The sequence below is a fragment of the Molossus molossus genome, unplaced genomic scaffold, assembly GCF_014108415.1.
Source record: "Molossus molossus isolate mMolMol1 unplaced genomic scaffold, mMolMol1.p scaffold_m16_p_3, whole genome shotgun sequence".
NCBI classification, from domain to species: domain Eukaryota; kingdom Metazoa; phylum Chordata; class Mammalia; order Chiroptera; family Molossidae; genus Molossus; species Molossus molossus.
In genome coordinates this window covers 44,122,564-44,181,540 of record NW_023425366.1, presented here as the reverse complement: position 1 = coordinate 44,181,540, position 58,977 = coordinate 44,122,564, and the positions used below count along the sequence as shown (strand labels likewise).

The window sequence follows — 58,977 nt, the reverse complement described above, 5'->3', positions numbered from 1 at the left end:
TAGGACTGGAGAAGCCTGGGAAGGATCCAAGGAGGCAAATGAAGAAGCAGGCATAGGAAAGAGGAAACAGAAGAATGCCTCTCCTGCCTCTATTTGTAAGGTGAAGTCTCTCCACTCTTCACACTTCCTTCAACTTGCTTCCTGCCAACTATTATAAAAACAAGTAACAGAGAAAAAATATGGGATCAAGTAGAAGAAGAAAAAGAGAAAAAAGTAGGCTTAAAATAATTTCTTTAAAAAGACCAACACTAGACTTAAAACTAGGAAATGAAGTAAAAAAAATTTGGTTCAATGATCTGAACTTTTTATTGGCCTCCTGTTCACAAAGGGGTGTCTGCTTCTGCGGCCTTAATGCCTCAGAACTTTGGTGTCATGGACCTCAGACACCACTTTGCTGTCCACGATCCTGTGGGTGGTGGTCTTTTGGATGGATTGCATGGAGTGGCTGTTGCCTGGGGTGTCACCAAGATCGAAGTCCTCCCCTTCTTCTGGCAGGTAGTGGTAGGTGGCGATCTTAGCCTCTAGCTTGACCTTGATGTTCAGCAGGCCTCATACTTTTGGGCCTGGCACTGCCCTTCTGCCTGGGTCTGGGCCAGCTCTGACTCCAGGTGCAGCAGGATCCTGTTGAGCTGTTCCATCTGCATGGCATAGAGCATCTCCACCTCCTTCAGGCTGTTCTCCAGACTGGGCTTCAGATTGTTCATTCAGTCCAGGTCAGTCTCCAAGGACTGGACCATAAGTCTCAGCTTTATGAGTATCATCTCAGCTGCTCCTATCTCAGCAATCTGCAAGGTGACCACTGTGGTGCTCTCCTCAGTCTGCTGGGACCAGTTCTTATCTAGCTTCTCTTGATTCTTTTCAGCCAGCTCATCATACTGGGCCTGGATGTCTGCCATGATCTTGCTGAGGTCCTGAGGTTTGGGGGCATCCAACTTCACGGTCAACTCAGAGCTTGCAATCTGGTTTTGTAGACCATTTACTTCCTCCTCCTGGTTCTTCTTCATGAAGAGCCTCCATTTCTGTCTCCTGCTGCAGACAAGTGATACTGGTGTCATCAATGACCTTTCTGAGCCCATTGTCGCTCTCCACAGGCTGGCGAAAGGCCAGCTCTGTCTCATACTTGATTCTGAAGTCATCAGCAGCAAGACAGGCATTGTCAATCTGTAGAACAATGCAGGCGTTGTCCACAGAACTTGCAAAGATCTAAGCCCTCGGGTTCTGGGTGGTTTTGAAGTAATAACTCCAGGACCCTCTACTTCAGGTGATCCTGGATTTTGCTCTCCAGTCTCTGATTATCAGCCTCTAGGCTCCTCACCCTTTCCAGGTAGGAGGCAAGATGGTCATTCAGACATTGCGTATACTCCTTCTCAGTCTGGATGCCCCCTATGCCTGCCACACCCAGGGCCAACCCTGCAGCCAGGCCACCAAACCCTCAGCCACTCAGATGCTGTGGAGTGGGGCACAAAGATCAGAGTGGGGCCCCTGTCACCTGCATAGATGTTGTGCTGGCCAGTGGGCCCAGTGGCGCGAGTGGCTGGGCAACTGCATGGAGATAGGGTCCGGTAGTTGGCAGAGAAGCTGGAGTGCTGAGGCTCATGTTGTTGGGGAGGAAGGCAAGAGGCCAAGATGCAGGTAGGACTGCCCAGTAAAATAGTTTATTTTACTGTCCTAAATTGTTTATTAGGTGAGAATTTTATAAACATTGCTTATATTAGCAGTAACAGTGGAGCTGGAGAGTATTATGCCTTCTCCATGGTGACAACAACCAATAGTGTGGTGGGACTCGGCTCTTTCCAAGGCCACGACTCTTGCAGCCTACAGGTGTCAGCTCTCGCATCTCCCTATGTTTGTGGACTGGTTTGGTGATCCACTGGGTATCAGAAGGAATTCTGATAGCCTTATGGAATGGGTCAATGAGGATAACCTCAAAGAATTTGTATGTGCAATCTTCAGCAATAAGAACTCAGGACTCAGAGTCCCACCGTGGTGTCCTGCTGGCACCTCCACAAGAGAATGAAGACTTTCAGCAACCTTTAGCTGGTTTAGCCATGATAGACAGGCTTCCCCTTAGGAACTGGGCATTTGTGGCCACCACAGCACACATGAATCTGATATATGACATAAACTTGTATCCCAGCCTGCGTACTTTATTGGGCTGGGTGGGGTGGGCGGGGGGTGGGTGTGGAGCACAGGCAGCTGGCCGTACTGCCAGCAGCGCCGCTGAGCACAAAGTGCATTACATCGGACTGCTTCTCCCTCCATAGCTTCTGCATATTCTCGTAAACTGCATCTTGGCTTACTTTTGAGCTGGTGGCTGTGGCCAGTAAAATATTTTTAAAAGATTAAAATAGGTTTGTAGAAAACACAGTAGATGAAGGGAGAGAGGAAATGAGAGTTTTGTTTTTTTTTTTCTTTAATCACCAAAAAGAGCAAGTAGAGAAAAAAAAATTAAAATTAAGGCTAAATTCTCCTAAAAGTCAAGAATGAGATTGATTTCAATATACTATATGTAAGGGGAAAAGTTAAAAAATAAAAAGTGAATAGCATTGAGTATAGATCAACTAAAAAAAATCTAGAATATTTTTTAAAAAGTTGTGAATTAATTACAAAGAAAGAAAACTGCTAAATGCAATTCAATTTCTGTGTGAGTCTGATATCCCAGGACACAGGGTCCTGCCTTTAAGGTGGAAAATTAGTGGAACAGAGGGCAACTCTGACTGGAGACGTTCTGAGGCTCATGGCTCGCCACTGTTCTCAGCTACCTTTGGAAGCCAGTATCTGACGTATACAGCTGATCCAAGCAGTACAGCCTGGCTTTGGTAAACTTCCCCCAGGCCTTTGACTCACTCCTCTTCTTGCATACAGCCTTATCAGGATAACAAGTTATGATGCCAGTTAATAGACAACCTGCCTGCACAAGATCACCTTGCTAGGAAGTTGTAGAACTGGAATATGAACCCAGCAGCCTGAGACACAGTGTAAGTGCCATTACATTCTATGCTACCCTGCAACTATTTTTAATTCCTGTACCAGTAGATTTCCCACATCATATATATGCCAACCCTTTCACTTTTAATCACTGGGGATTTTGTTTTTCATAATTCACAATCTTCTATCGAATAAAAACAAAAGTAGTTTTTATTTCATCTTGAAATACTTCCTGTTTCTTTATCTTCCTCTTCCTCTGCTCCTTTAATACAAAAGCTGGTCCCCTCTTTTTTTCTCTCTCTTTCTATTATAAAGGCAATGTGTTTGCATTGTAGAAAATAAAGGACTGACAAAGTATGCAAAATAAGAGGAAAATAGTCCACCAACTACAAACAACTAAAAATAGGATCCTGATAACGATGCTTTTCAGTGCCTGAGCATAACTGTGGACACTAGGTGATTTCAAGGCCTTTTCTCCAGAACATAATGCTCATTTGTGTGGAGCAGCAATCAATGATGGTGCTAGATCCATAACTAGAGTCACATCTTTATTCATAGGACTGAATATAAAAAAATAAACCACTCCAATTTGGTACTGCAAAAGTTTACCTTGAAATGATGATACTGTGTTTTCACTTCATTCCATTTATAACCACTTCATCTCATTTTACCAAAAACTATCTGTGCTGGAATCTTGCTGATAATCATTCTTTACACGTGTCTGATGGAGTATAACAAAAATAGAGTGAGCATGGCTTCCATACTGATATGCTACACAGTGTATAATATTTCAGTGTTCTTCTTTTCCTTTAATGTGTATGACTCATTGATGCTTCTGAGTACTTGTAGAGAAGGTAGTTAAAAAACCATTACCAACATAAATTTCCATCCACAGATGCTACCTTTTACTTTCTCACACCACCTCATTTAAAGTCTTTTGTGTTGAAAACTATGTAATAGCCCTAAAAGAAGGTATTATGTTTCATCTGTTGCTCCAAAAGAAGCGAAAAACTAGACTATTAACCCGCTGTGTAATCCCTGCACAGACTACAATGCCTTTCAGTGGGAAGCCAGGCTCTGCCAAGAGCAGGGAGGACTGCAGTTTAAACATTATAGGGTAAAGTTCAACATTTGTTCCATTCACAGAACTCCCACTGACATCAACGAGAGTTGTGCGCGGAGCAGAATTTCTTTCTCAGTTAAATGATTCCTGTAATGCCTTCTATTTTGCCAGAACATATCATACAAAGAATGTAATAAAGAAAATATATGTAGTACTCCTCTTTTTTTTTTTTTTTTTAAAGGTCTACTCTTGATTTCAATAAAATGTCATCTACAAAAAAGCATTTTTCTTACAGGACATGATTTAGAAGGTAAATAAGCCATTTTGCTGAGAATGTAAAGACTCATTCTAGACTCATCTGTTTGCAATTTTTGAGATACTTTTTTGGCCTGTGATATAAAAATCACAATTGAATTCATTCAATAGCCTTTGAACCTCTGAAATGTTATGCCCTATGATATATCATAATCAACTGATCAGGAACATAGAGTTCTTAAAGTTATTAAGCCAAGGGATGTGGAGCTAACTATCAATTCCACAAATATTCCTGGAAAAATAAAGGCTGCTAATGAGAAAAAACTGAAGGCATTGAATTTTATATAATTGTAGGAAGGATAGGCAATCAGTATTAGTGAAGAGTTTGAACACTACAATGTAATTTATTGTTAAGTAATACAGTAACATTAATGAAAAATAATAAAGTATTTTAATAAATGAATATTCATAATTTATAATTAGCTTATTGTTTATGTGACTTCTAATTTGAAGGGACTTTTTTTCTTTTTTTGTCCTTACCTGAGGGCATTTTTTTACATTTGTCTTCAGATACAGCAGGAGGGAGAGAAGGAGGAAGAGAGAAAGAAAGAAACATTGATGTGAGAGACACATCAACTGGCCGCCACCCACACGGCCCCATCCGGAGCTGGGGACAAACTGCAACCGAGGTACGCGCTTTTAGCGGGAACTGAACCCAGGACTCTCTGGTCCGCAGGCTGCTGCTCTAACTGCTGAGCCAAACCGGCCAGGGCTTGAAGGGACTTTTAAGGGAAAAGAAAATATTGGAATATTAAATTTCAAATTTCTTTTAAGGTAAAGAAAATACTAGGCTTTCTTTCTCTGAATAGCTATAATAATTATCTGATTAACTTTTTTTTTTTTATCAGTTTAGGAAATTACACATTAATTTAAATTGCAAATTAATTTCAGTATGTAACATCATGCTTGAAGTTCATCTTTGACTTTTAAGATTAAAAAAGAAAATCTGAGGTTTCTTATAGATTCAAATCTGGTATATGTTTTGCTTCATCTTAAAAAGTATTTTAAAACAGATTGGATTCTAGACAACAATAGTATTCTATAAAAAGCTCTGGCATGATGTATTCATACTTCACATAAGGGAGATGCTCTTATTTTCTGTGGCTCAGGAAAGTTTTTTAAAAAGCAATCTGGGAAAGAAGAAAGCTGATAGAAATAAAAACAAAATAGGGACTCCGGCCTACATAATAGATGACTCCCTGTGATCTCCAACCATTACCCAACTGCAACCTTTTGGAATGAATTTCAGTCTCCACAGAGGTTCCATTACTCCTTCAAACTGTATCTGTGTCGGGCCTTTCAGAAAGTGATGAGGTCATACCAACTACAGTTTATTAATGGTGCACTCAAACAGTAAAAAATTCTGAGGATTCAAAAAACTATCAGATATTACCAACATCTGCAGAGTTGGACCCAGTACTGGGCCAGGCATCTCACAAGTGATATCTCTTAAGATAAGTTAAGAGAACCCAAGTTATGAAGTTTTAGATAAATCTACAGGGTATATGGGGATTTCAGAAAGAATCAGTTGTTCTGTGGTCTGAGGAATCAGAAAAGTCCCCACTCATGAGTAATCATGATAAATAAGCTGTGAATTCTTTTATGGTCTGTTGAGTTGGGGACTCTTCACCAGATGTGTGGGAAGATGTAGCAATTTTAAAATATGTCCAAAAATGTTCTGACAATCCTTTCACCAAAAATGACATCTATGAACTTTCTCCTTGAAAATGGGCTGGCTTTTGCTTCTGCTTCAGCCAGTACACTACGAGGAGATGGCACTATGTGACTTCCAGGTGAGGGCATAAAAGCAATATGCTTCCACTTTATTCACTGGACACCAGCTTTTGAAGACATTGGCTACCAAGCAAGCATTCTGTCTGCCCTGAGGCCATCATGTGAGAAAGGTCAAATTAACCTTCATGGAGAGATCAGAGGGAGAGGCCCTGGGACTACATGTGGGAATTGAGAAGGGAGAGCTGCCTGGCCATTCTCAAGCTGTTCAAGCCTTCCTTCCCCACTCTGCCTGCACCCCCATCCCCACCATCTGTTATAGCTGCAGCCATCATCACATGGGGAATCTCAAGAACCAAAACTGCCCAAGCAAGTCCTTCCCATATTTCTGACCCAGAGAAAATATGAGACACAATGATTATCGCATTGAATTCAGAAAATTCTGAGGCGACGTATTACACACCAATAGTAACCAGAACAGATATTATTCATATTCAACACATTAAAATTTTTCCCACATTTGCTTCATCAGCTGAAATATTTTAAAGTGAACCCCAGACATTGTATCATGTCAAGGATCATAAGATACTTCCGTATGAATAGCAAAAAATAATGGAAATTTTCTTATGTAACCAAAATGTCATTATCACACTTAACAAAACTAACAATAATTCTCCAGCATCCTCTAATATCCAGACCATAACCAGATTTCCTGATTGTCTAAAAAAAATGTTTTTATAGTTCTTAGAATAAGGATCCAAACGTCTACACAAAACTGTTGGTTATTGTGCCTCTCAGCTTCTTCTTATCTGAAACAGTCACTCTCTCTCCTTTCCTTTCCTCCCTGCCATTAACTAGAGGCAGAAACCCTGTAAGTTGTCTAAAAATGTTTGCTTTTTTTTGTGGTGTCATGTAACTTGCTCCTTTATGTCCTATAGTTCCTGTAAATGAAAGTTGGATTGAAATAATTGATTAGGTCCAGGGTCAACTCTCCCCCAACCCCCACCCCATGTGCTTCATAAGCATCATCACATCAGGAGACACACAATATCTGGTTTTTCCACTTTTAGAGGAGCTAAGATTGATCAGTCATGTGCTGCTAACCTTATTATCTCTCATGGTAATGTTCCATCTGCTTTTCAACTAAAGGTTTCATTCAGTGATTGTTGCCTACATCAAGTATTTCATCATTGCTACTGGATTATCATTGCTTCTAGGCCTTTTTTGTAGATTATACTAGGAAATATATATATTCAAAAAGGAAAACAATGCTGATTGAAATTATATTTCTAATTCAAATATAACATTGTAACAATGTAATCCTGTAGGATTTTTTTACTTAAGTTCTTTGATTTTCTACTTATTTTTCTTACACTGAAAATCTTTGTTCCCAACATCAACAAGATTACTGTTTGCAATAATCTACAGTTTATTTAAAGTAGTTTCAATATAGCCCTGGCCGGTTTGGCTCAGTGTTAGAGCATCAGCCTACAGACCAAAGAGTCACAGGCTTGATTCCAGTCAAGGGCATGTACCTCGGTTGCAATTGGGTCCCCGGCCCTGATTGGGGTCATGTGGGAGGCAACTGATCAATATGTCTCTCTCACATCGATGTTTCTCTCTCCTTCTCTCTCTCTCTCTCGCCCCCTCCCACTGTATCTGAAGATATAAGTGGAAAAAAGTATCCTCAGTTGAGGATTTAAAAATAAATAAATAAAATAGTTTCAATATAATAATAGCAATGTTGCCTCTAACAATTGGATACAGAATATAGTTTATGATTTCTTTATACTTCTATTCATTCTTAGAATATGTTCTGTTAAGGTGTACCCTTGAAATAAATATTTTCTTTTTATCTTTTCAGTTGTGTCTTTTTGTGTTACTGACTTGATATTAAGTTCATTACTTTTAATTCATTGATTCATTTCAGTTTAAGTTAGGTTCATTTATTACAGTTTTTAATTTTTTCAGTTTTTATAGATTGCTTAAAATTTTACTTTAATTTATTTTCTGAATATGTGAAACATTTATATACTTTACAGAGACAAATTACTCATTCCTTTTCCTACCACCCTATCACCCTCCTCTTTTATTTTTTTTATTTTTTATTTTTTTTATCCTCACCTGAGGACATTTTTTGCATTTATCTTCAGATAGAGCGGGAGGAAGAGAGGGAGGAAGAGAGAGAGAGAGAAACATCAATTTGAGAAAGACACATTGAGTGGTTGCCACCCACACAACCCCAACCGGGGCCGGGGACAAACTGCAAACGAGGTACGAGGTACGTGCCCTTAGCAGGAACCGAACCCGGGACTATCTGGTCCACCGGCTGAGGCTCCAACCGCTGAGCCAAACCAGCCAGAGCTCACCCTCCATTTTTTTATTGTCATTTTTGTTTTGGTTTGAATCTTATGCTTTTAAAAGATTTTTATTTATTTTATTTTGAGGGACTATGAGGGATGACAATTAGGCTTTAGGCTGAGTTGCTATAGTAATTCTTAGGATCATGACAGCTGTACATTAAGGAAAATTAGTCTTCAGATGAAGTGGTTTCCATAAAAACAAGTCATTTTGGCCTTTCTCCCTTTACTGATTCCCCATCAAACCTTTTTAAAGAGGATAAATAATTCTCTGCCTCTTTTTTCATGGTTATTTACCACCTCTACTAAAATGTGTTTACCTAGTTAAAAGATTTTGCAAGTGGTCAAAAAATAGAATTCAAAATAGGATTCCACTTTACATATATATGTTTGCAAGAGGAAAATGAATGACATAATATACCAAAATATTAATGTTACTGATTTGTGAAGAGTGAAATTTCAGATGATTTAATTTAACTTTCACTTTTATCTACGTTTCTTAATTTTCTACAATGATGGTATAATTGCATAATATTAAAAAGACATGTGCTTTTCATTATGTAAAAAGATAATAAAATAATTATTTAGAAATGACTACATGAATGGTGAATTATTGTTTTGGGTACAGAATTTTTGTTTGAGATGAAAAAGTTCTAGAAATGGATAATAGTAATGGTTGCACAACACTACAAATGTACTTAATGCTAGTGAATTGTACTTTTTAAATGATTAAAATGGTAAGTTTTATGTTTTGTATATTTTGCCACAATAAAAAATAAAAATAAAGGTGGTAAATAAAATCACTACTGATTATCCCTAGTATTAAATGAAACTTATTAAATACCAGATCTTGCTATACTTTAGTTATGTTCTTTAGAGGTGTCCAAAACATTATTACTTGCCTGGTTTATAGTAATAATAAATATAAATAAATATTTATTGGAGAACTGAGTAAGCATTTTATACATAATACGTCATTTAATATTCCAAAAAGTTCATAAGTACATTATCTTCATTTGAATGTAAAAAAACCCGAGGCTACCCTGGCCAGTTTGGCTCAGCGGTTAGAGCATCGGCCTGCGGTCCGGAGAGACCCGGGTTCGGTTCCCGCTAAGGGCATATACTTCGGTTGCAGTTTGTCCCTGGCCCTGGTTGGTCGTGCGGGTGGCAGCCACTCGATGTGTCCCTTCACGTCGATGTTTCTCTCTCTCTCTCCCTTCCTCTCTCTCCCTCCCATTCTATCTGTACAAAAAATGGAAAAATATCCTCGGGTGAGGATTAAAAAAAAAACCCCGAGGCTAAGAAAGTTTAAGTCACTTGTCAAAGTCCACTCTTAAGTGGCAAAACTTGGTTCTGTTTAACACCAAATCACTCCTCTTAACATTATTCTAGCAGTTTGACTACACTAGTTCTATATTGTCATATAGGGACATATTATACAGTATCCTTGTGGTTATAAAATGTTTTTTTCATAACCTTCCAGCTATGAGTTTACTTAAAAAGTCTGCCATTTTCTTTAAAACTTGAAAAAGTTTTAAACTTTTGTGTTTCTGCTGTTTAAAAATTGGTTAATTGAACTTTCATAAAAATCATTCCTATGATTATTATTCTTATTATTTTTATGGTCATGTCAAATAGTAATAAGCATGACACATTAACTCTATTTCAGCTAGAGGCAGAGTCAATAAGAATATGCACTTTAGGATACATTTTAAACACATTTTTCCAAGGCGAGGTCAGCAGCATTCTAGAAACATTGGGGGGAGAAAAATCATGCAATTATTTTTCTAGACCCAGCAACTTCAGAGTCTCCAGATCTGGGAGAGGACCAGGGATTGCATTAGGCCAGTGTTTAAGAAACACAGTCACCTCCCACATTCCTCCTTCAGTTTGGAACATACATGGCAACACATGGGTCCTCAGACCCAGTCCTTACTTCTTTCTCATCCGCCCAAGTTCTTGGGAGTGAGTTCTGAGTAAGGGTTGGTAGAACTGGGGCCCACTAGGATCCTCTAGCATGGCTTAGAGCTCCTGCAAGGGTCCTGGAACCAACTCATTCTCTTAGATGCCGTTATGAATTTCAATTCTGAACCAGACATGTGGCCACACTCAAGGTGGACTATTAATAAGAGCACATTTCTTTGGGCCCTTTCAACTGACCCTTCAGACGCTAAAAATCACATTTGGGATGCAGTCAATAGTTACCTACGGGTGGAAGTGCAGATGAGCAGCCACAGAATGAAAGTGTCTCTACAGGAAGCCTGCTTACAACTTTGCATTGTGTGGACTTAATTTTCCTCAATACAATTTAGTTTATTCATTTAAAAGAAGGACTGCTGTTTCCAGAGCTGTCAAAGCAAATGTAAATTAAAAGGCATTACAAGCTCACTCCTGAAAAAATGTGAAAAGCAATGGAAAACGATCAATATTAACAATACTTTGTTGTTAGTGTGAGGATGAGAAAGTAAGGTACATGCCAAGAATTTGTCCAGTTATGCAGAACTGAAGTCTGAACACGCAAGTAGCTCAGTTCATTGGGGTCAAAGGAGGATAATGAAATAGGCCTTTGAGGTATAAAAAGAATATACAAAAATTGGATAAATATGCAGAAAGCAAAAATTCCAGAGGCTTGACCCTCTTGAAGTCCAAAAGATTTGACACCGAAAATATTTTTAACATTCTTAGTTAAGACTCCAAGAAAAGTTCTTCACTTGACTTTCTACTGCCCATATATATGCCTCAGCCATTGTATAAGTAACAAGCACTAGACATTCCTATTTGAAATGAGGGAGTGTCTACCACTGCCAAATGTGCACAAGGAGCAGGATATGCATATTCAGTGTTCACGCATCCTTGTTCATGGAGGGAATCTGATGAATAGAGAATCCGAAACAGTGGGTAACCCCCAAATCACTCATACTTCAATTTGAAATATATTTGTTAATTGTGATTTGCATCTGTATTTTATCCTCCTTTAGGCCAGAATTTCTCAACTTCAAGACTATTCACATTTTGGACCTGATAATTCTTTGTTGTGGGTACTCTGCGCATTGTAGGATGTTACCAGCATCCCTGGATTCTATCATTAGATGCCAGTTGTGACAACCAAAAATGTCCTCTGGGGAGGTAAAATCAGTCCCTAATAAAAACCACTAATTTACACCAAAATCAAAATTAGTTTGTTATTTCTGCCAGCACACACCAGCTGGACGGTAGGGAAAGTGGCCTAAGAGAGTACAAGAAGAAGCTGGAGTAGGACAAAAAAAAAATGTAATGCAGATAATCAACAAGTAATTTATGGAAATTAAATATAGGGCTGTGAGCATCTTAATAGAACCAAGGTTTTCAATTGGTAGATAGTGAGTGATTGAGGTTGATATAAAAACCGGACATGTCATAATCACTTGTCAGCTGCCAGATCCCAGCCACTAAAGATCAAATCAAGCATTCTTTTTATAGAACTGCATGAATTGATACATATTGTGCAAGTGAGAGCTTGCTTATATTTCATTTATTGACAGCTGGTCCAGCAGAAAGGCTGCCAGACACTTGGGTCATGCAAACAAATCTTAAAAAACATACTGGGCCCAAGAAGCTACAGAAGTGATGCCTAAGGATTTTAAGAAAGAAGATATCACTTCTAACCTAAACGTACATTTAATGGTGCTTCTGACGCATTTAGGCAAAGTATATTTTAGCCTTCTTTATGTGTTTTGTATATATTTTATGGATAAAAATCTTATTTCAATCAGAAAGTCTTAGGTGGGATGATATATAATTAATTAGTACTCTGAAGACAAGTACTACAAACTACAGGCTAAACCTCGTTGTGCCCCCTTCCGGTCACTACCTCCCCCAAGGATAACCACTAGACTGACTCTAACAACATAGAAAACCTTTTCTGTTTTTGTTCTTTACCTAAGTGGAATAATATAATGTGTGTTATTTTGTGTCTGGTTTCTCCCACTGGACATTATTTTGTGAGATTTATCCAGATTGTTACGTGTAACTGTAATTTGTTCTTTTCATTGCTCCATATTATTCCAATGAGTTAATGTATCATAATTAATTTCTCCATGATTTGGTTGTTTTCAGTTTGGAATGACTAAAAATAGTGCATCTCTGAACAAAATACAGGCTGAAAGAGGTATATTCTTTAGAATATAGATATATTGACTGTATATCTTCTAGTTCTTCCATTAGTTCTACTGACTGGATACTACACTCTGTTGTCTGCCCAGTGTGGAGCATTTACAAAGAAGTTGTACAGATGTACCTGTGGACCAAGAAGTAGTGTACTCAGTTATGGCAATGTTGGATTCAACAATCATGTTCTTTCATGTTCATTACTAGATTTCCATCAACGTATCCACTTAGAGAAAAAGAGTTAAGAGATGTGTCTAAGAATTGATTCTCAAATCTAGTGTACACAACAATTTTATTAAAGAATTTAATGAAGGCCCACAGAAAAGGCCTTTACTGGGTCTCTAACACAGTGCCTGGCACAAAGAAGACACATATTTGAATAAATGAATGAATGAATGTCCAAATGGATGTTATGTAACTAAATCAGAAATAAAATCAATATAGATAGCATAAAAAGAGAATGCTAATTAAGAAAGTAATAATGTTAACAAGGTAGTTTTCCAAGGTTAGATAGCCAGAAAATGTGTGAGCTGAGTTCCAAGCCCAGTCTGTCTAACTCCAAAGCACTTAACCTCTAAACCAGGTAGAATGCTCAGAAAAGAAATGCTCATAGACACGAATGTACATTTCTGAATTTAAGAGGAGAATCAAATTGTACACATGCAGAATTGTGTACTGCCAATGGCCACAGTTCATATAAGAGACCTGATAGCACTGGTTGACCACAATCTCAACTGAGCCCACAGTAGGATGCACTTCTGAGGCGACACAAATCAACCCAGAGTGATCCACTCAAAGCAGTGAAGGTCCTATTCAAACCAGCTCAGAACCTTTCGCTCTTCTCTCTGACCAATGTCTTGGATATGATGTTATAAAAGGACTCAGCTCCTTGTCCCTGTGTTCCTGTGTTTTAATGTCACTGAAAATTTGTAGGCTTCACCTCACACAGATCAGTAACCAAGAACAGATTAAGACACTAATTTTGACCATTCTGGATTACTAGCCATTTGCTTCAGGTCTAATTCTTGCCCTTTGCCTGTTCCCCTTATTTGACATTTTGGACCGTCCCTTACTTTTGGTCCACATGTACATGGAAAGAGGCCCCAAACTTTCTTTGCTTATACTTCACAGACCCAGCAAGGTCTACTTCTGCAACCAGCTGAAAAGTCTGGCTGGGTCAAGCCCTGAGACCTACTAAATTGGGAAAGGGGGTTGAGTAAGTCCCAGTTTACTCTATAGTGGAACATTGCATTTGTTTATGGGAATCTCGTTAAGACAAATATTGATAAGCTAGAGCAACTAAAATGATGAAATATCTAGAAACCATATCACATGTACACATTTGATCTTGGCCATAAGACCAAAAAGCATATGTGATACAAGGAAAAGATGCAGAAACTGGAGCAGTTTAACCTTGCCTAGAAAAGGCCATGGTGAGCAGTAGGCATGATTGTGTTCTGCATGTGAAAAGCTGTTATGCAGGGAAGGAAGGAGGCTTAATCTCATTTTATAAGTAGGAAATACAAATGGATGGAAGCTTTAAGGGGGCACCTTGGGTCTGATAAGAGGACAAATTTAACTATAAAGAGGCATCTATATTAGTCATATTTACACATTGAAGAGAATGCAGTGTCTTTTGAAACTGAAAATTCAGAGGGAAGGCTGGCTTCAGACGGGAGGGGAAATGGGGCAAAAATACAACAGAGGTAAAGCCTTTCAGGATGTGGCCACTGCCTCGTCATCACCATCTCTTGCCACGCTCCTCCCCTTCTGGGATCCAGCCTTTCCTTCCCAGGAGTTCACCGTGGCCTCTCTCACTCCCGGAACAGTCTGCAATGCCATCTTTACCTGGCTAGCTCCTGTTCGTGTGTTCACTTAACTATCACATACCCAAGAAGGCCTCAGCCCTAAAATCTGGGTTGAGAAGCCCCACCATGTGCTTCCAGAGTGCCCTGTACTTCCGTCCATTGTCTATTATTCCACAGCACTGTACTTACTTGACTCCCCTGCTTTCCACACAGAACTCCCAGGTCCGTGAAGACAGGGACCATGTGCTCACAGTGATATCCCGTGACCTTAGCACAGGTCCGGGAATGAATAAGCACTTAAGTCAATTAGAGGTGTTTGCAGAAGAAAGGAACTATTCTTTCTTATGTGTTGAAGAAGATTGTCCTATTAGGTAACAGAAACTCGTCTGACAGGAACTACAGAAAAGAGAGACCTTATCAGTTTAATTTATTAAATTGTGTTCATCTAGTTTTGTCTATGAATATTGTTTTTACTGAATTCCTGGAAGGAAGGCATTAGAATGTTTCCTTTGGGTTGAGGGAATATTTATATTCAGGACACATATTAATAAGGCTGGTTCTCCTGGTAGAGAATTCAGTAGTATAAGAATGCTTGAACATCTAACTTTATTTGATTAGGACTTCATTAAATTTTCCTGAAAGTCACATTTTGCTTGCCACCACTCTTTCTCTTAAAGTTCCTACCTCTGCAAAAAACACACCAAAATAACCTCTTTCCAGCTTATAGTATTTTGTCCAAACATGATGACATTGCCTTTACCTCTGAATAAAGTGGTATGAACTTCAATGTTTATAAAATTATACATTGTAGTTCTTTTGTTTTAAGACAACAAAGGTTTTATTCTCTTTTTTTTTTTTTTTGGTTAAAAAATGAAATTAAATGTAGGCAACAAATTAAGACTCATCACAATTTCAGATACATTATACTATGAAAGAATCAGTGTCTTAAGTAAACACATACACGTGTAAGCACACATTTGGGGAAAATGGAAGAAAATACAGCAAAATATTAAGGTTGGTGAGATGTGAGATTATAATGAATTTTTTTTTTTTTTTTTTTTATCCTCACCTGAGGACATGTTTGTTTGTTTTTTTTTTAAATCTTCAGATAGAGTGGAAGGGAGAGAGGGAGGAAGAGAGAGAGAGAGAGAAACACCGATATGAGAGAGACACATCGAGTGGTCACCACCCACATGACCCCAACCGGGTCCAGGGATAAACTGCAACCAAGGTATGTGCCCTTAACAAAGACCGAACCCAGGACTCTCTGGTCCATGGGCCAATGCTCTAACCGCTGAGCAAAACCAGCCAGGGCTAATTTTTGTTTTCTTTTATATCTTCCATTGTTTCTATAAGGAGTAGGGGCTGTATATTTTTTTTCATAAACAGCAAAAAGTAATACTCTTTTACAGACTGGTGTAGCCACTGTGGAAAACAGCATAAAGTTTCCTCAAAAAATTAAAAATGCAACTGCCTTTTGACCCAGTGATCCCACTTCTAGGAATATATCCTAAGAAGCCTGAAACACCAATCAGAAAGAATATGTGCACCCCCATGTTTACTGCAGCACTATTTACAACAGCCAAGAAATAGAAACAGCCCAAGTGCCCATCAGAAGATGAGTGGATAAAAAGCTGTGTTATATTTATACCATGGAATACTACTTAGCCATAAAAAGATAAGGAACTCTTCCATTTTGCAACAGCATAGATGGACCTGGAGATTATTATGCCAAGTAAAATAAGCCAGTCAGAGAAAAACAAGTACCATAAGATCTCACTTATATGTAGAATATAATGAACAAAATAAACTGATGAACAAAATAGAAACAGAGGCATGGAGACATAGAACAGACTGACAACTGTTGGAGGGAAGGGGTGTTGGGGAGCTGGGTGAAAAAAGGTGAAGAGATTAAACCAAAAAAAAATCTATAAATATATATAAAATATATAGACACAGACAACAGTGTGGTGATAACTAGAGGGAAGGAGGGGTAGGGGTAGATGGAGGTGGGCAAAGCTGAGGATAAATGGGGAAAGAAAGAAACTTTTTGGGGGGGTGATGGGCACATGATACAGTGTGAAGATGCTTTGAGTTGTACACTTGAACCTGTATGGTTCTGTGAACCAGTGTCACCGCAATAAATTCAATTAAAAATATATATTTAAAAAATAGGTACAATATATTTAATATGTATTTTGCTTCACTTTTAGATGCTTAGGTCTTGGAGTTCTCAATTTATGAAATGAATCAATACACTCTTGTCTTCATGTTGGATTACATACTCTATCCATTTGAGCCCGATATTATGGCTATAATTTCTATTCTTTGTATAGGAATGCCATTCTTCCTTCTGAATGTAATTCCATAGATATCTTTTACATAGTCCTCAGCTCATTATTCCTAGTGTGGCTGCCAATTTTTCTCTTCATCTTAAGTTGTATGTTTTAGGGCATTCAGAAAATGAACCAGGGCCTCTGGCGTGGGCACGTTCTAATACAGAAGGGGCCCTACCGAAGTCAGGTTCTGAGGGCTGCAGGTGGCAGCAGGCTTTGGGGCTATTCGACTGACTGAGTCAATAATGGAGAAAGTAGGTGTTCTGTAAATGCCCCTCTTTCCTTCTCATGATGCCCGAGAGCAAAGCCGCTCAAGCACCCTTTTTCCTTTACTTCTTTTGCCTGTAGTGTATTTTACCTAAACAAAAAGTCCCCAGATTTTACACATCCCTTTCCTTATAAAAATTTAAACAAACATCTTGGGGAAATGGCACTTGCAGTGAAGAAAAGTTAACCAGTTTTTGACAGTTTGCCGGACAACAGGGGCACTGAATTCCTGGGAGGAGCCGGACAAAGGTATTACCTTGGGCAAAACAGCCAGTACCATCAACATTTGTACTTCTGAAAATACTTTCCAGAAAGCTCATTAGGTAGAAGAAACATGGGAAGAAGCATGGGCTCCTTCAACAACTAGTGAACAGCTCTCCAAAAAGAACATTTTCTAACCTGTTTACTACTTGGTCATTTAAACTTTTGAGCCATGTTGGGCACTTAGCCTTGAACTCAAAAGCCTCCACAGTCTGATAGCAGTAATGATCCATTGCTTCAGCATGTCTTTTTGTTTTAACTTTTTAAATTGAATTTATTGGGGTGACATTGGTTAACAAAATTACATAGGTTTCAGGTGTACGGTTCTATAATACATCATCTGTATACTGTGTTCATCACCCCAAGTTCCTCTATCTTTTAAAATAGCATATTTCTATTCTGTTTCAGCCATTCTCATTGAAGAAGTCAATTGCTTCTTTAGAAATTAACTGCTCCTCCCCTCCCCCCGCAACATGTGCCATGAAGAACAGTAAACCTTATCCACTCCCATGGCCCCAGTTACTGTCACAATGCCAGTGGCTCCCAGTTCTAGATCTCCTGCCCAGGTCCTCTCCTGAGCTCTAGATGAGTTACCAGTTAGATAACTCAAGCTGGAGGTACAAGAAGCACCACATGTGTTATTTATTCAAAACTTATTCATCTTCTCCCATACCCTTCTCTCATCTTTAATTTCCTACCTAGGTGAATGACCTCACCATCAACCTGATTTCCCAAGCCAGCAAACTTGTCATTTTTGACCCATTCCAGTCCATAATCCCCCACATTCAAATGCCAAGTCTTGTTGATTCTACTTGTTAAACATATCTCAAATCATTTCTTCCCATCATCACTGCCACTGGCAATCCAGACCACTAACATTTCTCTCTTCAATTACTGCAAAAGGCTTCTGAAACATTTCCTTGCCTTTGGTTTCTATCCTTAAAAATCCAAGCTACACATTGTAGCTAGAGTGATCATTCCAAAACACACGCTTGATCATGACACTCTTCTTGCTACAAATATTTGTTATTGATTTTTTTTTTTGACAGAGAGAGAGAGATTTGTTGTTCCACTTATTTATGTATTCATTGGTTGCTTCTTATATGTGTCCCGACCCGGATCGAACCCGCAACCTTGGTGTATCAGGATGATGCTCCTAACCAACTGAGCTACCTGGCCAGGGACATCTCCTGCTACAAATAATCTACTAGATAATTTGTTCACTGCCTCCAGAATTAAGTCTAAATTTATCAACCTGGTCTTATAAGATTTTCATGATTTTTGTACCTTCTTGCTTCTATAGCTTCACGCACTTCTACTTCCCCTTCCTCCAAACCTTGCTGTATCTACAGTGAACTTCTTTCTGTGTGTGCTATTATTTCCTGGTCTTTGCATGCACTATACTCCCACTTGGAACACTCTGGCTTCTCTGTATCAGAGACTGTTTATCAACTACACTCAGTCTCCGATCTCAGTGTAAGTACCCTGTTTTCTGGGAAGGCTTCCCAGCATCACTCCTGCCCTAGACTGAGTGAGCCGCCCCTCAATACTCCCATAACAGCCCACATTTACTCTTGTTTCTAACTTTTTGTTTGCCTCTCTGTGTCACCCTCCTAGATGTTAACTCCCTAAGGACAAATATAATGTTTTATTTACTTTAATATCTCTTGTGAAGTGATCTTGTCAAGTTCTGGAACCAGTAAGCTCTCAATTAATATTTGTTGAACCAATGAATGAGGTTATAGAAGTAACCGGCTCCCTGGCGGTTAGAACATTTGCAAATAAAGCTTGATTTATCCTGACTGCTTGGATTAGCAAGTAAACCCTCCAACTTAGGCCAGATTGAGAAAAATCAGGACTCTGACTTTTGATGGGGGGCCTGGCCTAGACTAAACTGATTCCGGAGCCAGCTGTTCCCTTAACCAGGCTGAGGCATGTGATTTGTAAAAAGCCCCTAATCCCTGATTCTGAGAGAAGCGATATCATCCTCAAAATGGATTATCAACTAGGCAAAATGAGGTTCCTGTCCCTGCCTTTGCTGGAACATGGTTCTAGGGATAAGATGGTTTCAACCTTAGATTCCAGAAAACCAGATAGGCAGGAGAAGATGAAGATTAGTGCTGGAGAATAATGCAGACACAGAGTTTTTGAATGAATGGATTGCATAGTCGGAATATTTATATGGAACTATGCCAGAAACAGAGGTGAATAAGAAACAATGTCCTGCTGTATAGAAGGGAAGAGTCAGACAATAAGCAAACAAATAAATCAGTCAGATAAAATCAGAAAGTGACCAATGCTATGATGTCAAAACAGAGTGATGTGATGGAGTATGGGGATGGAGAGATGGCTGCCTCTTTGAAGAGGTGACATTTGAGTTGAGACCTGAATGGTAAAAGGAGGCAGGCCTATAAATAAATGGAGAATAGTCCTGTTGGAAGAAATAGCAAGTGCAAAGAATAAATTAGCAAATTCAAGGAACAGAAGAAAGAGCAATGTGAAGGGGGCAAGGAAGGGCATGGTTGCAGATAAAAGCAAGGCGGTGGGCAGAGGCTGGTTGAACAAAGCCTTGAGCCTGTGCTGGGGTGTGTGGGTTTCATAATCAGTACACTGGGAACCCACTGGAGAGTTAGTTCTAAGCAAGTCATTGACTTCACTTAAGCACTTGAATTTATAGACTGAGGAGGAAGGAGTTAAATATGGAAAGAGAAGTATTTTTTTTAACCTCTCCTACTTAAACTAACACTATATGTTGGTGCTTTTTTCAGCATTTAGTACTCAGAATGAACTGTTGACATATTAAAATGCATTTATCATACATTTAATTTCCTTCATTGAAGGAAGACTTAGAAATATCCTTGCTAGTAGTGACTGCAGGGGAAGAATCAATATTCCATGAACATTTTTATTTTATTTTTTTACTGTTTCTACATAATGGGAGATTAGAAAGTAATTTTAAGAACTAAAATTAATTACTAATTTTAACCTCTTCTGCTCCTGTGTGGTTATTGCAATTAAAGTCAGTATTTATTACAGTCACAGACAACCAGATTTTCAGGGTTTTAAAATCTTTCAGTCTAGACCTTTAACCAAACAGCTGAAATCCTGTAAATCTTCTCTGTTTAATTGCAATGTACATAGCCTTTCTAGTGAAACTATGAGGTTTAAAAGGGAATTGATTCTGAGTGCAATTAAAAAGTTATTTGGACAGCACTCCTTCCTTGGAAATGTTATCAGTATAGTGTTTGTTGATTATCATAAAGCTTGGTTTGTTATCTATAATTCAGAAACTTTGCGTGATTCTCTGTCAAAATAAAAATGTAACATACTACAGTACTGAAAAAATATTTTTTTCCTGAGGAGGTCAAATCACTTCACCGATGTTTTCTCATTTGTCCTCACCATTTCCCCAAGGTAAGTAGATGGAAAATGTTATGCACATTCAACAGATAAGGGAACAAGGCCAAGAGGAATGAATGAACATGCCCAAGGTCATATAATACGTCAGTGGCAGAGGAAGGATGAATCTCAGGTCTTCTAATTCCCAGAGACCTGGCATTTGTAATGCAGGGCAAGGTACCAAACCAGTTCTAGTTTGGTTTGGTACATTTGAATCCCTATGTACACAATTACAGTGAACTAATAAGACATGTACTCTGTGGTCTATCTCTATGGTGTTTATGTTGACCATGATTTTTACCTGTTATTCTTAAATGAAGACATTGGGGGTTTAAAAAACTTAGTAAGATTAAAATATTTATTTTATACATTGCATGTGGGTTGTCTGCCTAGGAACCTTTATCATTTTGCTAAAGACTAGATTTGTTGCCTGCTATTTCATATTTCAGCAATTAGAAACACACACACATACACACACACACACACACACACACACACTTCACTGGATCACTTGCCCATGGAATGTTTTCCTCCATAATAGGATATTTGAAACTTGTTAGTTCCTATAATAAATTGAAGTTGTATAAGCTTTGGTCCTTAGGATTTAAAATGTTTACATGTCCTTTTATATTAGTATAAGTTTTTTCTTTTGTGCCTTTTCTTTTTCTCTCTCCTATGCCTAAATCTTTATTGTGAAAAATTCCAAACACACATAAGCATAGCAAAAATAGTACAATAAACCTCTATGTACCTATCCCTCAGGCTGATTATAAGTACATATAATTATAATCACATAATTCTAAAGATTTGCAACATTTATTTCATTTGTCTCTTTTTTTGCCTTTGCCAAACTTTCAGATCCGGTTCAATTCCGGTCAAAGGCACATACCTTGGTTGCAGTACAACCCCGCCCTGGTGGTTTTCGTGCTGGAGGTGACCAGTAGACATATCTCTCTTACATCATGTTTCTTTCTCTCTCTCTCTTTCCCCATCCCACTCTATCTGAAGATAAATGAAAAAATATTCTCGGGCAAGGATTAAAAAACAAAAACAATCTTTTCATAGTTGATTTGCTCAAATCAGGATCCAAACAGTGGCATAGGTGGTCGTGTCAGCCTCCTGCACTCCAGAGCAGTGCTCCCTTTCTCTGCCCACTGCTGCAGACTACTAGGCAGGTCAAGGTACCCTGCCCTGGAGAATGTCCTACATTCTGAAATGCTATTTGCTTCTTTGTTGTAGGATTTAACTTACTTATCGATCTCCTATATTTACTATGAATGGAAGTTATCTCTAGAGCCCTGATGATATTCAAATTCAATTTTTTAAAACTGGACATGCCCGGCCGGTGTGACTCAGTGGTTGAGCGTGGACCCCTGCACCAAGAGGTTGCTGTTTGATTCCTGGTCGGGCACATGCCCATGTCAGGGGCCAAATCCCCAGTGGGGGGCATGCAGGAGGTGGCCAATCGATGTTCTCTCTCATCGTTGTTTCTATCTCTCTCTCCCTTTCCCTTCCTCTCTCTAAAAATATCAATAAAGAAATAATATTTTTTTAAAAACTGTGGACATGGGCAAAGGAACTAAATAGACACCTCTCCAAACAGGACATATGAAGAAATGCTCAACATCACTAATCATCAGAGAGATGCAAATTAAAATAACAATAAGGTATCACCTCATACCTGTCAGAATGGCCACTATCAACAAATCATCAAACAACAAGTGTTGGCGAGGGTGTGCGGAGAAGGGGACTCTAGTACACTGCTGGTGGGAATGCAGACTGCTGCAGCCACTATGGAAAACAATATGGTGTTACCTCAAAAAATTAAAAATTGAACTTCCATTTGACCCAGTGATCCCACTTCTAGGAATATATCCTAAGAAGCCTGAAACACCAATCAGAAAGAATATATGTACCCCCATGTTCATAGCAGCACTATTTACAATAGCTAAGATCTGGAAACAGCCCAAATGTCCATCAGTAGACAAATGGATAAAAAAGCTGTGGTACAGCCCTGACCAGTTTGGCTCAGCGGTTAGAGCGTTGGCCTGCGGTCCAGAGAGACCCAGGTTCAGTTCCCGCTAGGGGCACGTGCCTCGGTTGCAGTTTGTCCCTGGCCCTGGTTGGGTCATGCGAGTGGCAACCACTCGATGTGTCCCTTTCACGTTGGTGTTTCTCTCTCTCTCTCCCTCTATCTGAACAAAAAAATGGAAAAATGTCCTCAGGTGAGGATAAGAAAAAAAAAAAGCAGTGGTACATATACACAATGGAGTACTATGCAGCTGTAAGAAAGAAAGATCTCTTATCCTTTGAGACAACATGGAGGGACCTAGAAAGTATTATCCTAAGCGAAACAAGCCAAACAGAGAAAGACAAGTATCACATGATCTCACTTATTTGTGGAATATAATGAACATAACAGTCCGAGGAATGGGGTAGTCCCAGAGACGTGGAAGTGGGGTACAGACTGACAATCCCCAGAAGAGGTGGTGGTGGGGAGTAATAAACCACAGAACTTATATGCATGTATGCATGAAATGGACATGGACAACAAAGCTGGAGACAGGGCGGGGAGGGAGGGAGAAGGGGGAATCAGTGGGGGATAAAGGAGAAACATCTGTAACAAAAATAAATAAATTTTAAAAAATTAAAAATTATAAAACAGAACAAAACTGTGGACACAAGAACACTTCGTAGGAAGTACTGTAAGCTTCCTAGTACATCATGGCCCAAATGTTTGGTTCCTCCACTATTATGATGTTAAGGTTGTCAGAGGGATCATATTGTGACAGCCTGACTCCTCTACTGTAAGTTGCCTGTCAGCCTTGCAACTAATGGTATCAACCATTGATGATTTTTTTTACCTAAATCAGTTATTGCAGGGGTTTCAAATCATTGTTTTTAATCCTATCATTTTCCACATTATAAGCTGAAATTATTCTGTAAAGAAATTTTCCTCCTTAACTATGCCTAACAGAGAATTGATGTTTAATTCTTTCCCTTTATTTGACAAGGGATTGGTATCCTAGTTACATTCATCAGTGTTTAATAAGGTAGATTTTAATTCATTGCATTCATGATTCTTGATACTCAAATCCAGGCACTGAATTTTTACTTCTAAGAGAGTAAATAGTAGAAGAATATAATACAGGTGGAGTACTCATTGCATATTGGTTTTGGGGGAAAGCAATGGAACATAGACCCCTGTCTCTAGTACAAGGCACTTCCCCATCTCAACCAAACCCCTCTTTTATTTCTGTTGGCTTTCCTCCTCGTCCTTGTAAGTATAAATGAGGTGCAGAAACCAAAGAGAAGGGGGAAAAAAGAAAAAAGACAAGGTAGAAACAAGAGGGAGGGAATTGTGATTCATGGTTTGAAGGCAAGCATTCTGGGAAAAATAAATACAATAAACATTTATTTGAAAGGAACCAGAAAGTACTTCTACACCATCCCCAGCCTTGAAGAAAATGAACCAAGTACAGAAAGTTCTTTATACCTCTGTTCAAGACATATACATTGAGTTTTATCAGTCTTTTGCCTTAATAATTGTATAATTTATTGGTGAGAGTAGCTAAAATGGGGAGATGTTGATGACCAGGACTTCTTGCAATGCTCAAGTGTTTTATATTGTACATCGGAACAAGATCACTAGGGAGGCCCTGCCCAGCAGGTCAGTTGGTTGGAGTGTCAACCCATACACCAAATGATTATGGGTTGAATTCCCAGTAAGGGCACATTCCTATGTTGTGGGTTCTATCCCAGAGCACATACGAGGGTCATTGGATAAATATTTCTCTCTCAAATTAATAAAAACATATCCTCAGGTGAGGATTGAAAATATATATATTATTTAAAAATATATATTTACATATATAATATATTTACATATGTAATATATATATATTTTTTAAAAGATTGTTAGGGAGAAATACCCTTATAAACCCATAAGTCAAGGTGGATTGTACTTTGGCTTACCTATGAGCCTACAGGGTTTGTGGGATACTAACATTAACAGGAAACACGGCCTTGCTTACGCAACTATCACAGGCCTAACCGGTTAGATAAGTTCTTTCTAATGACAAGCTTTTATTCAACAACAATATCTTTTTTACTGTAGGTGTCAGGAATAATTTTACTCTTTGCTCATGTACAAAATGAGGTTGGAAGACTAGCTTTCAGCAATGAAATGTATATCAACATTTCAATGTCTTTTAAAATTAGAGCTATTTACATAATATTAGAGATATTTACAAAAGTTTAAAAGGTAAGTTTAATTCATAATAGTTTTTTGAATGCTCTAAAATTCATGTCAAAAATCATCCTTCCAACTAAGAATGCTTCGTTTTTTATTAATCCCTTTAAGATTTTGTTAAGTAGCATATATATTTGTGGCTGGACATAAGAGAATGGCATGAAGTGTGAAGATCTTTTTATCACACATTAATGCCCACCAGGGACACTCTACCATGAAGGAAGCACTAGACAACCAAATAGACGAAACAACTGGGCTGGTTGATGTCAGTTAGCCAATGCCATTGGCAATGAAGTGCTGGCATGATGGGCACATGAATAGAGCCATGGGGAAAGATGGAGGCGGTACATGAACCCAATTGCATGGGCTATCACCAACTGAATCTGATCTAACTGGTGTCACTGCCTGACTGGCAACATGTGAGCAACAGAAACCAATGTTGAGTCACCATTGCAACACTATCCCCCAAAGAGAACAAACAACCACTTGGTAAGAAGTTGAATATTTTGGGGTCCTTTGACTCATTTTTTCTGACAGTGATAGACCAGTATTTTGGTTATATGTTGCCTTTTTGTGCCCACAGAGCCTCTGCCAAGTCCACTACCCTAGAGCTTTTGGAGGGTTTGATCCATCAACATGAGATCCCACATAAGAGCCACTAGACCAGGGGACCCACTTTATAGCAAAGGAAATGTGACAGTGGGCCCCTGGCCACGGAATTCCCCTGGCTTTATCACATTCCACACCAAAGTGGTCAGTGAGAAATTTGGAATTGCTCTCTGAAGACATTCTTTTTTTTTTTTAATCCTCACCTGAGGATATTTTTCCATTGCTTTTTCAAATAGAGTAGAAGGGAGGGAGGGAGTGGGGGAAAGAGAGAAAGAGAGAGAGAGAAACATTAATATGAGAGAGACACATTGATTGGTTGCCTCTTGCATGACCCCTATTGGGGCTTGGGATCAAACCTGCAACCCAGGTATGTGCCCCTGACTGGGAGTCGAACCCTAGGCCCTTCCATCCACAGGCCGATGCTCCAACTACTGAGCCAAACTGGCCAGGGCTGAAGACATTCTTAAGTGCCAGCTCAGAGCCAGTACTTTGCAAGGATGGGGCACCATCCGCCAGGCAGCAATGTCCCCGGTAGAAAAACTCATGGGATAGGGAACCAAGGAGTCAAAGCAATAATAATCCTGTTTACCATTATTCTCAGTCACACACCTGGGGAGCTCGTGCTGCTCATTCCCATCACATTAGGCTCTGCACAGTTAGAGATTCTGATCCCTGAAGGGGGAACACTTCTCCCAGGAACAAAATAAATACCCCATTGAACCAGAAGGAGGCCATCCCTGGGTATTTCAAGCTCCTTGTGTTCAAGAAACAAGGAACAAGAAGAGAAGCCACTATATAGGCAGGAATAATTGACCTTGATCATCAAGAGGAGGTAGGGCCACTGTTACACAACAGGGGCATGGAGGAACATGTTGTGGAACTCAAGTGATCTACTTGGGCACCTCGTGTTATACCCTTGCCAAATTGTGATGGAAACAGATGAGAGCAGTGTCCTTAACCTGACAAGGGCATGGAGACGAGGGGCTCATTCCACTCAAGAATGAGAATCTAGGTCATGCCACCAGCTAAGCCACCAAAACCAGCAGATACTCTGAGAGTGAGGGAACTCTAAAGTGATTAGTGGGGGAGAGAGATAAATTAAGTATCTGTTTCAGGCCCAAGACCAGTCTCAGCAGCAAGGGGTGTAATCTGTTCCACTAACCTTCCTCTTGTAAGGAAGAGAGGCCCACTGGACATAAAAGAAGCAGTGAATCCAAGCAGCACAGGGGTCGTCTGGGAGTACAACTGACAGACAGCCTCAACCGCCTTAGGTCTTGTAAAGATTGCCTCAGCTGCAGAGATCCACCTTACCCAAGGTCACATCCTTCTGGGGTAGCCCACATCCAATTGAAGTGAGGACAGAAAGACCTGGCTAGTTTTGCCCAATGTGGGACACTCTTAGACAATGTCAGCTCCAGAGGTCCTCCAGGAATTGGCTGAGACTACCAGACACCTTGACTTCTCTCTCTGCCTAGTCCTTCTCTCCTCTCATAATAAATAACCTAAACATTAAGCTCTGTCTCCGAGTCCTCTTCCCATAGTACACAAACTGTGAGCATTGGTTACAGAGAATCCTGTTTTCATGCATTTCCCTCAGTCTGCCAGTTTCTCCTGTTAGTCATATCCACGTGGAGTCTATAGATTTCCTGGGCTGAGTCGGCCTCTTATCTCCTCCTTGTGCCACATGGCACTGAGTGTATTTCTTTCATTGTAGCACAGTGTGTCAACATGTCAGTCGGCCTCTCTGGATTATCAGTCTTGCCCTTGAAACCAGGGGTCCTCTCCACACCAACCTTTATGTCCCCAGTGCCTAGTGAACAACTCACACTCAAACTATGTGGTTGAATAGTGACGAACAAGGCTTTTAGATCACTCCTTCTTGAAGTTCTAAGCCCTTTATGAAACAAACAAAAGAGATATTTATTAGACTATCTTCTATATTTGACTCTGTGTCAAGGAAAGTCATGCTGATCACATCAGCATTTTCCGCTTGTGTTGAGTATGGGTCAAGTGGTGAATGGCTACCAGCAGCAGAGTAGCAGTAGATTTTCTAAGCAGGGGTAAATGGTGAATGAGTCTTGTGACGTCTCTGACCAATGTCCCGGAAGTCAGTTCCTTTCTGCTGACACAGCAGGTGTCATTTACTAAGAAGCTGCTATACACCAGGTGCAGAGCTAGACCCCGGGGTCAGAGGGAAGAGAGACAGCCCTACCCTCAGAAGGCTAATCTAATGAGGAAAACAGACGAATAAATAGAAAAATTGGAAATTGATAAGCCACGTTATTTCTAAAACACCTGTATGGCATCAATACTAGAACGAGAGTAAAATGTGAAGGATTGTTTGGAATGGAATAATAAAATTCGTGATAAGTAGAGTTCAGTGGGGGACACACACACACACACACACACACACACACTTTCTCTATAGGTAAGTAGCTAAGGAATCACAAATCATACTTTCCAGCAGCAGACTGTTATAGAAAGGGCAGGCTATTTACTGGGAAAATAAATTAGGTGATTAGATGACAATGAAGGGTTTGTGTAGCAGAAGCCCTGGGAAGATTGCATCAAAGATGAACTCAGGGGTCAACAGGGGACAGCAGAAAACTCATGCTCTTTCTTTTTTCTCCTCACTTTGAGGGGGGAGTGAATCCAGGAGGTAGAAGGGAGAGAGTGACTCATAACCCTTTCTTATAAAATGAGAAACTATTGAAATAATATGAGCAACTGGTGTTTAAATGCACAGGATAGGAGGGATTAAAAAAAAAGTACCAGGATATCAATTAATTACTTATACCTGGAAAAAGAACACATTGTCAGAAAGCTAATGAATCTTCTGGAAGACTAGCACAAGAGCTGACATCAGGATATAATAAATCTTACACGTAATTAATATGCTGCCTTTTGTCCACAATAAGGATACTGCATCAGACCCATCCGCAGGACTTGCTCTTAGAAGAAAACCAGCTCTACTCAGGAGTGAGAGCAGTGATCAGGTTAGGAGTTAGCAGAATCTATAGTTAGACATTCACAGAAGATCACGGGATCAGGGGAGAACCCTGTCTAGGCAGGTGTCATGTTCAAAGGAATATAATAAGGAAAGGTGCCAGAAAGTAATGTGGCCATCATCCAGGTGCCTACCACAGCTCTCAGGACTGTCACCATAAGCTTTGGATCTAAAGCCTATATGGGGCCTTAAGTCTCACAGCTGGGTAGACTGTATGAAACTGCTTCTCCTCTGACCTCAGGTCTACTCTCAAAGCATACCCTCTTCCCCAGGCCCAGGAGGGAATTTTGGTTTCACCACTGTGAAATGAGCCAAGGGGAGAGATACCCTAAGAAAACTAACCAATTAAAAGAACAAAGACTAGCCCTGGCCAGTTTGGCTCATTGGTTAGAGCATTGGCCTGTGGTCCAGAGAGACCGGGGTTCGGTTCCTGCTAAGGGCACGTACCTCAGTTGCAGTTTGTCCCCGGCCCTGGTTGGGTCGTGCGGGAGGCAGCCACTCGATGTGTCCCTTTCGCATCGATGTTTCTCTCTCTCTCTCTCTCCCCCTCCCACTCTAGCTGAACAAAAATGGAAAAATGTCCTCAGGTGAGGATAAAAAAAAAAAAAAAAGAACATAGACTAACCACATGCATTAATCTCACAGACATAACAACGAGCAAAAGAGGCCAGGCACAAACAGAACACACTGTATGATTTCATTTATCAAGTTCAAGAACACCACAGCTAACATGGTGATAAAAGTCAGAATAGTACTTATCTCTGGGTCCTGGCTTGTGGGGGTGTTAGACACAGCCTGGGAAGAGACTGGAGATGTCTTTCTGGGGTGTAGGAAATGTTCCATATCTTGTTCTGGGTAGGGGTTACCTGGGTGCTTCCAATATATAAGAATTGTTTAAACTATACATTTAAAATATGTATACTTTATGTATGCTACATCTCAAGAAGAAGTAGAAAAAAATCACTTATTGTTAATCCCATGACTCTTCCTTTCTTCTAACACACACACTCACACACTCACACCAAGTTACACAGCCCAAGTAATTTGGCCACTTTACAGCTGGCCCATCTTCTCAGGAAACAGAGTGTAGGGTGGGGCAACCTCGAATTTCCCCTAGTGGTTAAAGGGTGCCAGGGACGCAGCAGCACGTAACACAGTCCCAGACAAAAGTCTGGGTATGGGTAGACCTTCATTTCCTGAACTTTTAGAGTGGGGTGGACAAGTCTGGAGCCCTAAAGGAAAGGGGCATCTACAGAGATAAGACCAGTTTCTTACAGGGACTAAAAAAGACTTGGCCACAAGAAGCAAGGCCAGAGTCCTTTTGTGCCTGGGAGGTGCAAGAACAGAAGAGGACCAGAAACAGCAATCATTTTACTGAATGCCATGGAGTTAATAGCTCAGGTTTTGTGATTCCCCTGGTTGAAGAACAAGATTCGTTCCAGAATCTGCAGTGGTATTAAACTACAGGTAAGGATTGTTGTGTGGCCCCGTTTTTGTGAAAGGAGCCAGAGCAATCATTAGAAATACCATCTGAGGCCACAGAAATCAGAGGAAACTAGCTCTCACCAGGGGATTCACTTGAAACCCTAGGCCCATTAGCACTGCATTTTAATCAAGTGTCTTGCAAAGAAGTAATAGGCACTCAGAGCAGAAGCAGTTTTGAACCTTTTCAGGAAATGAGACCTTGCAGGGCTTTCAGCTCTGAGAAAACGTGTCCCTGGGATGGTGCACGCAGGACGGCAGGACAGAATCCCTCCTTGCAGCGAGCAGATTTATGACTACAGCATGGCTTGTCCAAGATCAGACATAGATGCTATTGTAATCAGGACAGGGCGGCTCTCCCTGCGGTCATTTAAGGACAACGTGAACCATTTGAGCCTGCAAAGACAACAGCATGGTCAGAACAACAGCTGCACGGGCGGAGAGTCCACCACTAGTCAGAGAGCAGCACCGAACTCTGCAGTCAAACAGAAATCCAGTAATTAATTCAGTTTAGAGATTATTGCCAGCAAGCTACTGATCTTAGTCACCAAGGCCATTTACCAGAAGCATTTTTTTCCAGTCAAGAGAAGAGTACATGCTTATAAAGGTGAAAATGCAACAACCAGGGACAGAAACGACAGCTGGATGCCCCTTCCTGAAACACCCTTTCCAGGATGCTCTGCCTCTGCTCACAATTGTTCTTGACTTTTCTTTCCAAGGTACCAAGTACAGATCATTTTAATTGGCTTTCAAGGTACTCCATGGTCTGGCCTCATTCTGTGAGGCAAAACTTTTAATATCTTACCCAACTCCTTCTTTGGCCAGCTTAGAAAGCCTCTGATGGCCCTGGCCGGTTGCACAGTGGTTACAGTGTCGGCCTGCAGTCCAGAGAAACCCGGGTTCGGTTCCCGCTAAGGGCATGTACCTCGGTTGCAGTTTGTCCCCGGCCCTGGTTGGGTTGTGCAGGTGGCAACCACTCGATGTGTCCCTTTCACGTCGATGTCTCTCTCTCTCTCTCTCTCTCTCTCTCTCTCTCTCTCTCTCTCTCCCCCCCCCCCACTCCATCGGAACAAAATATGGAAAAATGTCCTCCGGTAAGAATAAAAAAAAGAAAGCCTCTGATGGTGTGTTCCCCTTACCTGGCCCACCCTCTCAGCCTCCCTCCCACCTCTCCCAGTCCCGAGAGCCTTCAGAATCCACTGCTAGATTCCCTCCCACAGATACGCCACTGATCTCGATTCCATCAGCCTTCAGTGAGCTCTTCCTGGAGCCCCTCGGCTTTTACCCTCCAAGTCGAGGGAGCCCTTTATTGTACAAAATGTCGTTTGTTTTTTGCATGTTTAATCCAGTACCTTAGAAGCCCCCATATGGCACCTTTCTGATTACAGCCTCACCTCTCCCCACCAAGAACCCTTGTCTAAAATGAAGCTAATTATTCCCCTCTTCCCTGCCACATTCCACATTCTATGTCTTCATCTTCCCGAGTTTACCAGTGTTAACAGCATTTTCTGGAGTATATACGTAGGAATGAGATTGTAAATTGGAAGGTATGTCCTCCTTCAGTTTTACTAGCAATCCAACCTGTTTTATAATGCTCATATCAATTTACATTCCCATGAAGGAAGTGAACTCTGAGACAGAGATTATGTGCAGCAAGTTTATTAGGAAGGACTCTTGGGATCAACACCCGTGGAGGGGAAGGGAATGAAGCAGGACTGGACAGACGGATAACCTGAACTGTGGCGTAATCTCCAGGAAAGCTTCAGCTCACTCCTCAGGGAGCTCTGAAGCCGAGCCACTTCAGGGTTGTCTTCTTTGGGGCTAGACTGCTAGGCCTTTCTAACGCCTGGTGACCAGGCCCTGGGTGCAGGCTGCCCCCAGGGAGAGTGCAAACTTTGGGAAATCAATTCTTTTAGCTGATTATGACACTTCATCATAAAGCAAGTTCTATCATGTATAGTTTACAGTTTTGCATCTGATCTTTCTGTTCTGTTCCAATGGTCTATTGTCTATTTTACCCAAACCACATTGTCATAATCACTTTTTCTGTGTGTAGCTATAGATCAATTTTGTGAAAATATTCTTAAAATATTGAGTCTTTCTATCTAAAAAGATGGTTTATCTCTTTGGATACTAAAGTCTTCTTTAATGTCTTTTAATAATGTATATAATCATCTCCATACAAGATTTGCTAGATTTATTCTCAAGTACTTTATACTTTGATGTTATTGCAAATGGTATTTTCTAACAGCTTGTTGCTGGTGCTTCGACAAACAATGAATTTTTTGTTTTTATGTAGCAGCCTTACCGAATTCTTATGACATCTAATATTTTTTTTTGTAGATTCTTTTTCATTTTCCAATAATCATATCTATTTTATATTGTCAAACTGATAACGTGTTTCTATAATAATTAATTCCAATATGAAGATGTCTAAAATGAAGCTAATTATTCCCCTCTTCCCTGCCACATTCCACATTCTATGTCTTCATCTTCCCTAGTTTACCAGTGTTAACAGCATTCTATACATTTCTCCTCATTCATTCACCACATATACCAACCTGCAGGGAGGTCATTCGTTTGCTTTTACTGGAATAGGACTATAATAAACATTATTTTACAACCTGCTTTTTCACTTGCCTATTATCATGAACTTCCCTGATTCCATCTTTTTATGTAATATCTTTATCCATTTTACATAACTGAGATCAGATCATGTGTGACGGTCGGGTTTTTGTTTGATAGGTTTGAGTGCCTCCCTAAAACTGATTGTGGATGTGCAGTCATTGTGAAAATTAGTGTAAGTTACTAAAAAAAGTAAAAAATGGAACTGTCTTATGACCAGTGATTCTACTTCTAGGGATATATCTGAAGAAACCCAAAACTATACTTCCAAAGAAATATATTCACCCATATGTTCATTGCAATTTATTTACAATAGCTAAGATTTGGAAGTAGCCCAAGTATTCATCAGTAGATGAGTGGATTAAAAAGCTGTGGAAACTACTTTGTTGTAAAAAAGAAGAAAATCTTACCCTTTGCAACAGCGTGGATGGACCTGGAGAACATTATGTTAAGTGAAATAAGCCAGTCAGAGAAAGACAAGTACTATATGATCTCACTTATGTGTGAATCTAATGAATAAAATAAACAAACAAACTAGAAACAGATTCATAGATACAGAGAACAGACTGACAGCTGTAAGAGGGGAGTGGGGTTGTGGGACTGGATGAAAAGGTGAAAGGATTAAGGAAAGAAAAAAACAAACAAACTCACAGACACAGACAAAAACCATGGTGATTACCAGAAGGGAAGGGAGGTTGGGGGTGTGGAAGAGAGTAAGGGGGAGATAAATGGTGATGGAATGAGATTTGATTTGGGATGAACTTACAATATAATATACAGCTGATATATTATAGATTGTGCACCTGAAACCTATATCATTTTATTAACCCATGTCACCCCCCAATAAATTAAATAAAAATTAAAACACTAAAAGTAAATAAATAAAATAGAAAAAAAAAAATTCTGAATAATCAGCAGACCAAATGTGAAGGCCTTGACCATCCATGAAAAGATTGCTGGGCTAGTTACACATATAAGTTGTAAGATTAAATCAAATATTTAAAGTATCTCCGGACCGCAGGCCGACGCTCTAACCGCTGAGCCAAACTGGCCAGGGCCAATGTATCTTTTTTAACGATTCACACTTTGACTCTTTTGATTAACTATGAGCTATTGAGCACAACTAGAACTGGACACACGGCTGAAGGACAAAGTCTGTTCAACGATAAAGTGGTGAGCAGACAGGCAAACAAATAAGAAGTCATCCTCAGCAAAGTATCTGTTAGTCCTCCAAAGATGAAATAAAAATCTGACTTTATTTGTCCGAGGGGCATGCACTCCACCAGGTGACGCCAGCTGTCTCAGTGGCACTGTGCCGCACCACAAAGACCATGTCTGTCCGGTGGGATTAAATGAGAACAGAAACTGTGCCAATCAAGCTGCCAATAACTTTACTGAGATTCTAAAGCTGTAATCTAGTAGTAATTTTAAACTAGAACAATGTGAGAAACTTAACATAATAAGACTTGGCCATTCTTGCTACGTCTCTGCAACAGAGTATTCTATTTCTATAACAGCAGATAAAGTCCCATCATGTCAAAACTCAAGACCACATGGAGCTTTCTGCAGAAGCATCACTATTAGCTGCCAAAGGGATATTAAACAAACCAAACTCATCTGGTGTTTTTCATAAATAATTCACTATTATTGTCTAGTGTCTTGTAAATATTGACCGTGTTTGCGAAAATAGAATTCTGGGAATAACTTACTGTATTCTCTGTGATTTCGCTTAAAAAAAGAAGCGATCATTTTGTTTATTCCATGTCAGCGATACTTTATTATTATAATTCCACATTAATATATATATATATATATATTTTTTTTTGGTAACGTGAAGTTATAGTATTTTCCAAACTAAGCGATTTGTTATTTTTTGAAAGTTAGTAGCATGTGTATTTTATAATCTTCACTGTCATCATTAACAACACAAATTAAGTGTGTACCATATAGAGAGCCCTACTGCCCAGGGTTTAGAGAAGGATACTGGGATATGCGGCATGTAGTTTCTGCTGTCTAGAAGTTCACTGTCGAGATGGGGAGCTAAGATGTCAGAAGATGAAAAAGTAATGACATCAGCTTTTTTGAACTATGAATTACTATATTTTAGTATCGTGCTGAGTGTTTTTCATAATTATCACAATCCTCACAATAACCCAATAAGATAGGTAGTCTATTTCCATTTTACAAATGAGAAAACTTAACAAACACTTGAAGATTCATTCTTTCATTCGATAATGGTCACCTCTTGAGTATCAGGTATCATATAGGAATTCAAGGGAGGGAAAGCTGAACTTGGTAGAACTTGATCTTCGTAGCACTTCATAATTTGGTTAGATTTTAGCTAATGGGAAGGAGGAAAGAGAGCATTTCAAGCAAAGGAGAGGGCTCTCTCACAGGTTGGAAACACAAAAGCAAATTTGGTAACAATAATTGGGCTCAAGTTAGTGTAAGTAGGAGAGTGAAGGTAAAACTCAATTCTATCTACCAACATTTCCAAAAGTCTGGCAAAAGTTGTTTGGAGATAAATTGCTGAGTGCTTTAAGTATAACTAAGAAGTTTAGAATTTACTCCATGGAAAGTGGTAAGTCAAACATGATTTAACACATGTTTAAATTATAATAGTAACATATGTGCATTTAAAAAAATTCAAACAATACAGAAGTATAGAAAGACAGCAAAGGTTCTCCTCTTTCCCACCATACCATAATTTTACTTCCAAGAAATAATCAGTGTTAATAGTTTATCACTTCCCAAGTTTTAAAAATTCATAAAAATATAGATTTTTTAACATAATAGAAATTACATGATACATGCTTTTAGGCCACTTGTTTGTGTTTTAATTCAGTACTGTATCATGAACACCTCTGCATGTTAATACGTGCTATGAAGACTTTTGAACAGCCTCAAGCACTCAAGCATTTCGAAGCTTGTACATACTAAATGAAAAAAATGTGAAAAATATGTTAACATAACCAATGTTGCAATACATGTCTTTGTAGGATTATCTTCCTACACTTGCTCAATTATTTCTTTAGGCTAAATTCCTAAATATGGAATTGCTGGATATAAGTACATTAATATTTGATATATATTTTCAAATTGTCCTCTGGAAAAATTACATAAATTTATGCTGTCAAAGAAGGTGTTTGAATGTTTTTTGCTCTGCACCTTCACTAGTACCAGATCTTATCAACAAGGAAGCTTTTTGAGCAAGAATGTGACATGATCATAGCTGTGGTATGTTAGGTAGCTGGCCTATTCCAGATCACTGTTTTTAATAAATGGTTCATTGTCTATTTAAATTTGTCAAGTCAACAAGTGGGTATAATCAGATACCATGAAAATGAAGATTTCTAACATACTAGGAAGGTGACTAAACAGAATAAATCTCACTTGGTAGAAAATTAATCCAATACTTTAAGTCAATGGTTATCAAACCTTGGTTCACACTGAATCATCTGAGAACTTCAAAAACTATCACTGTCTTGCCCTGGCCAGTTTGGCTCAGCAGTTAGAGCATCGGCCTGCGGTCCAGAGAGACCCAGGTTCGGTTCCCGCTAAGGTCATGTACCTCAGTTGCAGTTTGTCCCCTGCCCTGGTCAGGTTGTGTGGGTGGCAGCCACTCGATGTGTCCCTTTCACATCAATGTTTCTCTCTTTCTCTCTCTCTCTCTCTCTCTCCTTCTCTCTCCCTCCCACTCTATTCGAACAAAAAATGGAAAAATGTCCTCGGGTCAGAATAAAAAAAAAAAGAAAGAAAGGAACTATCAATGTCTCATGCCCCAAATTCTTATTTAATTGATCTGAGCCTGAGCATTGAGTTTTGTTTTTTTTTAAGCCCTGGAGGTGACTCTAATATGAGCCACAATCACGGATTTCTGCTTTAAATGTGAACTTTGAAAGCTTCTGAACGCCATGCCCCTGACTCGTCATAAAGATGCCTAATCCAGATGCCTTTTTCTGGGACTTTCTTGAAAGTATGATATGGGTTCCATGTTTGGGGGAGATCTCACTAGATTCAAACAAGGCCCTGCATAGTAATAGTCTGAAAAAATTTATATCTCTTCTCTTGGCAAAGGCATTGGGTTGTATCCCAGGGTTTACCTTCATTTTTATACCTTGAGTCACAAGACTAAGAAACATAAGACATTATGTGAGGCCTCCGGTGAATTAAATGGAGGCCTGGTAAATCTGCAGAAAACAAACAAAATAAACAAACCTGGTTCTTCAAACATTCCCTGGAAGATGAGATGGACAAGTAAGAACAGCTCTGGCCAGGCTGACATACAGAGAAGGCAGCATTTACACAGGCAATGTTAGTAGACTAATGAATGACCTAGTCCAATGGAGAATTGTTCTTCAGGTATTTCAACAGAATAAGATCTAATTTCTCCCATGTTGTTGCTACATAGTCTTCAAGCATAATCATTGTGATTCATGATATTAAAAAGGAAACCCCCAACATGTTTTGAGGGATGAATGTTCTCTCACTTTGCTGACCTGGAGATGAGTCACCCACTTTCTACCGAGCTCAGGATATTTTGGTGCTACACGTTCACCTGTCATTGCCAAGCAGCAGCTGACACTTCTGCCATTCACAGACGGAAACTGAGCTCTAACTATTGGTATTCTGAGTTTCACATTTGTCTGGGTTGGTAACTTTCTAGGTATTATGAGAAGCAGGTTGCTGATCACTGACAACAGAGCATCATGCCTGGGATTAATGTCCTGACATCTCACTACAAGTAGGATGGATGGCTCTACCCAGTGGTGTGGTGCTAACCCAGCTCTCCGGGGCAGGAGCCAGGTGTAAGGGGGCTAATTTACAGCATTTGTCTATTTCTGTAGTGTAAATACTCCCATCATAGCTGATTTTAGCCCATTGAGGTTTAATAATCAGCACTCAAAATCTAGCTCTCTAGCTGGCTCCAGCATGCTACTAGTTTTACCTCACTAAAAATCAACAGTCTTGGTTTTGTGGTTGGTAATTATAAAATGATAGCTAAGATAATAGTGTAATTATTACAACTGAGGCCATTTTGTTGTTCAAAATGCAGCCTGATGAGCAGCAAAGCCCAACTTACACCTACACCACAAGGTTCTCAGCATCTACCTTCAAAGACTAAGGGTCTCACTATGTGAAAGCTGAGTTAATTGTACTTTTAAAAGGTTTATTTATAAAAATATTTCTAAGGATTATAGTCTAAAGAAAAATAATTGTTTTGGGCTAGGCCCGTGGATGTAGTGAAACTTAAAACATTTTAATCCAAGAACTAAATCAACTTAGCAGTGATGGTTGCATGCATGACCATGTTCCTCTCTTCTCAGAAAGTTCAAATGCTCTTTCGGGAGTGAGCAGCAGCTAGCTGCTCCAGATCCCGTCCTGTTTGGCCCAAATATGAGTCATAATCTCTTTGGAAGAAAGAGTTTCTCTGTTTTTCTTGTGAAGTCCTGTGTCTGTCAAATGGACAGCTTCTGGAATAGAAAGAGGCACTGGCTGGCCTGGTTCCTACTTGGAAAAGGAACCAGTTTATGTCTTCCTGGGAAATGATCATTACTTGAAACCCATCTGTAGGAGATAGTCATCATTTTTATTTAGCACTGTTCTTTTAAACACATCAGAAATGTGTGAAAAAAAAAGTCAGTAAATTACTCTGTGAAATAGTCACGTGGATGTGCTTTCTATACCACCCTGTCATAAAAGTGCTTATTATACGACCATACAAAAATAACATCAACACCTTGCATTTGTAGAGAGGTTTAAAGTGTTCTGGAGTCTGAAGAGATGTTAGCTTGTATCCTCTTTTGTATCTTCAATTTGTAAATTAGTATTCTTGCTTGTAAAAGCAGACATAAAAATAGTACCCACTTCATGGGGTAATTGTGAGGATTAAATAAAATACTATAGGTAAAGACTTAGCATAGACTTGGCATTTAGTAAATTCATAATAAATCAAAAAATTAATTTTATATTCTTCTTCTGATCTTTTGCAAAGTTCTTTAATTAACCCAATCTCATGTGATCTTTTATTATAGTCATATGAATTATGTAAGATAAATATTATTATAGCCCTTTTATTTTTTATTAATTAATTTTTGTTACAGATGTTTCTCCTTTCCCCCCCCTAGACACCCTCCTCCCAACACCCCACCCCCAGCATCGCTGTTATTATAGCCCTTTTAAAGACAAGAAATTGAAGGCTTAAAAAGATTAGAAATTTGCCCAAGATGGAATAGCTGGTAAATGGCCGAGCTGGGATGTGCTTTTCATATAATGCGTTATAGATAATTAACCATAATACTACTCTGCTGATTCAAAATAGGGCTAAATTAATAAACAGCAGTAAAACTGGTATTCTAACTAGAAGAATGTTTTCATTTATGAGTAAGGTAAATATTGCTAGCTACTGATGTTAAAAATACTATTCATTCCTTAAAAACAGCACAAGTTTCTTCTACTCATAGCAGAAGTAGAAACTATTTCTAAATGTTTCTGATGTGCCAAGCACTATGTTTAACACTTCATGTGCTCATCCCTGTTGATCCTCAGAACAAGCCTCTATGGCAGGTATTATATTCTTTTTACAAGGAATCGTGATAGTTAACATTGATAACCACTTGGTCTGTGCCAGACATTGTGCCAAGTAACTTGCATGCATTATCTCATTTTCATGAGTCCAACAACCTTCTGAGATAGGGAGCTACTACTACTACTATTATTATTATTATTATTATTATTATTATTATTCCAGTTTGCTAATGAAGATGATATATAGACAAATTTGCTGTTACAATTTTAGAGCAGGAAACTTTATTAGACATCACCTCCGTGCAATTATATAATTTAAAGGTAATGCTAGGATTATCTTGCTAAAGCCAGGTCCATTAAAAACAGTCACTGAAGCCCTGGCCAGTTTGGCTCAGCAGTTAGAGCGTCGGCCTGTGGTCCAGAGAGTCCTGGGTTTGGTTCCTGCTAAGGGCATGCACCTCGGTTGCAGTTTGTTCCCAGCCCCGGTTGGGGTTGTGTGGGTGGCAGCCAGTCGATGTGTCTCTCTCACATCGATGTTTCTCTCTCTCTCTTCTTCCTTCTCACTCTATGAATGCAAAAAATGTCCTCAGGTGAGGATAAAAAAAAAAAATCATTGAAGAAGAGAGTGGAGAGAAAACAGCTGTTGGTACAAAGTATGTTAAATCATGTTTGTACGTTTCTTTGACACTAGCCCGTCCACAGAGTTGTAAAATAAGACACGCTGTGAAAACCTTGAATTTTGGGAAGTCATTGTATTAGTCAGACCCTATCTAGTTTGTGTAAAAATAAATACAGTTTGGCAACTGCACACTGAAGAGTAACTATTCTTAACACCCAGCAACACATCATAGCCTTTTCAAAGATAAAAACAGTGATGGGGTCAAAGAAGTATGTTGTTTCAGGGCGTATGTTGCTATTAATATGACAGTCTCTCTACAGGAAGTGTACACAGACAGCTCACAAAAACAGGAAAGTCACTCAGGAACCTGCCTTGAAACTGTTGGTCTGAACTCATGAGATGGCCCTGAAGTCACAGGGAACAGATATTACAAACTAGAACTCAAAGAGAAGAACATGCCTTTTCTCCTACTTTAACTTAGGCACTACTGTCTTTTCAGTCTTGTGAGGACTGACCCAAAAGGACTAAGGTACAGAAAATTTTATACCAACCCTGTCCATTTACAGATAAAGAAACTAAGATAACAGTTGGATGTGATGGACATGTAATGTTTTTGCCAGCCCAGAATCCATTTCCCCTGCTGGCAACAACTCATTCCCATGGAATTTTCTCTAGTACTCTTTCCTGGATCATAATCTTTCAGTTTGGAGAGGGCTGATCTCACCCCCAGTTCCAGGGGTGGGCATAGACCAGGCATGGACAAACGCGGTCACATTAAAGTGTTCACTGACAGGCATGAGGCAGAATCTGAATTATTTTAATACAGAGGCTAAAATAAATCCAAGACCACATAGCGAATGCCAAAGCTAGAACTGTATTTCAAGCCCTGTGCTGTTTCTATACTTACATGCCACATAACCTATGTAAGACAAAAGTTCTTACTAATTTATAAAAATAGTTGATGTTTCCATTTCAGTGCTAATAAGCCAGACTGCCTCAGGGTCTATGCTACTTCCTGTTTATATATTAAGTACCTGGAACATGTGTCCACATGTCCTTCGATTTCTTTAAAGAAAATAACAATTTATACCAGGGTAAGGAGAGGACTGTATATATGAACATCACCAGATGGCCAATATAGAAATCAAATAGACTATATAATCGAAAGCAGGAGATGGAGTTGTATTCTCTCGGCCAAAACAAGAGTAGAAGTAGATTGTGGCACTAACCACAACTTGTTAATATCAAACATTAGAATAAAGCTGAAGAACACTAAAAGAATCAAAGTGCGAAAATATAATGTAAATAACATTCCCGATTAATTTAAAGTCCACATAAAAAACAGATTTGCACTGTTAACTTTAATTGACCAAGAGCCAGAAGAACTGTGGACTGAAACTAGAAATAATATTAGGGAAGAAAGCAGTAAGACAATGCCAGAAGTAAAAACAAAAGAAAAATTGAGATGATAACAAAGAAACACTTAGAAACTGTTCAAGACAAGCAAGAGGCACAGGTTAAAAATGACAAAAGCAGGCTTAGAATCCTGAACAGAGTTTTCAAAACTATCACACAGAGATAAAGAGAACTATTACAATAGTCAACGTAAGGAGATACAAGAGAACAACAAGAAAGAAAAAGACAAGAGATCTCTACCAGAAGATTCAAGAAATAAAAGGGAAATCCAAACCTAGACCAGGAATGCTGGTTGACCAACAAGGAAGTACAATATTTGACCAGGAGAAAATAAAGGGAAAGTGGAAACAGTGTACTGAAAATATATACAGAAGAAACAAAAGGATGGCAGATACCTTTGAAGAAGATTCCTATGAGGAAGAACCTGTAATTCTGAAAACGAAGTAAAAGCTTCTATGAAAGTACTGGGAAGAAATAAATCACCAGGGGTATATGGGTTACTAATAGAATTATTTCAAGCTACAGCGGCTGAATTTGTCAAAATACTATGTCAACAAATGTGAAAGACAGAACAATGGCTGACAGAATAGAAACATTCAATACACAGGCCAATCTTTAAGAGAGGAGATAGCAAGGAGTGCAGTAAGTCTAGGGCCGTTGCTCTAATTCCTCACACAGGCAATGCTCAAGATGATGCAACAAAGGCTTCTACCTCATATGGAGCAAGAAATGCCAGATGTCCAAGCTGGATGCGGAAAAGAAAGAGGCACTCAAGATCTAATTGCGAACATTTGTTGGATACTGGAGTGCTCCACAGAATTTTGGAAGGATAGTCTATGTTTTATAGATTACAGCAAAGCCTTTGTGTGGATCATGAAAAGCTGCAGGTTGCTCTGAATAAATGAGCGTGGCTCAGCACCAGACTGTACTGAGGTGCAACCTGTATTGTGAAAGGAACACACTATCAGACAGAATGTGGAGAGACAATGACTTCCTACAGGCAAAGTTGTCAGACAAGGGTGCATTTTATCTCCTCATTTATTTAACAAACTATGAAAAAGTGGGGTAGGCTCAAGGAAAGGAAGAGTGAAAATTGGTGGAAGAAATATCAATAATTTAAGATGAATAATAATTTCATGCAGATGACACCACCTTTCTGGCAGAAAGCAGCAACGATTTGAAAGAACTTTTGATGAAAGCAAAAGAAGAGAATGTGAAAGCAGAACTGCATTTGAACATCAAAAAGACAAAAATAGCCCTGGCCAGTTTGGCTCAGCGGTTAGAGCGTCAGTCTGCGGTCCAGAGAGACCAGGGTTCGGTTCCCACTAAGGGCACGTACCTCGGTTGCAGTTTGTCCCCGGTCCTGGTTGGGTCGTGTGGGTGGCAGCCACTGGATGTGTCCCTTTCACAAAGATGTTTCTCTCTCTCTCCCTCCCACTCTATCTGAACAAAAAATGGAAAAATGTCCTTGGGTGAGGACAAAAAAAAAAAAGACAAAAATAAAATTAAAAAAAGGAGACAAAAATCATGGCTACGGAAGAGACAATGAAGACATTGAAACTGAGACCACTGAGAGTAAAGATGTGCTTTGAGAGTCCAAGGCTAAGTTGTCTATGTCCCTGTGCTCCCAATTACTATGGATGAGTGTGAAAGTTGGACAGTAAAGAAGGTTGATAGGAAAACAAAACAAAACAAAACTGGATTCATTTGAAATATGGTGTTGGAGGAGAGGTCTACAGATACTTCTAGAAAGACAAGGGAGTCCTAGAGCAAGTTAACACTGGAACATCACTGGAGGCAAAAATGACAAAACTATAGTTGTCCTATTTTGAGCACGTCATGAGAAAGCAGAGTTCTTTGGAAAATACCACGATGCTGGGAAGAACAGAAGGCAGCAGGAAGACCCAGTAGAAGATGGGTTGATTCCATAAAAGAAGTCATAGGCATGAGACTACAGGAGCTGAGCAGGGCTGCCAAGGCAGGACATTGTGGACATCACTCGTTCCTAGGAGTGCCAGGAATTGGAGCTGACTCAATGGAACATGACACACACAAAGAGGACAATGAATTTGGTTTATAGTCAATATTCCTCTAAGGCCATTGAAAACATTATCTTAAGGCCGTGGCTGGGTATCTCCATTGGTTAGAGCATCCTCCCAATATGCCAAGGTTGTGGGTTTCATCCCTGGTCAGGGCACGTACAAGAAGCAACCAATGAATGCATAACTAAGTTGAACATTAAATCGATGTCTCTCTCTCTCAAATCAGTAAATAAAAACTATAAATAGCCCTGGCCAGTTTGGCTCAGCAGTAAGAGCATCAGCCTGTGGTCCAGAGAGACCCGGTCTTGGTTCCCATTAAGGGCACGCACCTCGGTTGCAGTTTGTCCCCGGCCCTGGTTGGGTCGTGCGGGTGGCAGCCACTCGATGTGTCCCTGTCACGTCTATGTTTCTCTCTCTCTCTCTTCCCCTCCCACTCTATCTGAACAAAAAAATGAAAAAAATGTCCTCGGGTGAGGATAAAAAACAAAACAAAACTGTAAATAAAATAAAAAGTTATTTTATGCCACTAGGATACTACTATATATTTTATTCTACTAATGACTGCAGTATGATTTATAGCCATGTGAAAAGGGGGCTAGGAGAGAAATGGGAGGGAATACAGCATTTCATAATGCTTATTGTGGTTGCATTGAAGTGACTTGATTATAAATAACTTTTCCTCATTCCTTAATTTTTCCACTTTAGGGGCAATGTTATATTTCAAAAATAAATAAGGTCTGACTTTTGTAAAAAATCTCATTATCCAAAGATCAACTATTTCTGCTTCAAATTATTCAACCCCTTTTTCACTCTCTCACAACTCTACTTGCTGTTTTCATTTTGGCTATTCATCTCATTTATTTTGCTAGGAGAGAAAGATGTGAGACTCAAACTAGACAACCCTCCCTACCCTGGGGCCTCATTTTCCGAAGGGCGCCTGCGTGAAGGTGTGGCTGGATCAGGGCGCGTGCACCGGGGCTCCCAGGAAAGCAGGGAACAGTGAAGGTTTAGGTACTAGGAAGGTTTCAGAACCTTCTGGAGGTCGAGGAATCATGCAGATCAGTTTTAATTGCCTATATCAATATGAACTTTCATTACCTCAGGAAACTTGGAATTGGTATTAAAATTACATTTGGGCCCTGGCCAGCTTGGCTCAGCAGTTAGAGCGTCAGCCTGCAGACCAAAGAGTCTCAGGTTTGATTCCTGTAAAGGGCACGTATCTCCGGTTGCAGTTCAATCCCCGGCCCTGGTTGGGGTTGTGGGGGAGGCAACCCATCGATGTGTTTCTCTCACATCGATGTTTCTCTCTCTCTTTCTCCTTTCCTCCTTCCCACTTTATCTGAAAATCAAAGGAAAAATATCCTCGGGTGAGGATTAAAAATAAAAAAAATTACATTTGGGTGTCACGCCAGGCCTCAGACAAAAATGTTTGAATTGAATTCCTTATCTTTCCCTTTAAAAAATAGTATATACTGTAGCCCGGCCAGTGTGGCTCAGTGGTTATGCATCGACCTATGCACCAAGAGATTGCTGGTTCGATTCCCAGTCAGGGCATATGCCCAGGTTGTGGGCCAGTTCTCCAGTGGGGGGCATGCACGAGGCAGCCAATTGATGTTCTCTCTCATCGATGTTTCTATCTCTCGCTCCCTCTCCCTTCTTCTCTCTCTAAAACTAATAAAGAAAAAATAGTTATATACTTTATATACCCATATCTCTCAACTCTTCCTCACTCTTCACATTAATAGTCAAGTCCTACTATATTTTCTTTATCAGTTTCATATTGCTACATCATCAATTGCTGTTTGGACTAATAGTTTCTCAGCCACCAGTCACTCTTCCTCCCTTTAATCTTCCATGGTGATCTTTAAAATCACAAATCCAATCCCAGCACTCCCCACCTCACCTCCCAAAACCATTCCATGGTTCCTTGTTTCCTTCCAGATAACATCCAAACTTCTCCGTATGGCACTCAAAGCCTTTCAGGATCTGGCCTCCGGGCATCATTTTTGCGTCATCCCCCATCAGCTCCTGGACACTCACTGGCTTCACTCCGTCACATCAAACTGAACTACCCACCACAGTTTTACAGTCCACATGGCAGAATTGCCTCTACCTGGAATACCTTGACCCTTTCTTCTGAGGTTGATGTAGTCACAGTTGTTGACAAAAGAGTTTGCATTGTGTTGTAGCTCTGGTGTAAAACATGAGACTAGTCATAGATATTAATTTTTGATATGCAGCCCTTCTGGAGGAAGACACAAGAAACTGGTAATATCTTTTGGCTTTGGAAAGAGAACTGTGGGACTGAGATGTAAGGGTGGAAGAGAGACTTTTCACACTACACTTTTTTTGTGCCATTGGAATTCTGAGCCTTGTAAACATGTCAATAAGTTGGCTAAAGCTAAAGATATGTCAGCTCTATAACCCAGCAATTCCACTCCTTGGCATAGATCTGAGAGAAATAAATGCACATGTCCAGTAAAAACATGTACAAAGTATTTGCAGTAGCTTTTCTCATAATAGACGAAAATGGAAAATGTTATAGGACGATGGGACAGGTACAGAAACTCACCAGGGCAGAAAGACCTGGATGCCTAGCAAAGGGCAAAGTTGAGAAAACAAGAACCTTGCCTAAGGGTAACCTTTCCTCCCTTAGAATATCACTGGTCATGTGGTTTGAATCCCCTGACTTTTCATATCTCTGGTCATATGACTTAGCCCCTGGCCTTTTCCTCCCTAAAGAAACACGTAGGCCTCAGTTGTATTTCAGCTCCAGGCCCAGAAAAGCAGCAAAACCAGACAAGTGATACCATAGCTGCCTCAGGACCAGCTGCACTGAGGAATGACTTCCTGCGCTGGTGCGGACCAGTCAGCGGAGACCCAAAGGAGCAAACTGGAATGCTAATTAAAATTCTATTGGGACCCTCCCCGGAGACCTCCCCTACGTTCCCACCTGCAAGAGAGAAAGGACCCAGTGCTTGCTCTCCCCCAGGGGAGCTTGCCCCAGCCATTCCCTGCCCCTCTTCTTCCCTCTAAGGGACCCCAGGAGACTTGCCACCAAGGGAGCAATGGACAGCGGCAGCTTGTCCCCTGCTGACTCCCTGAACCTCTCTCCAAGCCCCCCTTTCTCTGAGCCAGAGCAGCGCCTGCTGCTTCTCCTCTGTCCTTCCTGGTTTCACTGCCCTGAGCGCTCTTGCTGTGGCTCGTAAATCCCTGCTTGCTTTGCTGCACGTTGTCTCCTGATTGAAATCTGTCCTCCCAGAGGACAAGAACTGAAGTCTCGTCATCTCGCTGGTCACAAAAGCAACCCAAATGCCCATCAACAAGATAATGAATATATAAACAGAAGAATATTTATTTAATGGAATACCACTTAAAATTTTAAAAAAACACCAACTGTTATAACTCATTAGGGACATAGTGTTGAACTAAAGAATCCAACACAAAAGAGTAAATACCAGATGATTCTATTCATTTCAAGTTAAAAAAAAAAAAAGGCAAATGAATCAGTGGTGATAGAAGTCAGAACAGTGATTAAGTCAGGCCAAGGTGAGCGCATGGCAGGCTGGGGATTGGTGTGGGAGGGTATTCACTGGGAAGGGATACTTTTTGGTTAGCAATGTTCTGTATCTTAATGGGGGTGGTGGTTAAATGAGTATATAACTATGTAAAACATACATATGTAATGGATATATACATATGTAAAAAATAACTAAGCTTTACACTGGTATAAAGATTGGTATATTTTACTGTATATAGATACAAATTTTAAAGTTTTTAAAAATCATGACAAGTATATATTAACAATTTGAAAAAAGTAGATAAAATTTTTTTTTAATCTCACCGAAATGTCAAGTGATCTCTCTCTTTATATGAAAAAGTCAATGCACCTTCTATACTAAAAATCAAGTTTTTAAAAAAGCACTAGGAAAAATACTAAAGATTTATTTAAACTAAGAAAGAGAAAAGTTTGAAGCAACTGTTGTAAAAATAAAATTCTGATTAAACCAATTAAAAAACAAAAACAGAATTTTCTGTCATGACCCTAAAACTTCAAAACTGTGATGCCATGCCTGAGTGCAGGGGCAAAACAGGTCTCTTACAAATTTATTAAACAACTCTTAGAAATGTAAGTGAATAAGATGGAACTTAGACTGACATTTTATCAGGGGCACTGTGGTAACTGGGAGAGAAGTTCAGTTCGTGGAAAAGTGGCGGCTGGACACGGAAGTGACAAGGGCGACATAAATAAGGTTTACCTGGTCCACAGAGAGGCAGAACACTGGTGATCTTGTAGGTAAAAGAACAGAAAAGCCAGGGAGTCAAGAGAAAGAGACCAAAAGATAAGTTTCTGGGCATCCAGAATATTTATAAGTGAATTTTAAAAGGTATGTGACACTGTAAAATAAGCTGCTTTAGAATATGTCAGATGAGCTCAGGAAACAAGAAGGGAGTGAAAACAACATGTGCTGCTTTTTAGAACTCCGTTCAGGAGAGCAGTAAAGTGCCAACGGGAGGTATGTAGGTCAGCCCTCCCCACCCCTGAGATTTAATTATTGAACGTGAATTTGTCAGGTTTTCTTCTTCTTATAAGTTCTTTTTCTAAATTAAAAAGTAAGAGAACCTTATTGTAGAAAATACAATTTTAAGGAGGAAGAAACAAACAAACAAAAAATCACTCAAGAGATGGCCACTGTAGCATTTCAGTATAGACCGTTTCTAATAGGTGGAGAACAGCTAAACAAGAGCAGGTCAGAGGCTCTCCTGGCCTAGAGACCCAGACTTGTTAATTATTGGACATTTGTCATTTTTATTTTATTGGTCCGTTTTCCCTCTAGAAGCTGCAAGAGGGCAGAGGTTTTTGTCTGTATTGCTCACTGCTGTATCCCAGTGCATCTAACAGACACTCCAGAAATGTTTGTTGAATTAACTTTTTCCCCCATAGTTGCTTTTAGGAAGATTAGTTGCCACTTCTTATTTTTTCCTTCATAATTAAAACATTTAAAATCTTTTCATGTTCCATTTTACGACTCTTCTTATTTATCAGAACAATCTGCTTATTAAGTAAAAATGTCGACTATAAACGAAAGCTTCATGATTCACATTAATGTCACATTGTATTTCTTCTGCGATGCCTTGTTGTGCGCGCGCCCTGAATAATGACGAAAACAAGTCCTTCTATTTTTTATGTTAATCCATTGCCCATATAATTTACCAAATGGAACTTGAAAACCATTTTAATATCTATGGTATTGCAGCTCATTTAACAAACAAACAAACCAGGATTTCTTTTTTAAATTGGAATTGGGGAGGCTCTTGGGCACAGCTCTGCCCCATCCCCGCACCCCAGCACATGTATCCTTGCTTACTTTCTCCTAATTTGCAAGGACCCCTCTTTTGCCTCTGTAACTTGCTTCCTGAGACCACACAGCCCAGCTGGCTAACTTCTTCCATGGCTCAATTCTTCTACCTCCATGATTTTCTTTTATTTTTTATCCTCACCCGAGGACATTTTACCATTTTTTGTTCAGATAAAATAGGAGGGAGAGAGAGGAAGAGAGAGAGAGAAACATTGACGTGAAAGGGACACATCAAGTGGCTGCCACCTACACAACCCGACCAGGGCCGGGGACAAACTGCAACCGAGGTACGCACCCTTAGCATTAACAAATGGGTCTCTCTGGACCACAGGCTGATACTCTAACCACTGAGCCAAACTGGCCAGGGCTCCATGATTTTCTAAATAAACTTTTGTTTAAGTATGTGTGTGTGTGTGTGTGTGTGTGTGTGTGTATATATATATATATATATATATATATATATATATATATATATAATGTCTTTTTTAAAAAACATATTTTTATTCAATCTTTAGAGAGAGAGAGATAGAAATATCTATGTGAGACACAAAGAACAGCTGCCTCCTGCACGCCCCCACTAGGGATCAAGCCCACAACCCAGGCATGTGCCCTGACTGGAAATCCAACCAGGACCTCTCAGTCCATAGGACAACGCTCAATCCACTGAGCCATACTGGCCAGGCTATAATACGTCTTCATTGATTTCTTAGAGAGGAAGAGAGAAACATCAATTGGCAACCTCTTGCATGCCCCCTACCAGGGATGAAACCTGAAACCCAGGCATGTGACCCAACCTGTGACCTCTCAGTGCATGAGACCATGCTCAACCAACTGAGCACCCCACCCAGGGCTAAATAACAAACTTTTGCTTGTATGTGAGTCTTGACTCTGAATTCTTTCTAATCCAGGACCTAAGTATTGAAGTTGCTGAACTGAGGTCTAAATGCTGGTAACATTCTGGTGCCATTTAGCTGAGGTAGGATAGTAAGAAGCTAGAAAAATTCCTTGGCAAGTGGAATGAGGAAACTGAGACAGATAGCTGAACAAACTGGCCGAACACTTTGCAGCCAGATACTAAAGGTCATCAGGGTGGAAAGTCCCAGACGTCTAGCCATTGGCAAAACTGGTGCAGGACCTTGTCCCCAGGGTGGCCTTTCCTCTCTGGGTATATTGCTGGTCATGCAGTTTAGACCCCCTGACCTTTCATATCACTGGCCATGCGGTTTAGATGCCCTTGGCCTTTCCTCCCTAGAGATAACATCTAGGCCTCAATCATATGTCAGCTCCAGGCCCAGAAAAACAGCAACACCATGAAGGCAGTGCCAGGACTAGCTGCAACGACTAATGACCCCTTGTCCTGGTGCTGATCAATCAGTGGAGACCACAACTCTGAAAAGACACATCTGGAAAAGCTGATGATTATTCTATTGAGATTCTTCCCTAAGATCTCCCCTAAATTCCCAGCCATTAAAACCCTCCAGATGAAGGACCCAGTGCATGCTCTTTCCCCTAGGAGTACTCGCACCCCTCTCCCTTCCCCCACAGGCATGCACCTCCTAAACTCAGCGGCCTCAGAAGGCTTGCAACCAGGGGAGCAATGGACAGTGGCAGCTCATCCCAAGCTAACCCCCTGAACCTCTCCCAAGGCCCCCTTTTCTCAGACTCTCCAGTGAGTTGACAGCAGTCCCACCTTGGCTCACTTCTGTCACTGTGACTTTTATTTCTCATTGAGCCAGAGCAGCCTGCCTAGTATCTCTCCTGTTGCCTCTTCTCTCCTAGGCCCTTCCTTATTTCACTGTCCCAGTTTTAATAAAAGTACTCTGAAATTTTTTTTAATTAAAAATAAATTTGGAATTGGGAAACAAAAAAAAATTTTTTTGCCCTAAAATCAGGACTTGCCTTAGAATAGCAAAAAAAAAAAAAATGATCAAGGAGATTCAATGATGCTTAGAAGTCTAGTAAAGGAAGTTGAGAATGTTGAATATTCTTGCAGCAAAAATTTTCAGGGTGGGCAGATAGAATTTCTCAAACTTCAATTATAGCCTGAATTTTGTAGTCAACATTCCTACTCTTGGAATTAAAATAAGACTCTTTCATAATCAGAGATAGTCGGGATGCTTCAACCATTCCAAGGCAACCAAGGCCCTCGGGCTACAACACAGTTATTTTTTTGGGGAAAAACAACTTAAGCAAAAGAGGGTTTGTTGGCTCACATATCTGGGAAGGTTAGAGGTGAAACTAAGCTGGGCATGGTTGGATCCAGGGGCTTAAACAATGTCAGGGTTCTCTCTTCCAGAATCTATGTGATCACATCTCAGCAGAAAAGTTGGTCCTGCTTGGATCATGTACCCTTTGCTGGATCATTAATAGTAAACAGAATAAGACATTTGAACTGAGAATACATGAGCAACATATCCACCCATATAAGGAGGGAAGTAAGATCAACCTAACCCAAACCAAGTGAAGTGGATTTTCTACAAGGGACATTCTGTCACCACATGGAGTGACAAAGGGTATGGATCCCAGTGTTGAAATTTATCTGAGCCCTGAGCTACTGGAATACGCCCTTCTCCCTCCCCCCATACACACGTCCCCTCACCCTTTGTGTTTCAGGAAATGGCTCAAGAATCTTACCTATGTATGTGACTTAGATAAGACTCACAGTGATCCCTTATGTACTTAAGACAACCAGACACAAGCTCTTTAAATTTTTTTTTTTTGTATGTGCCCCTAGCGCTAGGGCCTAGTGGGAACCAAATCTGGGACTCTCTGGTCCGCAGGCCAACGCTCCAACCACTGAGCCAAACCGGCCAGGGCACCATTCTTTGTCTCCTAAATAATTAGCTGAATTGTTTGTTCCACTGACCAAGCTGAACAAAATGCCCACTTGGCTGAACTTCAGTCAGGCTTTTGTTCTTCCCCCCACACTCGGTCCCGGAACTTGACCTACCTTTGATCACATGTGTACCTCAGAGATATTGCAGGTTGGCTTCCAGGCCACAGCAATAAAGTCAATAAAGTGAGCTATAACCTTTTTGCTGGTGAAGGGTGTTGTCTTCAATATGTAAAGAAAAAGAGAAAAAAAAGCAACAGCTGTGAAGTGCAATAAAGCAAGGTGCAATAAAATGAGGTGGCTTGTTTTAGAACAAAGAACAACCCCTCATTCCTTCTCCCAATCAGCTGACCTCAGGAGAAACATTCCCTGCAGAACTTCCTAACTCTACTTCCTCATCCCAATCCACCACACCTGGTTCTTCCCATCCTTGGTTACTTCTCCTTATCTGCCTGACCTTCGTGATGCTTGCATATTATATGGTCTATGATCAGAATATTCTCCTTATTGCAGCAGTCCCTGCTCCTCATTGCAATATAAAATTACTCTTTACCTCAGTCTAGATTTGTTTTATATTTGACGTTGGCCAGACAAAACTATAGATGACTACCACAATACTCTATTATCTAGTCTGATGCCTTCTAAGGGGATGAAAATTAATTATAGCCCTCCTTCCCACTCTCAATTTTAAATCAATTGAGAAGTAGAAACAGAAGCCAAAATCAGGCAGATAAAATCACGGATCAGCAAAAAATAAATATTAGTAATTAGTTTATGTGTGCCATTAGATGAAAAAAATTGAAAACCACTGCATTAGAATATAGACTGGGAAAGAATTTGAAAAACAGAAGTTTTTCATAGTGTTGTTGTTAGGCTAACAGGATTTGGAGTCATCTTTTTCTTTCCTCAAAATAATTTTACTGTATGCCTTTTTAAAATTAGAATTTTCTAATATTGAAAGGACCACATTTATAATAATTTGATACACTCAACTTATTAAGTGACTGCAGGGGGGAAATAAAAAGGATTATTCATGTACAGTTCACATTTTATAATTATCTTAACTATTTTCTAGCTTCCTGTCATGTAAGGTTCATTAATACTACCATTGATGCTAAACAATTTCAAATGCTTTTAATTGATATTAATGCCAAAACAAGGGGATAATTTTGCACTGTAAAGCAGACATCTGATTTATATATTTTCATTTGGAAGAAAAGTAGTTTCTTGGGCACAAAAAATTCAAGATTAGATACAAGTTGATTATATATATTTGATTGGATAGATAGATAGATAGATAGATAGATAGATAGATTAAATGTATAATAAAATTCACTACAGTACTGGAACATCCCTATTTTTCTAACCTTTCTATGGTAAGGTAGAGCAGATTTCAGATTTCTAGGTTATCAGATGAGAAAACAAGCATTTTATGTTAGATTATGTGCTTGGGATCATATACCCAAGGAATGAAATAGCTGAATTTAAAACTTCATTCTTTTATCTTTGTACTTTCCAAAGAGAGTATGTTTAAAATTACTTCTTTCTCATTAACTAATTTGTAGTAAAAGAATTACCTGTTCAAGTTGCATTTATTTGCAATCAGATTTTAAAGAGAAAAACGTATTCACACTGAATGTAAATTCTACCTCAATTAAAAAATGTAAAGAACATCAAACGAGGTGGGGGGGAAATTCCTCTGTGAGAACTTCAGAAAACTAAGTGAGTACATTCAGAATAGGCTGTACTATGACCCTTTGGATAGTGTAGAGTAAAACTTAGCATCGTTTAAAAAAAAGATGGATGCTGTTATGTAAAAAAAAAAATATATATATATATATCCACTATCAGCACAACACACATTTGATTTGAACAATTTCTACATCCTCAGAGACATTCTCTCTCTAAGGAATTAATCCATTTAAGAAATTACTTCCTAGAACTTGTAGTAAAAATGAAATGGCCTTATCTATCACATTTGCTCTGAGGGGAAAATGGTAGGCTTCAGATAAAACATTACAGTGACCAAAATACCTCCCATCTGTCAACTTTATATTCCTCTCATTTAGTTTCACATCATGCACTTTGGCAGGATTCATGGGAGAAAAGCAGACAAGGACCTATTTTTACCATTGTTGAAAGCATGCCAACTTGGCAAGGGGGTGGGACAATGGGCACTCTCATACACAGTAAGAGAATAAATTGGTCCAGCCTTTCGGGAAGGTAATTTGGCAATATAGAGGATATCAAAAATTTACATATGCATATCCTTTGGCCCACAAATTCAACTTCTGGGAATTTATTCCAGTAGACGAATTGGACAAATATGTGAAGACATACATAAAATGGCTCCATGAAGGACTGTTTACAATAAGGAGTTGGAAACCACCTACACCTTTTATTGCTAGTGGACTGATTAAATACATTATGGTGTATCCATAATTTTTTACAATTTAATCAATCAACTTTTATTTTTCAAACAGAGTCATTGCCCTTTAAGTGAATCAGAGCCTAAGTTATAAAAATGAAAAGAACTAGAGTTAGCTTAGTTTATTCCTATGGACCTCCTGAGTAATCTTCCCAATCACCCTCCTCCCCAATCCACTTAGATCTCTTGCTTACTTCTTTATAACATTTTATTTTTCAATTACAGTTGACTTTCAATACTATTTTGTGCTAGTTTCAGGGGCACAGCATAATGATTAGACAATCATATACTTTACAAAGTAATCCCCTGATATTTTAAGTACCTGCCTGGCACCATATATTCCCTATGCTGTATGTGACATCCATGTGACTATTTTGTAACTACCAATTTGTACTTTTTAATCCCTTCACCTTTTCACACAGTCACACAGCCCCCCTCCCCTCAAGCAATATGGTGTATCTAATCAGTGGAGTATTTTGTGGTGAATTAGAACAACTATATATACAATGGTGCCTCTGTATTCAGGGGATTGATTCTAGACCCCCTTACAGATCCAAAAACCTTGGATGTTTAAGTCCCCTATTTAAAAATAATGTAGCCCTGGGGGATTCCAAAATGGTGGCAGAGTGAATGGAAGTTACACAGATGTTCTCCCAGGACCAAACTGGAATTACAACTAAAATAGAGACAAATCGTGGGGAAAAGGCAACAGAAAAGCAGCTGGAGAGGACCATACAACCAGGGACACTGAATCAAACCTGGTAGGTCTGCAGAGGTGCGAGAAGGGGGCTGGAAGCCCACAGACAGCAGTGGTCTTAGCTGTGAGCAGCTCCCTCGGGGTTAAAATCCCAAGCCAGCTCCACAGCACAGAGGACCAGGACAGAGCACTAAAATAGCCACAGCCACTCACCTTGGGCTCCAGCAGAGGGAGAGTAGACTGGACTGGAGCTGTGTGGGGACACTCTTTATTTGGAGGGCACTCAGTTTTTGCTGAGTTGTGGCCATACAGGACAGTGGACATTTTGCTCCTTCCTGGAGCTCTGGGAAGAAGCAGCAGTTCCTCCCTCGAAGATTTAATCCCACCCAGCTGGGCCAAAGAAATGCAAATTGAGGCTCATTAACAACCAGCATCTACCTTACCCTCTGGAAATCCTTTTAGCTGAACACCTGAGGGAGTTTTTCATTCAGCTGAGAACCCAAGGCTCTGCAAGTAACTGAGACTAATAGCATCCAGGAAAAAAGCTAGAGGATAACTGAAGCTTTCCTGGGCTTGCAAATCTACCCAGGAAAGTAAGACTTGACAGTGGTGTTTAATGTGGGTCCTCCCACACTCATCCAAACCCAGTAGAGGGAGCAACAAACAGCAGAACAACAACACCCATAGGGAAAATTTGGCAGGCTCCAAAGCCCACTGAGATAGCCAAAATGGTGAAACAAAGGAACAAATCCCAAATGAAAGAACAAGAGAACTCTCCTGAAGATGAGATAAATGAAATGCAGTTAAGCAAGTTATCAGAGGTAGAGTTCAGAGCCATGATCTTGAGGAAGCTCAACAGCATGAGTAAGGACCTCAACACCATGAGTAAAGATATAGAAACACTGAAAACCAACCGAATGGAAATGAAGAATGACATAGCAGAAATAAAGAACACATTGGAAGGACTAACCAGCAGAGTAGAGGAAGTTGAGGACCAGATCAGTGAATAAGAAGACAGGGTAGAAAAAAATCAACCAATAAGAAAATCAAAAGGAAAAAAACAATTAAAAAACGGGAAGACAGCTTAAGAGAACTCTGGGACAACCGGAAATGTAACATTTGTATCATAGGAATCCCCGAAGAAGAAGAAAATGATCAAGGGTTAGAGAATACATTTGAAGAAATAGTGACAGAAAACTTCCCTAACTTGGTAAAGGAAGAAGGCATTGAAGTTCAAGAAGTACAGAGAGCCCCAAGTAAGAAAAATCCAAGCAGGCCCACACCAAGAAACATAGTAATTAAAATGCCGAAAATTAAAGACAAAGAGGGAGCCCTGTACAGTTTTGCTCAGTGGTTAGAGCATTGGCTCGCAACTGGAGAGGCCTGCATTCGGTTCCCACTAGGGGCACATACCTTAGTCGCAGTTTGTCCCTGGCTCCAGTTGGGGTGGTGTGGGTGGCAACCACTCGATGTCTCTCTCTCACATCAGTGTTTTTCTCTCTCTCTTTCTCCCTCTCACTCTATCTGAAGATAAATGCAGAAAAATGTACTTGGGTGAGAAATAAACAAACAAACAAACAAACAAACAAATAAACAAACAAAGAATCCTAAAGGCAGCAAGAGATAAGCAACAGGTTACCTACAAAGGAACCCCCGTAAGGCTATCAACTGAATTCTCAACAGAAACACTACAGGCCAGAAGGAAATGAAGTAATCAAGGTCATGAAAAACAAGGATCTGAATCCAAGACCACTCTATCCAGCAAGGATATCATTCATAATAGAAGATCAAATAAAGAGCTTCCCAGACAATTAAAAAAAAAAAAAAAATGGCTAAGGGAATACATTAGCACCAAACCAGCACTGCAAGAAATGTTAAAAGGACTGCTGTAATTAGTAGAAGAAATAGGAAGAAAAACAGAATCACACTAAACAAAAATGGTAATAAATAAGTACATATCAATAATTACTTTAAATGTAAACAGACTGAATGCTCCAATAAAAAGACACAGAGTAGCTGATTGGATAAGAAGCATGACTCATATATATGTTGTTTACAAGAGATCCACCTCACAACAAAAGACTCACATAGGTTGAAAGTAAAGAGATGGAAAAAAATCTTCCAAGCAAATGGAAAGAAAAAAAAAAGCTAGGGTAGCAATACTCATATCTGATAAATTAGATTTCAAAATGAAGGCCATAACTAGAGACAAAGAATGCCACTACATAATATTGAAATGAAAATTTCCTAATTGACTATCTAACCTCACAACTAAAAGAACCAGAAAGCAAACAAAAAGAAAACCCCAGTGCAAGTAGAAGGAAGGAAATAGTAAAGATCAGAGCACAAATAAATGACATTGAGTCCAAAAAAACAATTCAAAGGATCAATGAAGCAAAGAGCTGGTTTTCGAAAAGATAAACAAGACTGATGGACCCTTAGCCAGATTCACCAAGAAACAAAGATAGAGAACCCAAATACACAAAATCAGAAATGAAAGAGGAAAAGTAACAACTGACACCACAGAAATACAAAAGATTATTAACAAATACTATGAACAATTATACAGCAACAAATTAGACAATCTAAGCAAAACGGGCAAATTTCTAGAAACACAGAGTCTCCCAAAACTGAACCAGGTAGAGATAGAAAACTTGAACAGACCAATAACAACTAAGGAAATTGAAGAGGTAATCAAGATTCTCCCAGCAAACAAAAGCCCAGGCCCAGACAGGGAGTTTTACAGAACATTCAAAGAAGAACTAATACCCATTCTCCTCAAACTATTCCAAAAAATTCAAGAAGAAGGAAGACTTCCAAACTCATTTTTTGAGGCCAGCATAATTCTAATTCCAAAACCAGAAAAAGACACTATGGTACAAAAAAAGAAAACTACAGGCCAATATCCCTGATGAACATAGATGCCAAAATCCTAAACAAAATACTAACATAGCAGATCCAGCAATACATTAAAAAAATTATTCCCCGTGACCAAGTGGGATTCATCCCAGGGATGCAAGGCTGGTACAATATTTGCAAAACAATAAATGTGATACACTACATAAACAAAATGAAAGATAAAAGCTATATGATCATATCAATAGACACTGAAAAAGCATTTGACGAACTCCAGCACCCATTTCTGATAAAAACACTCAGCAATGTGGCAATAGAGGGATCATATCTCGACATAATAAAGGCCATATATGAAAGACCTACAGCCAACATCATATTCAATGGGCAAAAACTAAAAGCATTTTCTTTAAGAGCAGGAACAAGACAGGGATGCCCACATTTGCCACTCTTATTTAACATAGTACTGGAAGTTTTAGCCACAGCAATCAGACATGAAGAAAAAATTTAAAAAAAAATCCAAATTGGAAAGGAGAAAGTGAGACTGTCATTATTCGCAGATGACATGATATTATACATAGAAAACCCTAAAGACTCCATTAAAAATCTACTAGACTTAATAAATAAATTTGGCAAAGTAGCAGAATACAAAATTAATGTCAAGAAATCAATGGCATTCTTTTACACCAATGATGAACTCACAGAAAGAGAAACTGAAAAAATAATCCCATCTACCATTGCGGCAAAAAAATTAAGATACCTAGGAATGCCCTGGCCGGTTTGGCTCAGCGGTTAGAGCATCAGCCTGCGGTCCGGAGAGACCCGGGTTCGGTTCCCGCTAAGGGCATGTACCTCGGTTGCAGTTTGTCCCCGGCCCTGGTTGGTTGTGCGGGTGGCGACCACTCGATGTGTCCTTTTCACATCGATGTTTCTCTCTCTCTCTGTTCCTCTCTCTCCCTCCCACTCTATCTGAACAAAGAATGGAAAAATGTCCTCGGGTGAGGATGATAAAAAAAAAGAAAAAAAGAAAAAAAAAAGATACCTAGGAATATATTTAACCAAAGAAGTAAAGAACCTATTTGCAGAAAACTATAGGACATTGAAAAAAGAATAGAAGATATAAAAAAGTGGAAGCGCAGCAAAAGAAACAATCATCAAAATGGAAAGGCAACCCACTGTATGGGAGAACATCATTGTCAATGATGTATCAGATAAGGGGTTAATTTCCAATATATATAGAGTGCTCATACAACTCAACAAAAGGAAGACAAAGAACCCAATTAAAAAATGGGCAGAGGATCTAAATAGACACCTCTCCAAACAGGACATACAAATGGCCAAGAGACATATGAAGAAATGCTCAACATCACTAATCATCAGAGAGATGCAAATTAAAATAACAATGAGGTATCACCTCACACCTGTCAGAATGGCCACTATCAACAAATCATCAAACAACAAGTGTTGGCGAGGGTGTGGAGAAAAGGAAACTCTAGTACACTGCTGGTGGGAATGCAGAGTGGTGCAGCCACTATGGAGAACAATATAGTGTTACCTCAAAAAATTAAAAATTGAACTTCCATTTGACCCAGTGATCCCACTTCTAGGAATA

General features: G+C 39.6%; 1 pseudogene; it reads right to left on the bottom strand.

Annotated features, from left to right (window-relative positions):
• Positions 1–348: 348 nt before the first annotated feature.
• LOC118641996 lies at positions 349–45,198 on the bottom strand (annotated as a pseudogene).
• Positions 45,199–58,977: the final 13,779 nt, after the last annotated feature.